Below are 71,410 nucleotides of genomic sequence, written 5' to 3'. Positions count from 1 at the left end.
AAAAGCCTAGTTAGATTTTGAGTTAGACTGCAAGAGCATGAGTATAAACACAAGCAGACTAAAGGCGCGGTCACACTAGACTTTGAGCGTGCGAAATTCCTTCGGATGCTGCTGCAACGGTCGTGATATGACGTCATGCTCGGCTGCGTCTTTTTAAAAGTTAAATTCAGCACATGACACTAATAATACATTTTAAATGTAAAAACACACAATCTACTAGACTTTACCGCAGTGTTGCAGTTTTAAATGTTTAAATTTAATGTTCTTTTCATTCAGCTAGAGGTCATGCTGTGACGTATCGATCTCCTGTTGGTCCCACAGAGTCATGTGATACGAATTCGTTGGTCAGAGTTCACCAAGTTTGAACTTTCAGACGCAGCGTATTTCGCATGGGCTTGCGTTTCCAGTCTAACGCATTCGCATGCGTATGAATGGAAGTCAATGGAACGAAAAGTGCAGTGTGACCGCACCTTAAGGCCGTGATCACCATAGATATATATACATAGATACCGCATTGGACCGCTCCAAGCACGTAGATGCGTCCGCCATATTGGAACGGTCCACTTGACGTCATTCACCATACTGTAGGTTCGCAGACCAACGGCTGTGCAGGACTATGGCTTTTCGAATTTTCAGTGATTACTATGAGATCTATGGGTGAATGACGTCAAGTAGACCGCAGTGAAATGGCGGATGGCTTACATATAACGGCCCATAGAAACAGTCGCTAATGAGGCATCTATGTATATATATCTATGGTGATCACACCGAACGCGTTTTTGCAGTGAGAGGCGCCTTTTTTGAATGGTTTTCTGTTGGCAGTGAGCGTTCTGCACGCTGCTTATGTGCCCCGGGCGCCTTGCGTTTTCGCCGCTTGCTGCGCCTCGCGTTTTTGCAGAAGCGCTCTGAGCACCTGAAGTTGAAAAAAGAGCAACTCTGAGCGGAAAAACGCCTGACGTCATTCGCGTTTTTTTCCATTGTCCAATTGAATGAATGGAGAGGTGGGCCTTCTGTTGTGGTGACAAAAGTTTACCGTTGCTTAAAAAGTCCGGAGACTGAAAGAAATGGAGGAGAAACCTTTGGTGTCTGTCGTGGGTAAACCGGAGCTGTATTTTTGGGGGGGTTTCTGCTAATATGACAGTTTAATTAACAGCAAAAACCAAACATTTTAGAGCGCTCGCGCTATAATCCTTTGATTTGACTGACAGGACAGCTGTTTTGGTCGTTGCCTAGCAACATAAAAAACCGCAGCACACTGCTCTTTTTTAAAAGTCACCAAAAAAAGGTAGTGCTGCGCGCTTGGCGTTTTTAGAACTAAAAGACGCGTTCGGTGTGATCGGGGCCTAAATGAGTTTTCCTGCTCAGCGTAATGAAGTTCAACACTGCCAACAGCCTCTGTAGCCCCATTTAGCAACTTATTAGCAAAAGCCTTTTTTAACAAACTTAAAAAAAAAATTGGTGAGTGTGGCGGGAGTCCCGAGGCACAATCAGCGTCGCCCTGGCAACTCACGCCAAACACCTGGACCTCATCACCACGGACCAATCGTTCACGGACGCCGCCCCTACAAAAGCCGGTTGCTCACCACAGATCACTGAGAAACTATCTCCGATGAGGTTGAAGCTTACCTGCTCTCTGCTCTCATTTCCCCCTACAGATTCGCCGTGAACGATTGGCCACCGTCACTTCTGGACACCGCCACCACCGCGAACTCACCTTCAAGCACCTACCCGTTTGCTTGCACCTTCCTGGGGAATTCTGCACGACAAGGACTTCACCTCTCACGGAGCACCGACGCACATTCACCTGCCACTTCACCGTTTCACTTAAGTCTGTTCAATAAACTCACCCTCCGGGGCTCAACTAAAAGTCTTGTCTTGTCGTGCTGTTCCCCGCCCGGCCACAAGGTGGTGGAGAATGCGGGCAAGTTTCCGGGCCTGAGAACACCGACGAGCAAGACTCACTGTTTGTTTACACCGCCATCTTGCCCCCATTCACTTCCGGTTCTGTTTTTTTCAGGGCGCGCCGCTCCCCGAGATCATGGAAGAACTGGTCAAACAACTCACCGAGGTTAGCGTCCGCCAGCAGCAATGCTTTGAACTGTTGACGGAGCAACATGGACAGATTCAAGGATATTTGGCAGAACTACGTGCCCCGGCTGCTCACACCGTCCCGCTGCCGGACCCCCGCGCCGCCGCCGCTCGACTACTACCTAAACTGACCGCAGATGATGATATTGAGGCTTACCTCAAAATGTTTGAGTCTGTCGCTCGCACAGAGGGTTGGGCGAGAGGAATTTGGGCGGAGATATTGGCACCGCTGCTTTCTGGTGAGGCCCAACGGGCGTATTTTTCATTGCCAGCAGCAGCACAAAATAACTATAGTGAATTAAAGAGAGAAATTTTAGGGCGTTTGGGGCTTTCAGCCGTTGCGGCTGCACAGCGTTTTCATGACTGGGAGTTTAAAGCACGGTTGCCAATTCGCGCTCAAATAGCCGATCTGATGCGGTTAGCAGAGCATTGGTTACTAGAGAACTCGCCATCTCCGGCCCAGGTAGTCGAGAAAGTAGTAGTCGACCGGGTGCTGAGAGCGCTACCGCGTTCAATGAAGCAGGCGGCCGGGATGAAGGGTCCAAGAACTCTAGCCGAGCTGGTTGACGCCGTGGAGCTGGCGGACGCAGCCTTCCACCGGGAGGCCGGGGAGCGAGCGCCGCCTTTCCCCCGGAGGGTGAACCAGGAGCGACGCACGCCAGAGGCGCACCCCCGCGCAGTATACAGACCGCCCAGTCCCCGCGACGAGCCAATGCCCACCGATCCACCATCACCGACCCCCAAAGCCTGGATGACCGGCTGCGTGGTGCACCGGGAAACGCCACCAGGAGCCCCCACGACCTTCGTCATGATTCGAGGACGACGGTATCGGGCCCTCCTCGACTCCGGAAGTTCAGTCTCCCTCGCCAGGCCCGGACCCCTAGAACCCCGGCCAGCCCCCAAGTCAACGATGCCTATCACGTGTGTCCACGGTGACACCCGTCAGGTACCTACAAGTCTACTTACCTTTCGTAGGGATGGAAAAGCCTGGACCCTGGAAGTCGGAGTCGTAAGCGACCTGCCGGTCCCATTGCTGTTGGGGCGCGACTGGCCGGGGTTGGAGGCTGCCCTCGCCGAAGCTGCCCGGTCCCCTCGTCCTCGGCACCACCAGCATCGGCCGCCGTCGCGGGGATCTCGAGGCCATACCAACCTGTTGACAACCGACAGTGGGAGAGATGGTGAGTCCCCCTCCCGTAATACTAACCTCTTCCATGATGTCTTCCGGCAGGTTACGGGCGGGGGAGACTTTGGCCGCGCCCAGAAGGAGGACGACCGGCTGAAGCACTGTTGGCGACAGGTCCGCATCCTGGAGGGAAAGGAAGTCCTCCCGGCACCTCACCCTCTCCCATATTTCGTCGTCCAGAACGGTCTGCTATACTGCGTCGCGGAGCGACGGGGGGAGGTCAAACACCTGCTGGTCGTCCCAAAGACCAAGACGGAGCTGGTCCTAGAGTTGGCACATTCGCACCCCATGGCTGGTCACCTGGGAGCCCAAAACACGACGCAACGGATTCGGGATCGATTCCACTGGCCCGGCCTGGAGGCCGAGGTCAGGAGGTTTTGCCAGGCCTGCCCTACGTGCCAGCGCACGTCACCCAGAAAACCTCCCCCCAGCCCGCTGATTCCATTACCCATCATCGGGGTGCCCTTTGAGCGAATCGGGATGGACATCGTGGGGCCGTTGCCGAGGTCTGGCCGGGGACACGAGCACATCCTCGTTATCGTGGACTACGCCACCCGGTACCCAGAAGCAGTCCCCCTCCGCCAAGCCACCGCCAAAGCCATCGCTCGCGAGCTGTTCCTGCTCTCCAGCCGGGTGGGTCTACCGTCGGAGATACTGACCGACCAGGGAACCCCCTTTATGTCCCGGCTAATGGCTGACCTCTGCCGGCTGCTGAAGGTAAAGCAAGTGAGGACCTCGGTCTACCACCCCCAGACCGACGGGCTCGTCGAGAGGTTCAACCAGACCTTAAAACAGATGTTGCGACGGGTGGCCGCCGAAGACAAAAAGGACTGGGATCTGCTCTTGCCTTATGTGCTGTTCGGCATCCGGGAGGTACCACAGGCCTCCACAGGGTTCACTCCCTTCGAACTCCTCTTCGGCCGGCAACCCCGTGGCCTCCTCGACGTAGCCCGAGAAGCCTGGGAGCAGCAGCCGGCAGTCTACCGGACCGTCGTCGAGCACGTCCGAGACATGCGGGAGAAGATCGACCGGGTCATGCCGTTAGTCCGGGAACACCTGGTGAAATCCCAACAGGCCCAGCAACGTCTCTACAACCGGGCGGCCCAACCGCGGGAGTTCCAACCTGGAGATAGGGTGATGGTCCTGGTCCCCAACGCAGCCTGCAAGTTCTTGGCCCAGTGGCAGGGGCCCTACACGGTTGAGGAGCGAGTGGGCCCAGTTAACTACCGGGTAAGACAACCCGGCCGAAGAAGAGTAAACCAATTATATCACGTTAACCTGTTGAAGAAGTGGATCGGGGACCGGGACCAGCTCGCCGCCCTCGCCTCCCAAGATCCCGCGGTTGTAGATGTCAATCCCAACCTGTCAGCCACACAGAAGACGGAGCTGCGGCACCTGGTCGGTCAGTTCCTGGACGTCTTCTCCGACAGCCCCGGCCAGACTAATGTCCTAAGCCACGACATCTGCACCCCTCCGGGCGTCCTCGTCCGGCAACGGCCCTACCGAGTCCCAGAGGCCCGCCGGCAGGCTATAGAGGCGGAAGTCCAAAAGATGCTCAAGCTGGGGGTAATAGAACCATCACGGAGCCCGTGGTCCAGCCCGATTGTCCTGGTCCCGAAGCCCGACGGCACCCTGAGGTTCTGTAATGACTACCGACGCCTAAACGACATCTCCGACTTTGACAGCTACCCCATGCCCCGAGTGGATGAGCTCCTGGAACGGTTGGGGAGGGCTCGGTACATCACAACACTCGACCTCACCAAAGGCTACTGGCAAGTCCCCCTCTCGGCCGACGCCAAGCCCAAAACGGCCTTCTCGACGCCCTCGGGGCACTGGCAGTACCGGGTTCTCCCCTTTGGCCTGCATGGGGCCCCCGCCACCTTTCAACGACTAATGGATGTAATCCTCCGTCCCCATCAGGCCTATGCCGCAGCGTACCTCGACGACGTGGTCATCCACTCGGAGGCGTGGGAAGACCACCTGGAGCGGCTGCGCAGGGTGCTGTTGGAGCTTCGCCGGGCTGGACTAACCGCCAACCCCCGCAAATGCCACCTAGCCATGAACGAAGGCAGGTACCTCGGCTTCAAAGTGGGAAGAGGACTCATCCGGCCTCAGGAGGACAAGGTCAAAGCCATTATGGATGCCCCTAAGCCATCCACCAAGTCGCAGGTACGTGCCTTCTTGGGGTTGGCGGGTTATTATCGGTGCTTTATCCCCGGCTTTTCCTCTATAGCCGCCCCTCTGACAGACCTGACCAGGAAGGGACAGCCAGAGCGGATCCGTTGGTCTGGGGAAACCGAGGAGGCCTTCCGGCGCATCAAGGAGGCCCTGACCACCGAGCCCGTCCTGCGTGCCCCAGACTTCAACTGTCCCTTCCTGCTCCAAACGGATGCCTCCGACACGGGATTGGGGGCCGTGCTCTCCCAGGTCCAGGAGGGAGAGGAGCATCCGATTGTGTACATCAGCCGGAAGCTGTCCAAGGCCGAGCGCAACTACGCCGCGGTAGAAAAAGAAGCTCTCGCCATCAAGTGGGCAGTCCTGGAGCTGAGGTACTATTTATTAGGTCGACATTTTACACTGTTTACAGATCATGCACCGCTACAGTGGATGGCCCGGGCCAAAGACACTAACGCCCGGGTCACGAGGTGGTTCCTCTCGCTCCAGGACTTCCACTTCGATGTGCGCCACCGGGCCGGATCCAGCAACTCCAACGCTGACGGACTCTCTCGGTCTTGGGCAGCGTATGCAGGTCTGTCAGGGGTCATTCCCCTCCCACCCCCTGTCTCCCCTTTTGTTTCTGCCACCAGGACCAGGACGTCGCTTGGGGGGGGGAGTGTGGCGGGAGTCCCGAGGCACAATCAGCGTCGCCCTGGCAACTCACGCCAAACACCTGGACCTCATCACCACGGACCAATCGTTCACGGACGCCGCCCCTACAAAAGCCGGTTGCTCACCACAGATCACTGAGAAACTATCTCCGATGAGGTTGAAGCTTACCTGCTCTCTGCTCTCATTTCCCCCTACAGATTCGCCGTGAACGATTGGCCACCGTCACTTCTGGACACCGCCACCACCGCGAACTCACCTTCAAGCACCTACCCGTTTGCTTGCACCTTCCTGGGGAATTCTGCACGACAAGGACTTCACCTCTCACGGAGCACCGACGCACATTCACCTGCCACTTCACCGTTTCACTTAAGTCTGTTCAATAAACTCACCCTCCGGGGCTCAACTAAAAGTCTTGTCTTGTCGTGCTGTTCCCCGCCCGGCCACATGGGGTATTACTGATTAATGTTATGCTGTAGAATAAAATATGAAAATGTCTTGGGCTTGTGTTAACCACAAACTTTATTTTAAGCCTTAAGTGAGTTTCCAGGTCTCAATTCTCATAGTTTTCTATAGTTAAATTAGTGGTCTTTAATATACATGTGATTTTAATATTTTAAATATAGTTTCCTGACTTAATTTAGAGCACAATTCAAGCTCTCCAGACTTGCTGCAACAACAAATCAATGTTAACGTAATGAAGTGACTTATCTGTCTAATACCAGACAACTGACCTACACTCTTAAAAATAAAGTTGCTTCAAAAGGTTCTTCAAGTAATGTCATTGAAGAACCATTTTTGGTTCCACAAAGAACAACTCAGTCAAAGGTTCTTTACAGAACCATCTCTTTCTAACCTTTTTATAATCTGAAGAACCTTCTTTCGCCACACAGAACCTTTTGTGAAACAGAAAGGTTCTTCAGATGTTAAAGGTTCTTAATGGAACCATTTAGACAAAAAAGGTTCTTCTATGGCATTGTGAAGCACCTTTATTTTTAAGTGTAGTTAGCAAAAGCCTAGTTAGACTGCAAAAGTGTAAACGCAGTGAGGCTGTGAAGCAGACTAGTGAGCAGATGAGTTTTCCTGCTCAGCCGCAGCCTGATTAAGTTTAACATTGCCAACAACCTCTGTAGTCCTGTTTAGCAACTTGTTAGAAAAAGCCTTTTTAAGACACTTTAAAAAAATAGGTGGGGTATAACTGATAAATTGTATGCTGTAGAATAAAATGTGACAATATATCAGGCTTGTGTTAACCACAGACTTAATATTAGGCCTTCAGTGAGTTTCCGGGTTTTAGGTCTTATTTCTGTGGCATTCTAGTGGTGTGTAAATTTTAATAAATTTTTAGTTTCTTGACTTAATTTAGAAAACAATTCCAGCTCTCCAAACTTGAAACAACAATTCTGAATGTAATCAAATGACTTTTCTATCTAGACAATAGACTTTGAGTTAGACTGCAAAAGGTGTGAGTATAAACACAACAAGGCCGTAAAGCAGACTAATCAGTAGATACAATTTCTTTCTCAGCATGATGAAGTTTAACATTGCCAACAGCCTCTGTAGTCCCATTTTGCTAGCACTTAAAAAATTAAGTGGGGTATTACTGATGAATTGTATGCTGTAGAATAAAATGTGTTAACCACAGACCTTATTTTAAGCCTTCAGCGAGTTTCCAAGCTTTAGGTCTCATTTCTGCTGCATTCTAGAGTTATATAGTTTCCTGACTTAATTCAGAGTACAATTCAAGCTCTCCAGACTTGCTGCAACAACAAATCAATGTGAATGTAATGAAGTGACTTATCTGTCTACTCAGGACAACTGACCTAGTCAGAACATCCCATATTGTTTAAGAAGTGTACTGGTAATTTTCCATCCAAAGCTCTTGGCAGTAAAACCACAACCTCCAAAAATATTCAGAACGGTGGTTGACTGATTATTTTCATCCTTCACTGACAGTACTTAATCTATAACTCAGCTCCTTGCATTAAACTCGTTCTCTTGTTTCTAAAAGCCACTTATTCCAAAAATGGTCTGAAGCTCATTTATTGGTCGTCGGACATGTAGACACGCTTTCTCTGTGCAAACTGTGGTTTTAACAGGTGACATCACTTCCTTTTGAGCCTGACTCATGGTTCTCTGTTGGCTCTCATTCTCATTGGCTGTCCTGACCTAAACACTTTTGCCGTTTACTAAAAATACACTGCTAGAATATTCCTGAACCACATTATTTCCAGATCCAGATTGAAAACCTGGATCACCCACTAGCCAACCATGACGTCAGGATGTATGACCACGCCCCCAAATTCCAGAGCAAATGATATCAGGCATTTATTTCATTGTGTATAAACACTTAATTATATAGTTTAGAAAGACAGATCTTCACCAACATTAGTGAAACTCGATTTATACACGTTTCCACTAAGACTAACTGTAACGGCGAGGTGAGCAAGTAACATTACCCTGTGCGTGCATTATGCAAAGCATAATCAAAGCAAGAAGATGATTTCATAACAAGCAGCATAGATTAACTGTAAGCATAGCGATGCAAAATTAATTTTAATATTCTATTTTGGTAGTAATGACTGGAGCTAGCAAGCTAAGATAACCGTGTTAGCTGCAGGACTTGCAGATCTTCGTTGTTTGATCATGCAGCTGACCCGTAAACTAAATGTTCATTTATGCCAGTGATTTTATATTATCATATAGCGATATATCAGCATAATGCATCCAAATCACACACCCACACATTTCGCAGGACTGAGCTGCTAGCGTCTAATGCAGTCTGTGGAATAAGTAAACGCTAGTTAAATAGCAGAAATCTTGAATATAAATCACTTTAGAGACGGATAACACAGAGCTCTCGGCAGAGACGAATATGAGGGCACAGTAAATGCAGCTGTCAGACATTCCTTCCAGCTGCGCTAAGCTTTCATGACTTCCTGTTAGGGAAGTAACTGTTACCTCATTGCACTTTACTCAAAAGCTAAACGAAACAAAACATAAATGGCAGGTGTTATAGTTGCGGACGTACCCCTGTTCCGTTATCACAAACCACCACTTTTCTTCCTTGGCTGTCCATCTTTCAAAGCCCCGGAGCCGTCAAAGGCAGCCCAACTTACTGAACAAAGTGCTACAGCAAGCACTCAGCAGTGGCAGGTTTCACTTCCTGTTCCAGACACTCGCGCGAGCGGATCAGCCTGTTTTTTTCACAAGCCCCGCCTTCTGCGTTCGGATTGGCTAGTAAAACTTCCAGGCGGTCTGTGATTGGACAGTTGAGGAGTCATTCAAAGAGACTTCACTGTAGTAAACAGAACTTCGTTTGTAATTAGTGCAATACTATAGGTAGAGAGCCTCAATTATCAGATATATGGGGAATGATTAAACGAATGAGTGGTATAAAAAGAAAATATGAATTACCATTGTTATGTCACAATGGGAAAATGGCAATTAGTAGTATTGAAAAGGCAGAGATGTTGGCGCAGGTGCTAGTGAAGATACAACGCTCTGAAAATTTATCAGACGCAGATAAACAAGAAAGGATTAATAGAATTGCGTTAAATCGTAATATAACTGATAAAAGAACTTCGATAGGAAATGATTAAGATTTACCTTTTAAATCTTTTAAAGCTATTTTAAGTTCAAGGAAAACGTCTCCGGGGAAAGATAATATCTGTTATACAAGGTTAGCTCATGTAGAAGATAATATGCTTAATGTAGTACTAAAGCTTTTTAATATAGTATGGGAAACAGGGAAAATTCCATCAGTATGGAAGCAGTCAGTTATTGTGCCAATTTTAAAGCCTGGAAAAGATGCATCTGATCTTTACTGAACTTCTCAGTTAGGGAAAACAATGGAAAGGATGGTTACGGATCGACTTACATTTATCTTAGAAAGTAAAAACTTGCTCTCACCATATCAAAGTGGTTTCCGTAAAGGTAGAAATACTATGGATGCTATATTATGCCTTGAATCAGAGATTAGGAAAGCTCAGACAAACAAAGAAAGTGTAGTAGCTGTTTTCTTTGATATTGAAAAAGCATACGATATGTTGTGGAAAGAAGGACTCCTTATGAAATTAAATAATTTAGGTGTAGGGGGTAGGATGTATAATTGGGTATTAGACTTTTTTTTTGGTAGAACTATCGAAATAAGAGTTGGTAAGGAATATTCAAGTATGCATTTTGTAGAAAATGGTACACCGCAAGGTAGTGTATGTAGTCCGTTGCTTTTTAATATAATGATTAATGACATTTTTAAATAAATTGATCATAGTATCGGGAAATCGTTATATGCGGATGATGGGGCTCTTTGGGTTAGAGGAAGAAATGTGGAATATATGCAAAAGAAAATGCAGAAAGCAATTTTGGTTGTGGAACAATGGTCACATAAATGGTGTTTTAAAATATCAAATACTAAATCTCAGGTAATTTGTTTTTCTAAGCAACATAAGAGAGTTTCACTAAACTTATACGGTCATGAGCTTGAACAACCGATTTCTTGGAGTACTATTTTGATGAAAAACTGACTTGGAGACAACAAATTGACAAAATAAGTTCAAAGTGTAAGAAAAAGTTTGTCAGGATTAGATTGGGGAGAACTAGGTCTTCCTTGAGGAATATATACTGGGCTCTTATGAGGTCAACGGTTCAATTGCTTACATGTCAGCAGCCGAAACTAACCTTAAGAAATTAGACATAGAATAAGCCCAAGCTCTTAGAATATTCAGTGGAGCTTTTAAAACATCTCCGGTTGCGGCAATGCAGGTAGAAACTGGAGAGATGCCACTGAGTATTAGAAGGCTAAAACTTACGCTTTCATACAGGGTTAACCTACAAGGACATAGTGAGTTACATCCTGCGAAGAACATAATAAAGGAGTGTTGGGAACATAACAAATCTAATTTCAGGAGCTTTGGATGGATAGGAAATATAAAAGCAAGGATAGCTTGTCTTCAGTATTGTCCTGCTGTCCCATACTCAGAAATATCCCCTTGGATGTTTGTAATGCCATTAGTTGACTTGCAGTTACAAAAAAGAAATCAAAAGGAAAATTAAGCTAATGCCTGTCTGGAATATAGCACAAAGCTATATAGAGATGCGTTTTGCAGAAAAATAATTATATACACAGATGGTTCAAAGAACCCTGAAAATGGACACACAGGTGCTGCAGTGCATCCCACAATGTGAGGAAATTGTTAAAAAGAGAACAACAGATCATCTCTCAGTTTATACAGTAGAACTTGTAGCCATAATGTTAGGCTTACAGTGGATAGAACAAAGGAATAAAAACAATGTAGTAATTGCATCTGATAGTCTCTCTGCTCTCAATAGTATACAATCTGGGAAATCATGCAGACTTGATATTTTTAATAAAATATATCAAGCTGTATATAGGTTACATAATAAAGGTTTTAATGTATCATTTGTCTGGGTCCCTGCACATGTTGCAATATTGAATGAATAAATAAATCAATAATTAAAACGTACATTCAATTAATAATGTAAACATAAATATTTCCTATAAATTAAGTTTAATTGTTCCAATTAAATGTAAATAAAAATAAAATACAAATAAATAAATATATAAATTGCATAACAAAAATAACAAATATTTCCTATAAATTAAATACCAATTGTTCCAATGAACATAAAATAAAATATAAATAAAATATTGAATGAATAAATAAATCAATAATTAAAACGTACATTCAATTAATAATGTAAACACATAACAAATATTTCCTATAAATTAAGTATAAATTGTTCCAATGAAAAGTAAATAAAATATAAATAAATAATCATAAATAAATAAATAATAGTTCTGTATTAAATTAGTAATGCAAATGCATAACAAATATTTCCTATAAATTAAGTATAAATTGTTCCAATGAAAAGTAAATAAAATATAAATAAATAATCATAAATAAATGAATGAATAATAGTTCTGTATTAAATTAGTAATGCAAATGCATAACAAATATTTCCTATAAATTAAGTATAAATTGTTTCAATTAAATGTAGATAAAATAAAATACAAATATATAAATATATTAATTGCATAACAAATATAACAAATATTTCTTATAAATTAAGTATAAATTGTTCCAATGAAAATAAAATAAAATATAAATAAAATATTGAATGAATAAATAAATCAATAATTAAAATGTACATTCAATTAATAATGTAAACACATAACAAATATTCCCTGTAAATTAAGTATAAATTATTCCAATGAAAAGTAAATGAAATATACATAAATAAACAAACAAACAAGAGTTATGTATATTCAGTTAATAATGCAAACTCATATCAAATATCTCCCATAAATTAAGTATAAATTGTTCCAATGAAAATTAAATAAAACATAAATAAAGAATGAATGACTAAAGAAATAAATAACAGTTACGTATATTCAATTAATAATGTAAACATAACAAATATTTCCAATAAATTAAGTATAAATCGTTCCAATGAAAAGTGAATAAATTGTAAATAAGAAGGTGATTTTAAAAAAAAAATTGTTTTTCATATGCTGGGCAATGATTAATATATCCAGAATAAATGTTTGTGTACATAATATATGTGTGTGTATTGTGTATATTTATTTCGTATACATAAATACACAAACATGCATGTATATATTTAAGAAAAGTTATGTTTATATATTAAATATATGTATATATTATATAAATTACATTAATATAAATATATACATGTAAATACATGTAAATATTTTCTAAATATATACAGTTTGTGTCTTTATACATATACATAAAAATATACACATGTATATTATGTACACAAAAACTTATTATTACTTATTTTGGATGCGATTAATCGCTGCACAACACTAAAAATGTTTAAATTCAAAAAAATATATAATTATATAATATTAATTTTATGTGTTGTGGACGGAACGCTTCCTCTTGCTCCTAGTTTCCAGTCGGATGTGACGCTCTTTCATTAGCAGGACATCAACATGGCAGCAGTTCTTTCACCGAGGCCGTGCGATAGCAGTCCTGCGACTCCTGGGACGCAGTCTGTGAAGGTTTGTGGATGTTTACGGCTCCATCTTGTTGAACAGACCACAATTATAACATTGTAGCATGTAAGGTATACATCTATGCAGTTACTGCGTCTGTAACAGCGCGAATGTGAGTAACACCCGCCTTTGTTTGTTTACTATTAGCCTGCTAGCCGATAAAGCTAAAGATACAGATGAACAGACGATGCTTAGAGAAAAAAAAACACATATGAACGGACCTCAGCTGTCATTAATAGTGTTTAAGGCCGCATAGTAATATCTTATGGGCTATATATCTAGGTAGCCTTCTAAACCAGATTGAAATATCCTTGACAGAATCATGATTCTGACTCTTCAAACAGGATGACATTGAGGAGAACTCCAGTGATGGTAGTCAAGCCCCCAAGAGACGCAGGATGGGCTCAGGGGACAGTTCCAGGAGCTGTGACACATCCAACCATGAGCTGGGGTGAGGGCATATTTCAGACACTTTCTATTGTATCATGCTGATCTGTAAATTATTTTAAGGCAAGACACCCCAGGTAAATAGGGTTACAAAAACAAATATATATCAACATACTACCCTGTTGATGGGTTATTATTCAAATGCAAATGAGGTATTATCCTTATAGTAATTTGAATAGATTTTTATAAAGTGGATTTTGTCTCTTTTTATCACTTTATAAATCTGAAAATAGAAAAACAAAACCAATTCTTTCTGCTAGTCTGAAACAACACCTTATAAAAACCTCAACATTTTTTGCCTGTAGTATTTTGCCTTAAGATGTAATTTATGTAATTTATTTCTGTAATCAAAGCTTAATTTTCAGCATCATTACTCCAGTCTTCAGTGTCACGTGATCCTTCAGAAATCATTTTAATATGCTGATTTGATGTTCAGGAAATATTTATTATTATTATCAATATTTAAAACAGTATTTTTTTTCAGGATTCTTTGAATAGAAAGATGCCAAAAAATCAGCATTTATCTAAAATAAAAAGCTTACCATTCAAAAGCTGAGAGTCTGTATAATTTTTTATTTATTTTTTTTAATTAATACTTTTATTTAGCAAGGATGCTTTAAATTGATCAAAAGTGATGATAAAGACATTTATAGTGTTATAGATTTCTATTTCTTATAAATGCTGTTCTTCTGAACTTTCTAGTCATCAAAGAAACCTGAAAAAATTCTACTCAGCTGTTTTCAACGTCATATTTATCAATACTTTTTGAGCAGCAAATCAGAATATTAGAATGATTTGTAAAGGGTCATGTGACTGGAGTAATGATGCTAAAAATTCAGCTTTAAAATCCCAGGAATAAATTACATTATAAAATCTATTAAAATAGAAAACAGTTATTTTAAATGGTAAAAAGTTTCAAAATTTTACTGTTTTTGCTGTACCTTGGATCAAATAAATGCAGGCTTGGTGAGCAGATTTAAAAAAAAAACGTTAAAAATATTTCCCATGAAGATGGAATTATTTAATTGTTTCTTTTAGTGTTTCTATAAATCCACACTTTATTGGCTGGCAAAAACCATTTTCTTACTCTTTACTCTGACCCATTGTTGCTTTTACTGTGCATTGAGCTGTTCTCTTTCATTACAGACCGACATACTTTCCTGCTGAAAATCTGACAGAATACAAATGGCCTCCGGATGACACAGGAGAGTACTATATGTTACAAGAACAAGTGAGCGAGTACTTAGGAGTCACGTCATTCAAACGGAAATATCCAGGTATGAACAAAAAGCCTGCAGGGAAATTTGAGTTGTTTTTATGTTAGATTTGGTTACTAATGACAAAGATTATTTTTTGCATTGTGTTTACTAAATGCCACTGTTTTTCTTTTCACCTTCATACCAGATTTAGAAAGAAGAGACCTGTCTCACAAAGAGAAACTGTATCTGAGAGAGCAAAATGTCATTACAGAAACGCAGTGTACATTGGGTAAGAATTCAGTCTTTCTCATTTCTGTTTGTTTTGTGTCTTTATTAAACAAAGAATAATTTTGTAAAATTGATAACATGTAGTTCTTTATTCTTATCTTAAAAATATACAATATAGTGCAGGGTTCGTACGGTCATGAAAAACCTGGAAAAGTCATGGAATTTTAAAATGGCAATTTCCAGGCCTGGAAAAGTTTTGGAAAATTTAATTAACCCACAAAGTTTTGGAAAAGTCATGGAAATTTGTTTCACCATCTCTGTATATTAGAATATTGCTGATAATCTTGTTTAAATTCCAGTTAAGGAGCGCACGATCGGTCACGTGATCGGTCGCGCGGGGTAACGGCGACTCGCAGTTTTGTATCAAATGTAAGGCCATAAAAAGTTATAAATATTTAAAATAGTAAAAGAAAAGTCTTGATTTATAATTTTAAGAGGTCTTACAGTTGGAGACGGAAAGACGATCGCGATAGGGTTGGATAAATCTTCAAAAAGGCAATGATGTCATTGAATAAATACGTGCACTGCATGTTTCAAAGTCAAAACGCTGCACAGATGTCTATATATGAATGTATCTGAAGGGAACAGAACAGACTGTCCTCAGAAACGTGTTGCATATTCATTTCTTGTCTGACAAAACAGCGTTAATGCTGATATACAGCCGTTACTAGGGAAACTAATAATACAGCGCTCCTAAAGCGCCCCCTAGTGACAAAGAATTAATTTTTATTTCCAATAATTTTTCCCCCAGCTTTTTATGGTCAATTTATTGCAATTATCAATCCATGTTTTTATGCAGCAGACACTTAGAGGTGTAAATGTGAAAAAAGTTAATGTGCCTTTTAAAAATCTAAACAATTAAGTAATATATATATATATATATATATATATATATATAAAATCTTACATATCTTTTTTCTATATAAACATTTTTGATTAAAATGTAAACTATCTGATTTTCTATATTTAAAAAAAAAAAAGGTATTTTTTAATTTGGGCTAGTTAAATTAATTTTCGGGCTCTCAAAATCTGATGAGTACCTGCCCAAAGGGCTACCAGAGATTTTAACATTTTGTGAGCCCTGAGCCGTCAATCACTCCCTGTCACTGACACTGCGCTCTGCTTAACTTGGAACTGGATGTTTTTTCTCTCTTTCTCTCAACCAAACCCTGTTCCGGCGTTGCACAAACTGCATGGCAATTAGGGGTGTGAAGTATGACGATTTTTTTTTTTATTGTGGACAATTAAAAGGTCTCCACAATCTGCTTTTGTAGAAATATAGTATATTTAGTGCTACAGCGCACATTCTGTCAGATACAATTCTGGTGCCCCCGTGTCAATATACTGTACAACGCACAAAGCACACGTACGTTTGCAAGATGTCTGTTAAAGATCTCTTGATCTGGAAAGCATCTGCTGTGTACAAACGTCTGGCAGACGTCTGTAAGATGTCAGTTTTACACACATTCTGAATCACAAACATCTAATAGAGGTCTATTTGACATCTGATAGGAAACGTCCAATAGACATATTGCAGATGAGCAAACTACGTCTAGCAGATGTCTTGCAGATGTAAATGCAGACGTCAAATAGACATCTCCAAGATGTACGTGTGCTAATCAGAATCCACCAAGAAGAATGGCGCATAACTAAAAAGAAATTGAGTGCTCCTAATTTTTTTTGGATGCTCCTAATTTTTTGAAGTTGGGAGCACCAGTGCTACCAAGTAAAAAAGTTAATTTAGAGCCCTGATACATATACATTCGATGAAACATTACGTCATGAATATTTACTCAAAGTCATGGAAAAGTCATGGAATTTTACTGGTAAAAATGTGTATGAACCCTGATAGTGTCAGTATACCATCTCAAATGGTTTACTTTTCCAACAGTGGTTTAATTCATAATTTGCTCCACTTGGCATTTTAGCCTTGACCTGTATTTTAATGTATTGTAGTAGCTGTAATAAGAAGTTGAGTGTGTCAGCATGGTTTAAGACTAAATGCAATAATCCTATATTGAAATTCCTGCCTTTTCTCCCAGGTCTCACTGCTCTGCGCAGTGATGAAGTGATTGATTTGATGATTAAGGAGTATCCAGCCAAACATGCAGAGTACTCCGTCATACTCCAGGAGCGAGAGCGACAGAGGATCACTAAAGAGTACTCTGTGAGCACTCTTAGTGCGGTGAGTAACACACTAAGAATTTAGGGAATGCACCGAATGTTCAGCAACCGAAATTATTCAGCCGAAAATAGCAAAAAGAGCTCTTTCGGTGTTCGAATAAGCGAAAAGGCCAAATAAATTATACCGAACAATGACATGATGTAAAGCAGCAAACATGTGGGCAGTGGGGAAGCATTTAAAACTGTCAGAGAAAGACGCAAAAATCATTGCAAGCACCGACAGCGAGAGACTGTTTAGTGTCTTTGTTGAGAAGAGAAAGGGGCGGTTGTTGCTGGTTACTGTATTAGGACTGAAATCGCAAAATGGCCTTAATCCATTAGTAAATAAACTACAGAACGTTATGTTGTCTAATACACGCACAAATTGTATTAGACAGGCTGCATTTAGTTGTACATTAAAAGCACATGCCTGATTCAAGAAGGGGGTCTTAAAAATGGAATATTAAGAATATTATTTTACAAATGTATTAATTTTAAGTTAATACGTGCTTTGTTGGTAAGCTATAATGTCAGCTAGAATGTTAAAAATGTTCAGTGTTAAGTAAATATTTTTCAATTGTTGTTTTGTAATTGATTTTTTTATTTGAAAAGCAAGACAAAACTGTAATAAAGCCAATATTGGCTATTTAATTTATGCAGTGGTATGAAAAATTGGCAAAATACATGGGAGGAACACGAAAAACCTTCAGCCCAGAATTTCCCTAATAGATTTGAGATATTACTCATATATATATATTTTTTCTTTTTACTATTAAGACAAAGTAAATTATCCAAAAGTGACAGTAAAGTTACTAAAAAATCTATTTCAAATAAATGCTTTTATTTCTCAAAGAATCATGAAAAAATTACAACAGTTAAAGTGCCCCTATTATGCCTTTTCAAATATGATATTTCATGTAGTGTGTCATGTAGCTGTATGTGAACATAAACTATCTGCAAAGTTGTGACGCCGACAGTGCACTATAAATAAAGTTTTTGTCTATCAAAAAAAAGAGTCGGCTCACATTCGCCTAAACGAGTCGTCAGCAATTCGAATCTTTTTTCTGTAACGGCCACACGTCACGAGCTACACATTTGCGTAATGTCCGCCCACATTCAATTTCGCGAACAACTTGCCCGCCCACAAACAGTAGGCCTACCATTTTCACGTGGATTACATCATGTCAAGAAGACGCCCTGCGCTGTGACAGCCTGTGAGAGTGAATTTGTTTTATATGCCCTTCCAAAAGATGAAACTATCAGTGGTTAACATTAATTTTTTCAACACCTCAGCAGTCCAATGCCAATCTTGTGTTGTGTTCGCATCATTTTACTGATGACTGCTTTTCTAATCTTGGGGAGTAACGTTACAACGCGAGATTCACCAAACGCTTGGTTTTAAAAAATGGATCAGTGCCCAGTTTATTTGGACCGGCTTGCTCCTCTGAACTTCTACCTGTAAGTATGATTAATAATTGTATTTTCTAGCGATCGTTCAAAATACGTCTTTGTGTACGTTGGTGTGTAACAACCCCGCACATGTCTTGGTAAGCGGCTAACTTGCGTTTCTGTAGTTCTGTTGTTCAGCTGTGAGTGCAATGTAGTCTAAAAAGTCTTGTGATTGATGCAGCTTGACTGTCTGTCTGCCTTATTAGTTTAAGTAATGATAATGATAAACGATGGCTTAACGCAGTGTTATGGATTGTACAGTGTTGAAGTTCACAACGTAGAGGTGTGCCCGGTTCGCTTACAAAAGCAAATTGCAAACACTGTCCACAGTTAACATATGACACCCACTGAGAAACGTCCTGCTCCGGTCGTGCTTGCAAAACAGTTTCTTGTCGATGTGACACTTCAACCGTTTCATCGTCAGACTCCGGCTCGAATTGATAGGGTAAAATCGAGGCTATCTTTTCTATGCATTAACAGGTCTCCGCAGCTGTCATTCAGTTATGCCAATGGGCGTTTCGTTTTGCGCTGTAGCGGTAGACCAATCCAAAAGGACTGCACCATCTGACCAATCACAGCAGTGAGGGCTCACGGAAAGGAGGGGTTTAGAGAGACTGATTCTTCGAACTGCTTCACACGAGTCGTTTACGAATCATTTAGAAACGGGGTAAAAATAAATCTAATTTTGGAGAAAACTAAAGTGTTTTTTGAACTTGCATACATGTAAACCTGTTTTAAGAGACTATTACAACAATATTAACTACCTTTAAAATGGCATAATAGGGGCACTTTAAAATATTAAGTAGCACAACTTTTTTTTTATTAATGATAATAAGAAATGTTTCTTGCAAATTCAGCTTACATTCACAAAAATCTATTAAAATGTAAAATATTAATATTTCAAAATATTATTGTACGAAATATTACATAATTTGTGTAGGTGATTTTGTTTTAAGCAAAGGCTGGTATACCCTTATATGTAGGAATAATGATTAATACTGTATATCTGTGAGTGCTAATGGTCTGCCTGTTTTCTTTTTAGCAAATGCAGCAACAGAATCCCCAGAAAGTTGAAGCCAGTAAAGTGCCAGAGTACATAAAGAAAGCAGCTAAAAAAGCAGCTGAATTCAACAGTAATTTCAACCGAGAGCGGATGGAGGAGAGGAGGGCTTATTTTGACCTTCAAACACATGTAAGATGTGCTCATATTATTTAATCTGATTTGATCAATCTAACTGTGTACTGTGGTGTGTGAAATGCATATAAAACACCAGAGGACATGACTAACAATAGCCTTGCAACACCCTACATTTTTTTTAAAATAAAGGTGCTTCAAAAGGTTCTTCAAGCGTAGAAGATCCATTTTTGGTTCCACAAAGAACCATTCAGTCAAAGAACCTTTTTATAATCTGAAGAACTTTCTTTGCCACAAAGAACCTTTTGTGAAACAGAAAGGTGTAACACTCGGCCTTTCAGATGTTAAAGGTTCTTTATGGAACCATTTAGACAAAAAGGTTCTTCTATGCCATCGTGAAGCGCCTTTATTTTTAAGAGTGATTTTGAACAACTGATTAACCATTTACAGACCATATTCAGGATAGTGCCATGTTTCATTTTTGACTTTTAGTAGGTTTTTAGTAGGGTTTTCTAGGTTTCATTGCTTGTTCGCTTTCTCTGTAATAATAATCTGTAGATTATTCAAGTACCTCAGGGAAGATACAAAGTCCTCCCTCCAGAAAAAACCACGACCGGTCCATACCCAGTTGCCCTCATTCCTGGGCAGTTCCAAGAGTACTACAAAAGGTGAACTTTGTAAAAAATCATTACTTCTTTATAGCAAAAACCTACTACACTTCTGATTTATCTGTTGATGATTTACTGTAGCCTCCACTGTAAGAACCTCTTAAATAAACCCAATCAGAACAATGAATATTTCTTGCCTCATTCATGTTTTAGGTACTCTCCAAATGAGCTCCGCTACTTGCCCTTGAACACAGCTCTATTCGAGCCTCCGCTGGACCCAGAGCTGCCTGCCCTGGACAGTGACGGCGACTCTGATGATGGAGAAGATGGAAAAGACGACAAAAAAAATAAAGGTTCCTCTGTAAGTGGTTTTCATTTCATGGTTGACATTTCATGTCAACTGGCTATTACTAATATAATTGCATGGTTTGCTTAGTTAAAATATGATTCTCAGTCCCTTACAGCTGCACAACTGTAAATCCAGGTGTTTGCTTTAAAGATATCGGTAACACTTTACAATAAGGTTTATTAGTTAATGTTAGTTAACTGCATTAGTTAACATGAACAATACTTCTACAGCATTTATTAATCTAAGTTAATTTCAGCATTTACTAATGCATTATTAAAATCACAAGTTGTGTTTGTTAACATTAGTTAATGCACTGTGAACTAACATGAACAATGAATAACTGTATTTTTATTAACTAAGATTGACAAAGATTAATCAGTAGTGTAATAAATGTATTGTTCATTGTTCCTTCATGTTCCTTCATGTAACTAATGACTACCAATATATCTTGTGCAGTTTAGTGCCTCAAACTTCAAAATCCTTTTTTTTTTTTTTCAAGTCAAACTCTATATATTTAGTTAGAAAACGCATAGGCAGTGCTTTTTATTCACCAGAAATCATTCCGATTGTGAGGAGTTAACATTACATACTGGAATGGAGGCAGGTGGTTAGAAGGATTGAAAAATAAAAGGGTTTAAAAAAATTAATTTGGAGGGAAAAAACTTCTAAATTGTGATGCTTATGAATACAGAGGGTTATTAAGAAAGTGAATTAAAAAACAATAGGACACAAAGTTAACCCGAAACAATGATCACAAGTTCACAACACATTTTACTTTTGCCATCTGACATTCTCAAAATCACATTTTTGATCATTGAAATAATGCTGAAATCTAAATATAAATTTATTAAAAACTTAATTTTATATAAAAAGTATTTTTTTTCAGTTAATTCTCCAACATAAATGGAAAATTATAAATGTTGCGTTGACCAACATTTCTAATTTTCCATTTATGTTGAACAACTAAAGTACTAAAACTACAAAAGCTGACATGTAAAAAAAAAGAAGATACATTTAAATATTAAAAAAATTATTAAAACTTACAAAAGCACATAACAAAAGTTGTACAACTTAAAATTAAACCTGAAAATATAAAATATAAATACTGTAATAGTATATGGGACAATGACGAAAAAGGGTTTAAGCATAAAAACAATAAGTGTAATACTGCTTTTAAATTGCTGTTTTTCCAAAAAAAATATATTATATACATTTTATTCTCCAAAAACTTATTTGAAACCTTAAAAGTAGACACTTTACTTACATGCAATGTGCTTTCTATGGACATAAAATCACTTTTGTAAAAAAAAAAAAATATATATATATATATATATATATATATATATATATATATATTAGTGGTGGGCCGTTATCGGCGTTAACGTGCTGCGTTAACGTGAAACTCTTATCGCGCGATAAAAAAAATATCGCCGTTAATCTATTCTCAAATTTGGGTTGGGAGCTGGGTCTAAACTACGCAAGCTATGATGACTTTCACCTTGATAGTTGAACGCGGATGTATACCGAAGACTATAGAATATGGTCGCGCGTTTAAGTCTCCTCCGCCAAAACACAGACGGGATCGCGTCGTCCTCCATTCATAAAAACCGAATCTACTATAGCGAAATGCCACGTAAATTCGTCGTTTTTTGGATTCATAAATCAAATGTTGGTCAGTCACTTAATTCAAATCGCGATATGGACTAGTGTATGTGAAAACTGAAATGCAAAAAGACCGTTTTAATATGAATCCGATATGTTCCGTTTGCCTAGCTGTATTTATGAATGGTGGAGACGCGCTTTTACTACACGCATACTGAAACACATGTGACGCTCCCGGTAATTTTTGGCATTTTCATCTCACATGAACAGATAAACTCAATCTCCCAAACTGCTGTGAGTGTCACTTTTACCGTTTCATTTGAGAAAACTCGCATCATATCATACTGTATGACACAGAAACTTCACGGCAACCTGTCAAAATAAAAGTACGGTGTAACCTATTTTATACAGTCTATGGGTGTAACATGTAATGGGCTGGGTAGGTGTTGACGTTAAAAAAAACACAATCTAATAGGGAGAAAAAATAATTTCATTGTTAGTTAGTTAGTAAACACAAGTACATCTAATTGAACATAATTTATTTTCATCAACAAATTATCATAGAACAGCTTTATGAGCTTTATGATCCATTCTCAAAGACTTTAAGTCATTATTTGGGTAGCACACATATTCTGAATGCCTTCAGCAGAATTCAAATTAGCCATTTTAATCTAGATTAATCTAGATTAATTCCAAGATTTAATCTAGATTAATCTAGATTAAAAAAATTAATCTATGCCCACCCCTAATATATATATATATATATATATATATATATATACACCTGATTTATGGTATTATGAGCACTTCCTATTATAATGACTCATGGATAATAGGAAGTGTATTAAATGAATTTTTATTTCATGTTCACTTACAGGACAGTTCATCAGGAAACACTTCAGATGGAGACAGCCAAGACAGCGGAATTCAATCCAAAGTCAAGAGCAAAGACGGCACTCCTCGCACCATCCAACACAAATCTGTCCCTGGGTACAAGGTAGAAGAAAAAAGCCCCTGATCTTTTTTTAAATAACCCAACATCTCTCTTCTCCCCTTTTCGCCACCCCTCTCTTCCAGCACTTTCAGCAGAGAAGTCCTCTTTCTTCTGACTTGATCATCAGTACATGATCCAAACACTCACACACACTCTCTCTCACTCAGACACACACACACACACACACAAACACACACAATCCCCCTGGTGGTCATAGATCGGGACTGCACATGTCAATGGAACTTTTCCGTTTGAAGAGGGGCACTCTTTGTTTTGTTTTTTCAGTGCCTGGAAACCCAGTGACAGTTCCTGTGCTCTGCACAGACCTTTGGAGCAATAACGTTTTTGTGTGGTACTGCCAATAGTTTAGTTTTTTTTTTTCTTGCTGTGATGCACTTGTGAAGGTAAATACCCTTATAAAATGAACAGTACTTCATATAGCTTAAAAATACCTCTATTTATCTTTCTACCTGCCTGCTTGCCTGTCGGTTAAACTGAAGGGCACATGAGCGGTTTTATTTGGCTGCTAAACACTAATAAAAGTGTTAATCCATAGATATGAAATATTAAGGGTGCACTCAGTAATGTTTTCCCTGGTTTGCAAATGTATAGTCATAAGACACAAAAACTGCATACGACTTTTGGAGAAATGTTAAAGACTGCAGTCATGTCAGTCAAGTTATTTTATACTACATTGAGCAAATCACATGACCAGCTGGGTTTTGCAACCCAACCAAGTTACTAGTAATAGCAATAATATCAGCACGTTTGTACACTGTAAAAAGTTTTCACCAGTTTCAACTTAAAAACTTAAGTTTAGCAGCTGCCTTAAAATATTAAGTTAAATCAACTTAAGTCCTTTCAACTCACAAGTTAAATCAACTAATTTTGATTGTAATACGTTAAAATGACTTGTAGTTTTAAGCTGATTTAACTTAAAAACTTAAGGCAGCTGCTGAACTTAGGTTTTTAAGTTGAATCTGGTGAAAACTTTTTACAGTGTAGTGCTAAAAGCATATTTTCAAAAGTTCTTTTCCGTTTAGCAGAAGTTCATAGTGACCTTGACTGTCAGCCAAGCTCAAAAAAGGATGAAAAAAAAAATAAGAAGGACTTAATTTCCATTACAAATAAATAGTCATATTTAAATATGTTTGATTTATTTATTTGTGAGTTGATTTTTTTTTTTTGAGACTTTTATCATATATCTGTGCATATAATTCTATGTACTTGTGCATTGGTTATTAATATTTATTTGTGAATTATCATCTATTTATTTGGAAACGCAAAACAATTCTGACCCCATAAAAGGACCATACAAAGTTCTATCATATGTCTTCATAAAACTTGTAATATAACAATTCCAGCTATTGTAAAATTTCATTAAAGGACTAGTTCAACCAAACTTGGACTTAAGATATTTTGAATAATGTTAGTAACTGCTATTGACATCCATTGTAAGGACAAAAAAATAATAATAATAATAAAGTCATACAGTAAATGAGAAAATTTTGGTTAACTATTCCTTTAATATCATTTAACTATGCCTTTAACACTTAAACCTAAACTTACTGAGTGCACTTTTAAAGTTAGCTTTATTTTTCCTTTATTCTTCATGCTAGTGATGCATTACTCTCTTTCAGGCATGAAATGGTTATCAAACTATTGTTTGGTATGACATTGTCGAACTGAATATCAGTGGTTTTCTACACTGACTCTATGGGCACCTTAAATATGCTTGATATCAGTGTTTCCTATTGGTTTACTCTGGTTAAATTGTGTAAGTTGCTTTTTTCTTGTCAAAATGCTTGCTGGATCAACAAAAGGTTTACCTTCACACATTACAAATTATATACAATACGAAACTAAATTTATGCAACGATTACAACAAATTTATTTGGCAGTGTTATGTTGCAAGAAATTATTTAATAACTTCCCCACATATGCTTAAATTATGCTTTGTGCAATAGGTGCATTTTTTTTCAATGTTTAAAATTTTCATGGTTTGTTCTTGTGAAAAATGTTTGCATATTTTATTGGACCTTTTAAAGCAATTTTAAAATACCGATAAAGGCTCGTTTTAGCCCTGTCTTAGTGATTATTAGTTTCCGCTGTAGTTCTGTTATCTCAGGAAGAGTGAGCAGCGTAAACTGTCCCAGGCTGTTCTCTAGGAGTATTCGTAGTATGTAGATTTTCAGTATTCAAATGACCTGCTACGTTGTCACAGAATTCTGCCAATACACTACACTGTATTTCACATTGCATTGCGATCTAACAGAATTTGTAAGTCTGATGAATTCCAGAAAACAATGAAACTTTAGTTTAGAGTTTTTAGAATGGCGTAATTATTTTTGGAAGATGAGAACTATACACTCATATGCAACGTTATAAGGTCATTTGACAACAATGTAGCATACTGGTCAAAATGATTTTTTTGTTGAATGTTGCATACTGTTCTACTGTTCTTTATTTAAGTGAAAGAATATGCAGTATAAAGTGTATAACTACATACTGTTGAATAAATAGCTAGTGTTCCATTCTGAACAGCCCTGTTTATTTCTTCCACCTAACAATTAGTTAGTCAGGGCTACAAATGTGTTCACACCAAGGACAATAACTAAAACTATAGCAAACTATATTAGCATTCACAAAGTTACGCAAACAAAAAAGTTCAGTTTATTATATTTGAGGCTTTAAATGATCGACCTCTTTGAAGTCAGATTGTATCATTCTGATTCTGAATGTGATTTAAAAAATATTGTTGAGTTATCGTCTTTGGGGTGAACAGTGTTTTGAGGTGCTTTAGGTGTTTCCTTTAGCAGTTCGTACTCTTTAAGTGTAGATATTTTTTTTTTTTTTTTTTTGTATGTGCCGATAATTTGTTTAACATGGCCATTATGTCAGTGAGGCTGCCATAAGTGTGTGTTCTGGACATTTGAAAACATTATTTACACTTGAAACAAAATGATAACATTAATCTAATTTGAATGCAGTGTTTTAGTCATAAATCACTGCAGTACAAAAGAAAGCCTTAAAGGAATAGTTCACCCAAAAATAGAAATTCTGTCATTAATTACTCACAAAACCAAAAAAAGCTTTCTGACCAGTGTTTGAAATTAACACCGGCCAAATGCAAGTAAAAATCAGCTGTGGCGGGTAAAGCTGTCAAATCACTAGCCAATTTTGCAGGTTACTTTTCGTGAGTTATGTTAATTAATTTCTTGGGGAAGTTCATGCAATCCAAATCTGCACAGGTCTAGCGCTAATACTGAACTCGTGAGACATTAGGACATCAGGACATTTTCAATATTGCAAAAACCAGTGCACGCATACACGACTATGTAATGAAGTGAATTAGACTAATTTAGTGCTCGTGCGCATTTAAAGTAAGTTGTTTTATTGCATGTTTCAGTCTATTAATAGCCTATGCATTGAGAATGATCACGTAATTCAAGATATGGGGGCAGAAAATTTATATCATTTCATATAGTTAATCAATATCACACGAAGAGTGCCTTTTTTTTTTTTTTTTTTTTTTTTTTTTAAATCAGCATGGTTACAAATGTAATATTAATTTTATACAACAGTTCAATAAACATGAAGTTAATATTACAGTTTAAACTTACGTTAGACACCATATTGCCTGTTTTTGCTCTATTTCACCAACAAAAATCATTCCGAACACATCCACAGCACTGTTTTGCGTATCCGAGCAACATGACGGTGTTTTGTCCCTGAATAAATCAACCGTTTAAATGATTTGGTTTAATCGCAATAACTCACTTATTAACAGTGACTTGATGCCACCTACTGGCGGTTTTAATCTCACATTTAAAGTATGTTTTCTTTTTTTTAAAGGGGTCATATGATGCGGTTTCTTGTTTTCCTTTGTCTTTGGAGTGTTACAAGCTGTTTGTGCATAGATAAGATTTGTAAAGTTGCAAAACTTAAAGGGATAGTTCACCCAAAAATGAAAATTTGATGTTTATCTGCTTACGCCCAGGGCATCCAAGATGTAGGTGACTTTGTTTCTTCAGCAGAACACAAACGAAGATTTTTAACGAAAACCGGTGCAGTCTGCCAGCCAAATAATGGCAGTGGATGGGCACCAGACCTTTAAAAGTAAAAAAAAAAACATGTACAGATAAATCCAAATTACACTCTGCGGCTCGTGACGATAAATTGATGTCCTAAGACACGAAACGATCGGTTTTTGCGAGAAAGTGAACAGTATTTATATCATTTTTTACCTTTGATACACAGCCACGTCCAGCTGTCATGAGCACGAGTTTGGCATCAGTCACGTCACATGTGCACGCGCTCTGGCGTAGTATACGCAAACGCCGTAAGGGGAAATCGGTGAAAAGTCCCGGATGAGTTTGCGCAAACAAACGTTATCTTTATCCTTAAATTGGTTTGAACAATCAGGATAAGCGCAAGTAATTACCATTTTGAATAGCCGCTATACTCACAATCTCTGTGCACTGTGTAAACAACGAGTGTTGTATACATGCGACAGATCGCTTCCAGTGTTTGCGTATACTACGCCAGAGCGCATCTAACGTGTAACGAGCCAGATGCTAAACTCGTGCTCATGACAGATGGACGTGGCTGTGTATCAAAGGTAAAAAATGATATAAATACTGTTCAGTTTCTCGCAAAAAACGATCGTTTCGTGTCTTAGGACATCAATGTATCGTCACGAGCCGCAGGGTGTAATTTGGATTTGTCTGTGCATCTTTTTTTTTTTACTTTTAAAGGTCTGGTGCCCATCCACTGTCATTATTTGGCTGACAGACTGGACCGGTTTTTGTTAAAAATCTTCATTTGTGTTCTGCTGAAGAAACAAAGTCACCTACATCTTGGATGCCCTGGGGGTAAGCAGATAAGCATCACATTTTCATTTTTGGGTAAACTATCCTTTTAAAGTCTCAAAACCAAAGAGATATTTATTATGAAAGTTAAGACTCAGCCACGTCATGGGGTGAGTAGATTAGCATAACACCGCCCATATGTATATGGAAAGAAAGATGGCGTAACTTTTACTGGCTCTAGTAGTGTTGCAGCCGCTGCCATGTTGTGGAGACGCAGTGTGTTTCATTGCAAAAGCGAAAAACAAAGTAGTTTGACTTCCAAATGAGGACATAGTAGAAATTAGTGGTTAAGTTATATTTACAACACTGTTCCAGAACAGTGCAACGCAAATATTCGAGTGGGTGATGCGCATTTCACAGAGGACTGTTTCCTGAACCTGGAACAGCAGCTCACAATGCCAGCTGTACACAAAGGGTTAAGGCTATAAAGTGGGGCAATTCCAATGTTGCAAGGACAGTCTGTGCTTCTGACTGATGGCCTGTAAGTACATTTTCATATTTAAAGAGTTCAGTACTGACTATACAAACACGAGTTTTGAGTGTAGAGTAGTGCTTGTTTTTCGTTCTGCAATTACAAATGCAGACATGGTGTTATGTTTACGCAACACAACACATAAAAAGACTGTATAATCGGTAGTAATGTCCCCACTGGATGCAATATGCCTCGTTTATAATCGTTTTTATTGTTTCTGTCTCATCACGCCAAGAAACGTCATGGTAAGGTGCGTAACATTTCCGTCACACGCTTGAGGTATTCGACCAATCACAACGCACCGGATAGCTGGCCAATCAGACAACACCTCGGTTTCACCAAGCGTTTCAGAAAGGCGGGGCAGAGAGGAGCAACAATAATGTACAGCATGTGGAAAATGTTTTTTGAACCTCAAACTGCATAAACACAGCCTGGAAAAATCCAGACCCTAATCTATTAAGATTGTCTGGCATCGAGCAATGAAAAGTGTCTAACTGGAGGGGAGGCACCAAGCATGCATTTGAAACTCTCACTGCACGCAATTGGATAACGCCACGACCAATCACTAAGTTTTCACTAAGCCCCATACGCTTAGCTACCAGCGGAGCTAACTGATGGATTAAACTCTTGCCGTATCCAGTCGGCAAAACAGCAAAAAAGTCCTTCTTATAAAGGAACGATTCGAGCACGGTTTTCTGTTCCTCTTTTATATGAAAAGCCAAGTCTAACTCGTTCATTGTAGCGGCCAAAGCCGTTTCAAACAACTGGTGTTCATCTGTTTACTAATGAGTCCGGACGTCGGAGCGCTGTCGTCATCAGCTTAGCTCATCTCTGGCCCGCCTACATCAGATACACCGATTTGATTGGTTCCCAGAACCGCTTACGTAATGCAGTAATGTGGATCATTGCTCAATGCCAGAGTGTCTTGCAGAGACGATTCAAATTGTGCTCTCGCGAGACCTCTGGATTTCCAGGGTAGCATAAACACATTGCATTACAACAAATACACAAAATAATGCTCTTTTTAGCAACATCATATGACCCCTTTAAATAATTTAAAATATTAGTATTCAACGTTTTATGTTTAAAAACAAAACAAAAATATTTATGCATTTGTAACTGCAGGTTAAAGCATTACATGTCCCTCTAAGCTGCATTAACGTGTAAATACGTTTTGTCACTATATGTAGTCTCAGCCTCAGACGTCACGCCCACGGAAACACTTCAGGAATGTCGAAGTCGTCTAATTAGTTGAATCTGACCGGATTTCTGGGAGACGTGAGTGTCGCGTTTATTTTCGGTCCGCCGGGAAACAAAGCGCAGACTGATTTACTCGCATTTTGCTAAAAGGTGCTTATGCAGATGCCATTGTTGTTACACACATTTGCGACGTTCGCGAACAAATTACTGACTTACTGCTTGTTCTCCCTCTTCTTCGATATCTTTCAATGCTGGTTATTTCAATGACTGACTTGTTGCACGCCAGTCTGTTGTTGTGGGGGCGTTTCCACGCACAGAAACATGACGCTGAACGAAACGAACGGTGATTGGCTGTTTGACATGTCGATCAAACGGTCTTAAGGGCGGGCCTTGGCCAATGAAAGCTGCCATGAATTCCAGACCTTCAGCCGTCAGTCTGAAGGTCTGGCTACACGAGACTACTTTATATGCAATGTCTGCAAAGATTTTGTTGATACTGATTTAATTTGTTTAGTAATATATTATTATTATAACTAACTGATTAAATGTAAGAATTCGACTCAAAAGATTATACTTTTTTATTTTGTTGCCTAGTAGAAGTTAACAATGGCCGGTAACTTAATGTAGTAGCCAAATTGGCTGGTGATTGAAAAAGTTAATTTCAATCCCTGTTTCTCACCCGTAAGAGACATCAACCGGTCCTACCAGTGGTTCAACCGTAATGTTATGAAGCTACGAGAATACTATTGTGCACAAAGAAAACAAAAATGACGACTTTATTTATCAATTCTCCATTATGAAGAGTACCTTGATGCATGGGTGATGTGGAGGAGAAGACTGTTGAATAAGGTTGTTATTTTTGTTTTCTTTGCACATTAAAAAGTATCTAGTAGCTTTGTAAAATTACTGTTGAAACACTGATGTCCCATGGACTATTTTCACTATGTCCTTACTTTTCTAGACTTAAACATGTCAGTTGCTTTGCGTTGCTGTCTACGCAGGGTCAGAAAGCTCTCGGATTTCATCAAAAATATTTTGATTTGCGTTCCAAAGATGAACGAAGCTCTTACAGGTTTGGAACGACATGAGATTGAGTAATTAATGACAGAATTGTCATTTTTGTCTGAATTAACTCTTTAATTTCTTAAAAGACGGTAGGTACAGCTTCTGTTGATCCTCTCACTGTACAGTATGTTGTTGGCTGATTTCCATCCCTCTTTTATGCAATCTCTCGAGTCTTGTTATGAGTGTTTATAGTTAAACAACATTAAATGTTCTTGTTCTGTGTGTTTTTTTTCTTTTTGTTTGTTTTTTGATGTAATACTCTTAGTTCAGCTGGTGTTTTTTTTCCTACTGTGACAGAATGAAGGATTTCATCCTTCCGTTAACATAACTGTGAGCTTCACTAACATCTAAACGTGTCTTTAACTTGTAGCCTGGCCTGCCTCTACATTTTTCGTTTGTTTTTTTTTTCCCACAATGTTGTCATTGCTCTTTTCAGTTGAATGGTTTTTATGGTAGGGCTTTTGACATGTCAGTATTTAGAGTAACCTTTTGAATAAAGAGGTTTTAAAGAAATTAGACTGTAGAGAGATTTCTTAATGGCTGTGAGCACTGAATGAAAGTGTTACGTTTGTACTGTTATAAGTAGCAGAAGAAAAAAAAATATTTTGTGTGCTTTTTGAGTATTAAACTTTAAAACTGGCTTTATTTGCCAATTAAACACATTTATTTGGATGAATTGTTTATGATGTAGGAAATATGTTTTGTGGTTTCCTTTATGCAAAGCACGTGAATTTTGAACATCGCAATATGTCCTGCATCGCTAAAAATGTTTTCTGTGTTGCGTGTTTTTGTTTTATAAAAATGGTTTTCAAGATTTTTAATTTAAAGGGTCACTTTGTATGTCAGTTTTGATATAAATACTGTAAATTATATACATTATTGGTCAAAAGTTTGGGGTCAGTAAGGTTTTTTTTTTTTTTTTTTTTAAGTCTTTTATGCTCACCAAGGTTGCATTTAATTAAATAAATAAAATAATACATTAAAAATACAGAAAACCGCAATATTTTTAAATATTATTACAATTTAAATTATTATTTTTTTATTTAATATTAATTAGCCATTACTCCAGTCTTTAGTGTTACATGATTATTCAGACATGTTTTGCTCAAGAAACATTTGTTATTATGATTAATACTGGAAAAAAAGTTGTGCTGCTTAATATTTTTGTGAAAAACTGTATTGATTCTGATGAGTAGAAAGTTAAAATGTTTGTTTTTCCATTTCTAAATGCCTTTTACTCTCATTTTTATTATTTTAATGTTTTTTCTGAATAATTTCTTTAAAAAAAATCTTGCTGACCCCAAACTTTTGAAAGGTAGTGTATTTCATCCTGATTCTTGTGAAACAGTATTATTTATTTGTTTGTTTGTTTTTGTCTTGGTTGCTTGTGTATTTAAGTATCTTATATGCTTTAACTATTCTTAAAATTTCAATTTTAGACTACCATTTAAGATCCTGCATCCAGTTTACTCTGGTGTTTTTACTCATTTAATTATAAAAAATGATAGTACTTTTGATTCAAGCATAATATCACATGGTGTGTATGACCTTGGTTGCCATGGCGTTTATAGCGTTACTCTGCCCTTGCAGCCTAAGGTCATTCCCAATGCTATGTGTGGCATATGTCAGAAGGGTAAGGAGGCCAACAGAAGAGGCAAACCAGAGGCTCTCATCCACTGCTCCCAATGCCAAAACAGCGGTAAGTCCAAACTCTTTCTTACTAATGTAGAGTTTACTATTTGTTTAGCTCCAAATCTGCAAAAAAATCTGCAAAAAAATATGCAAAAAAAAATCACAAAAATAAAATCAAGAAGTGTTTAACTTCTAGTGATATGTCCTGCAAGGTCACAGTGTGTATTGTCTTGATTAAAGATACTGTGTTATGATATTAATAACTCAAGTAGCATTTTCGAAGTGTATAGCGGAGATGATAAGAGGCCTGGCTTTGTGTTCAGGTCACCCGTCCTGCTTGGATATGAGTTCGGAGTTGGTGTCCCAGATCAAGATGTATCCCTGGCAGTGCATGGAGTGCAAGACATGCACCGTGTGCAAGGAGCCGCACCATGAGGAGGAGATGATGTTCTGTGACAAGTGTGATCGAGGTTTCCACACCTTCTGCGTGGGCATGGACTCTATTCCTCTGGGTGAGTCTCCAAGTTACATTCTTGCTCGTATGTGTGACCCTGGACCACAAAACCAGCCTTAAGTAGCACGGGTATATTTGTAGCAATAGCCAAAATACATTGCATGGGTCAAAATGATCCTTTTGTTTTTTAAAGGATAACTGTTGCCAAAATGCAACCTGGGCTGTTTTTTTTTTTTACTGTAAACGAGACAAACTTATATCTAAAAGCATAATTACGACAAACGAGCCGTTTTTGAGATTGACCGTGATTTAGTTTTGTGGTCAGTGGCCGGTGAATGGGAGAACTAGGGGCATACATTTGAGCGCATCAAAATCGATATTTTTTCAACACTAAGAAGGCTCGACACACCATGACACTTTGCTCGAAGTATCGCCTGGGTCTCTACATATGAACTCAAGCATTGAGAACATTGTGTACACAGAGTTTACTAAAAAGAAAGGTTTTGAACAACTCACTTTCACTGTTGGGGTTTCCGCTCGCAGCCGTCTTGCCAGTCAAGAAGTGTCGATCTCCGAATGCGAAGGAATGGACTCCACAGGACGAAATATTAGGCTTATATGAGGCTCTTTTTACAACTAGAAGTTTAATATTGTTTTTCACTTGCGACAAAACAACGAATTAGCCGTGCATTTATATGGAAATATGCTTTAGGAGCTATCCATCCTCGCATTTCCGAGATCGACACGTCTTGACTGGCACTTGAAAGTGAGTTGTTCAAAACCTTTCTTTTTAGTAAACTGTGTGTACATGAACAATGTTCTCAATGCTGGAGTTCATGTGTAGAGACCCAGGCGATACTTCCAGCAAAGTTTCATGGTGTGTCGAGCTTTCTTAGTGTTGAAAAAATATCAATTTTGATGCGCTCAAATTTATGCCCCTAGTTCTCCCATTCACCGGCCACTGACCACAAAACTAAATCACGGTCAATCTCAAAAACAGCTCGTTTGTCGTAATTATGCTTTTAGATATAAGTTTGTCTCGTTTGCAGATAAAAAAACAGCCCAGGTTGCATTTTGGCAATAGTTATCCTTTAAAGCCAAAAATTATTAGGATATTAAGTAAGATCATGTTCCATGAAGATATTTTGTAAATTTCCTACCTTGAATATATCAAAACGTATTGTTTGATTGGTAATATGCATTGCTAAGAACTTGCTAAGGTGGTTTTCTTAATATTTAGATTTTTTGCACCCTCAGATTCCAGATTTTCAAATAGTTGTATCTCAGCCAACTATTGTCTTATCCTAACAAACAATACACCAATAGAAAGCTTATTTATTGAGCTTTCATATGTTGTGTACATCTCAGTTTTGTAAAATTTAACCTTACGACTGGTTTTGTGGTCCAAGGTCACATATATATATATATATATATATATATATATATATATATATATGGCATAAATACTGGAATAGTAATATTATTTTTCGACACACGCATGCATTTTTAATATTTTTTTAAAGAAGTCTCTTCTGCTCACCAAGCCTGCGTTTATTTGATCCAAAGTACAGCAAAAACAGTAAAATTGTAAAATATTTTCACTATTTAAAATAACTGCTTTCTATTTGAATACATTTTAAAATGTAATTTATTCTTGTGATTTCAAAGCTAAGTTTTCAGCATCATTACTCCGCCTTCAGTGTCACATGATCTTTCAGAAATAATTCTAATATGCTGATTTGCTGTTCAAAAAAGTTTTTATTATTATTAATAATATTTAAAACAGTTGAGTAATTTTTTTCAGGATTCCTTTATGAATAGAGAGATCCAAAGATCAGCATTTGTCTTAAATAAAAAGCTTTTGTAACATTAATACACTATACTATTTTTGTATTTTGGGGAAAGAAATTCTAGAAATTAATACTTTCATTTAGCAGGGATGCTTTAAATTGATTCAAAGTGATGATAAAGACATTTATAATGTTACAAAGATTTCTATTTCAGATAAATGCTGTTCTTCTAAACTTTCTAATCATCAAAGAAACCTAAAAAAATGCTACTAAGCAGTTTTCAACATAATAATAATAATAATTGTTTTTTGAGCAGCAAATCAGCATATTAGAATGACTTCTGAAGGATCATGTGACTGGAGTAATGATGCTAAAAATTCAGCTTTGAAATCACAGAAATAAATTGCATTTAAAATATTTTCAAATAGAAAACAGTTATTTTAAATAGTAAAAATAATTCAAAATTTTACAGTTTTTGCTGTACTTTTGACTGGTACTTTTGCTGTTCAAAAACTTTTGACTGGTAGTGTATGCATGTTTTTAAAAGAAGTCTCTTTTGTTCACCAAGGCTAAAAATACAGTAAATACAGAACTATTGTGAAATACTATTAACATTTTATAACTAAAAATATATTTTAAATGCCATTTTTTCCCCAGTGATGGTAAAGCTGAATTTTAGCAGCTATTACTGATGCTTTTTTATTAGTATTCTTTGAATAGAGTTCAAAACGACAGATTTTATTTTTAATTTTTTTGTGACAATTTAAAAGTCTTATCAAAAACTGTCACTTTTGATTATTTTAATGCATCCTTCCTGAATAAAAAAAATAAAATAAAGCATTTCATCAGGTTAAGTTAATGAAGTAAAAGCTATAAAACGTTTAAAAAATTGCTTAATGTAGCAACTGTCAATATAAAACAAAAAATCTTGAAATAAAAAAATGGCTTTATTTACCTTTTTTATAATTATTTATTTATCATTAAGTACTTTTATTATAATATGAATTAGATATGGCATAAAATACTGCATACTTTGAATAGAGTTTTATTTATTTTTTTATTTTTGTGACAAGTCTTGTCAAACGCTGTCACTTTTGGTTATTTTAATGCAAACTTGTTGAATAAAAAAGAGATGTTATCATCTTTTAAAAAAATTGAATGTTAATAAAGTAAAAGAGTAAAATTTATAAAACCTCGTTTTTTAATGCCTAATGTAGCAACACAAAAAAAAAAGTTTAATTTTTTTTTATTTAGAATTTATTTATTTTGAGGTCATTAAGTACTTTTATTACAATATAAATTAGATATGGCATAAAATACTGTCTTGCATTTTTGCTAATAAATGTTTACTTATATTTTGTCTTTTTTTTTTCATCTCACTCACAGGTTGCTGGGTCTGCAATTTATGCAACAAAGAGCTATCTACACCCCAGAAGAAAGGAACAAAAACACCCAAAAAATCTAAATGAGATCCAAAAAGTCGACCAACTTTTTTTTTTTTTTAACACTTTGGTATTAATTTCTATTTTTCTATTATTTGAAGTCCATATGTGTTTTGTATGTTGCATTAATTTTTTTGTAATTTTCTACACAATTGTTGCCACTTTAGATGTTTTTTGTATTTGATTCATTGTTTCAAATAAATTTGAAAACAGATTTTGTGTGTTATTGCTTTTGTTTGGGTCATATTAGACATTGCGCACTCCAGTCTAATAATTCAGACCTGAAATATCCAGCTCCAGTAATTCTGCAGCGTCTCATGTTTTTTTTAACTAAGCAGCTGGAGGAGGCACACAGTGTTTTAACTACACCATAACAACACAAGTCAGCCGTCTCAACTTTCCCTATCTAGTGAATGGGACTGTATTTTTTTGTTGTATTGTGTTATGTAGCAGATGCCACGTGGAGGTCAATAGTGAAACAGGTAACAGGTGTGTGTCTGTGACGGCTGCTCTGCCACCTGATAGGTGTGTTTGAACCACAAAGGACACGCCAACCTGCTCCCTGGAAAAGAGACTCTTGTGAAAGCCCCATTACAAAGGATCCAGCTTTCCATTGAGCAGTCAGGGTCTGTTTTGACCGAGCCGCAGGTGATGTCTGGCTGTTTGGAGTTTGTGTTGTGTAACTAGATCTGGACAGCGTCAGGTAACGTTTCAAAAGCTCTCTTTTGGAAAGAAAACGATATGCCAACCTTAAGGAAAAGTAGAGTGTATGCTGTTTTCAGCTGTTCTAATCTATTACAATACATTTTCTCAATTATTATTATTATTATTTTTTGCACCCTCAGATTCTAGATTTCTAGAATTGTATCTGAATATTGCTCTATCCTAACAAACCATACATTAATTAAAAGCTTTTTCTTCAGCTTTTAGACGATGTATAAATCTAAAATGTTCTGAAAATTGACCCTTGTGACTGGTTTTGTTGTCCATGGTCACATACATTTTAAAGTAAGTGTTTTATGTTTTAGTATAGTTTAAGGGGAGACTCTGCAGGCAAAAACACCTGTCAAGTTTGAGATTTAGGGCTTTTTGGTTTTTCATAAAGTGTTTTTTCAGACTAGTGGAAAGAAAACAGCCAAAAGACACTGTTAAGTGTTTCTTTTATAGCCCTTTATATATTTGTCAATAGATTTCAATTACAATGCGTATTTTTAAAGGCCGTTTTTTTCTCCTACACTGAGCCATAAATCTCCACTTCAGTAGCACTTACACACACCAAACTTTACATTTTTATTCTTGTCTATATCCTGAAGGTTTTTAAAGAGGGATTTGTTCATATATAATTTGCTTGATTTTATACAACATTTTATTCCCCAAAAAACTGTAGAAATATATAGTTTTTTATATAGTATTTTCTGAATTATGAAGTGACGAAATTTGGTGACCCCGAATTCCTTCTGTAAAAACATTTGACTATAATATGTCAAAAAAAAACAAGAATTTTGAAACTGACTTCATCCAGTGTTTAGATTTTTGTACTAGAAATGTATGCAAATTAGCGCATATTTGATTAAATAATGCCTCATTTGCATATTAAAGCATTTTAGAAAGCTTGTAATACAAAAAATGTTTGCAATTATTAATCAATCAACTAAGGTCATAACTATAAGTTATTATTTTTTACCCTATTCACCTGCAGTCTCACCTTAAAATGTATTTTTTTTCAGACTTTTTTAGCATCATTACTGCAGTCTTCAATGTTACATGATCCTTCAAAAATCATTCTAATATTTGCTGCTCAAGAAACATTTTTAACGTTATTAACAGTTGCTTAATGTTTTTGTGAAAACCATCATTTTTCAGAAATCTTTGAACAATGAATTTTTAAATAAATGCGATTTTAAGGCGAGACACTGCAGTTGATTGATAATTGCAAACATTGAAAACAATACATTTTTCCCAGTTTTTGGGGGAATAAAATATATAAAATCAAGCAAATTATATGAACAAATCCCTCTGTAAAAACCTTCAGGATATAGACAGGAATAAAAATGCAAAGTTTGGTGTGTGTAAGTGTTACTGAAGTGGAGATTTATGGCTCAGTGTAGAAGAAAAAACTCATTTTGAGAAAACAGCATTTAAAAATATGTATAGTAATTGAAATCTATTGACACAAATAGGTAAAGTGCTATGAAAGAGGATGTTTTGGATGTTTTCTTTCCACTAGTCTGAAAAGCACTTTATGAAAAACCAAAAAGCCCAAAATCTCAAACTTGTTTTAAAACAGTGGTATAAAACAAAGTTTTTGCCCGCAGTGTCTTCCTTTTAAAAAATACAATAAAACAGCAATATTGTTAAATATGTGACCCTGGACCACAAAACCAGTCTTAAGTAGCACAGGAATATTTGTAGCAGCCAAAAGGTATAGATTTTTCTTTTATGCCACAATTCATTGGGATATTAAGTAAAGATCATGTTCCATTAATAATATTTTTTAGTTTTCCTACTATAAATAGGCCTATGTCAAAAACTTAATTTATGATTAGAATATTCTAAAATGTAATTTATTTCTGACTTTTCAGCATCATTACTGTCTTCAGTGTCACATCCTTTAGAAACCATTCTAATATGCTGATTTGCTGCTCAATAAACATTTTTAACATTATTAACGTTGAAAACAGTTGCTTAATGTTTTTGTGGAAACAATCATGCATGTTTTTCAGAAATCTTTAAACAACGAATTTTAACGTAAATGAAAAAATACATAAAATAAATAGTAATTTAACCCTAAATAAATTCACTAGCTGGTTTCTGTTGGTGTACAGAACATTTCATTAAAATAAGTAGGACTTTGATGGATATTTTATCAGATGTTTAAATGTTGTCTGAATTGTCGAATATTTTACAATTTTCACGTATTTTTTGACGAACCTGCGGTATGGTTTAAGGCATACACTCAAAGCAAATACGAAATACGAGCAAAATTGTATGAGGACTATGTTAATGTTTAGTATGCAAGATATTTGACGTGAAGGAAGTAACATTGAGGTAAAAGAGAAGCTGTATGGATGCCATCTTCATATCGCTTTGAGTTAAGAGACCTTTAATACATTGGAAGAGTCTTTTTCATTCAAATTTACTCTTGTTTGGTTATCGATCTTCAGATCTGCTAATGGTTGATCATGAATAAATGAGATGAGTTTCTGTGTGGGATCCATACGAGGGCGCAGTTACTCTGTTTAAATGTTTCCCTCAGTAATAGAGCCAAAGCTCTGGGTCGTTTGTAGCACATTACATATAATTTAACGCATTGGATTAAAATATCAAACCAAATATTTGTCCAAATATCACAACTAGGTCAAATGAGATATGAATTTTGAATCATTTTGCGGTTTTAGTTTGAGTAGATGTCGCCATGTTTGCCATTTGGCAGGCTTCTGTAAAAGCAATTAAGCTTATTACGAAATAATTTTGGTTGTTTCTCTTCCTCTTTCTGGAGAAGCTTCAAACTTATTTCTGTTGTTGCTTATTAATATATTTAGTCTATTTCCGTAGTCGTTTGTAAAATCTGTATGAAACATAATTGCTAAAGATAGCAACTGCACAAGCATTCATTAGCCTACGTAAGTTACGTAAGGTTGTGTGTCAGACAATCAAGGTATAATAATAAAGTTGAAGTGCCTTAGCAGAGCCTATTTCTGAAAATAAGTTACAGCCTTTTATAGAAATAGCCTAGCCTATCTGTTAAGATCGCAACACATTCATGTTAGAGAGTCACAGAGTTCAAATGTGCTGCATGAGAGGATCGACCCTCTCTTTAGGAGCTGGCAAACCTTTACATGATTCACAAATAGAGCTCCTTAACCCTCCACACAAATTCCCAGTGCAGTCGGTGGGTTTATAAGCAATTATGGCTTTAGGAATAGCCAAATTATGTCAAACCATCAGTCAAGCCATAATATCTTGTGGTCAAATATATTTTAAATGCTAAGACTCCAAACGCAGAACAAATACCAAAATGCATTCGTAATTTATTGTGATAGCTAAAGCTATAACTTATATTTTACATAGCTGCTAGTTATTATCTTACATAATAATTATTATTGGAAATGTTTGCTAAGGACCATGTCTTTTAGACAGAGTGGACCTGCTTATTACAAAAATACTGTACTTTAAAAGAATAGCAGTGAATGTAATGTTATCGGACACTACTTTAAAGTGTTTTTGACATAACGTAGGATATGAATATATCTTTATGTGTAAATTCATTATGATTACTATTGTCTTTGAATTGAGGTTAAAGTACTGCTGTATGTATAGAGAAATATTTATCATAAGCTTATATGTCATGTTTGCAAAAATGTTATTTAGTGCACTTAAAATATATTTACTTTGAACGAATAACACGCTACACTTAATCAAGTACTTTATATGTGCTTTAGTATGTCAACAAAGCATGACATGATTATTAAAACATGATTTAAAAGGTCCTTAAAAACTTTTCATTTTACAAAGTGCACTGAAGTGTGATAAGAAATGTGTCATAAAAGTGTACTCGTTTAGGTATTCTTAAAGGGACAGTTCACCCAAAAATGAAAATGACTCCATGATTCCTCATCCTCAAGCCATCCGAGATGTATATGACCTTCTTCTTTCTGACAAATACAATCTGTGTTATATTAAAAAATGCCCTGGCTCTTCCTAGCTTTATGATGGCAGTGAATGGGTGTTGAGATTTTGAAGTCCAATAAAGTGCATCCATCCATGATAGAAAGTACTCCACATGGCTCCGGGGGGTTAATAAAGGCTTTCTGAAGTGAGTTGATGGGTTTGTGTCAGAAAAATATCCAAATGTAAAACTTTATAAACCACAATCTCTAGAACCAAGTTTTTTTTTACAGCAATATGGCATATATCAAAATAGACAGTCAGCAGAAGCTAGAGATTACAGTTTAGAAAGTTTTAAATATAGATGTTTTTCTTACACAAACACATCAATTGACTTAAGAAGGCCTTTATTAAAGAGATATTTCACCCAAAAATGAAAATGAACCCATTATTTACTCACCCTCCAGGCATCATAGGTGTACATTGCCTTGCAAAAGTATTTTTTTTCACATTTTGTTTTGTTGCAGCATTATGTTAAACTGCTTTAAATTATTATTTTTTCAACATCAATCTACATCTCACACCATAAAGCACAAAACAGGTTTGTAAAAACTTTGCAAATTTATTAGAAATAAAAAACTGAAAAGATCCCGTTGCATAAGTATTCATTTCTGGGACACTCGAAATTTAGCTCAGGAGCATTCATATTGCTTCTAGATGTTACTAAACTTTGAGTGGAGTTAAACTGTGGCAAATTCTTTTGAATGAGTATGATTTAGAAAGGCACACACCTCTCAGAAAAGGTCTAACAGTTGAAAATGCATATCAGAGCAAAAACCAAGTCCTGAGGTCAAGATAACTGCCTGTAGAGCTCAGACTTGACAGACAGACTTGCGTTAAGGCAATGATCTAGGGAAGAGTTCAGAAAAAAATCTGCTGCATTGAAGGTTCACAGAAGCATTATCCATAATGGAAGACGATTGGAACAACTAGGACTCTAGAAAATGTCTGCCAGCCCCCATCCAAGGTGACAGAGCTTGAGAGGTGAAAAGGAAAAGGTGAGGCAAAGAATGGCAGATAATTGCCAAATGCAGATGTGCAAAGCTTATCACATCAGACCCAAAAAGACTTGAGGCTGTAAAGGTGCTTCAACTATGTACTGAGTTAAGGGTATGAATACTTATGCAATGTACTTATTTCAGTGTTTTATTTTTAATACATTTGTAAAATTTGCAAATCTGGTTCTTGCTTTGTCATTATTATGGTGTATGGAGTGTAAACTGATGTAGGAAAAAACTAATTTTAAGTTTAACATAATGCTGCAACAAAACAAAATGTGAAACAATTAAGGGGTATGAATACATTTGCAAAGCACTGTATATGACTTCCTTCTTTCATACGAATGCAATCGGAGTTATATAATCCCATCTCTATTAGAGAACTACAGACCCAGTTTCCCTTCTTCCTTTCATTGCAAAAACACTTGAACTAGCTGTGTTTAACCAAGTCTCAGTCTTTCTCACACAGAACAACCTCCTGGACAGCAACCAGTCTGGTTTCAGAAGTGGACATTCAGCTAAGACTGCCTTGCTCTCAGTTGTTGAAACCCTAAGACTGGCAAGAGCGGATTCCAAATCTTCAATACTTATCTTGCTGGATCTGTCCGCTGCTTTCGACACAGTTAACCACCAGATCCTCCTGTCAGCTCTGTTGGCAAAGGGCTTCTCAGGAACCGCACTCCAGTGGTTTGAGTCTTACTTCTCAGATAGGTCCTTCAAGGTTTCTTGGAGAGGTATGGTATCCAAGTCGCAACTTCTAGCTACTGGAGTACCTCAGGGCTCAGTTTTTGGACCACTTCTTTTCTCTGTCTACATGTCATCACTAGGTTCTGTCGTTCAGAAACATGGCTTTTCATATAAGTGCTATGCTGATGACACTCAACTCTACCTCCCATTCCATCCTGATGATCCGACGATAGCTGCTCGGATATCAGCTTGTCTAACAGACATTTCTTCCTGGACGAAGGACCATCATCTTCAACTCAACCTTACCAAGACAGAACTGCTTGTGGTTCCATCAAACCCATCGCTTCATCACAATTTCACCGTCCAGTTAGGCACATCAACCATAACTCCTTCAAAAACAGCCAGAAACCTTGGAGTTGTAATTAATGATCCGCTGACTTTCTCAGACCACATTTCTAAAACTGTCCGGTCCTGCAGATTTGCTTTATTCAACATCAGGAAGATCAGGCCCTATCTTTCAGAATATGCTTCACAACTCATTGTTCAAGCTCTAGTTCTGTCCAGGCTGGACTATTGCAATGCTCTTTTGGCAGGTCTCTCGTAAATGCGACAGTTAGCGGAAGCTAGAGATTATGGTTTATTAGATTTAAATATGAATATTTTTCTTACAAAAATGCATCGATTCACTTTAGAAGGCCTTTATTAATCGCCTGGAGCCATGTGGAGCACTTTTTTATGATGGATGGATGCACTTTATTAGACTTTCAACACCCATTCATTGCCAATATAAAGCTTGGAAGAGCCAGGACATTTTTTAATATAACTCCAATTATATTCATCTGAAAGAAAAAAACTCATATACACCTAGGATGGCTTGAGGGTGTGTAAATCATGCGGTAATATTCATTTTTGGGTGAACTATTTATCTCTTTAAGCATTTTATTTCATTATATTATCTGCAGTGCACATTCGATGCAATTAAGCACACTTTTTTTTCATAAGGGAAGGCAGATCTGAATGTGATGAGATGTGAGCTAGTAGTCAAATGTAAATGAAAAATACTGTTGAAGTCAATGGCTACCATGTGATCAGCAGAAGAAAGAACAACATGTGGGTGAGTAAATGATGATAAGATGTAAGCGATATTAGGGTTACTCACCATCTTGTACTGCTGTCTGACCTGTGTCTGAACAAATGCGTTGTGGTTGTATGACCATATCGAGAATCAATATTTAAACAGCTAACCACATGAAATACAAAACCCCATTACAAGGTTTAAATGAACGTTTTTTCTACCCCTTGCATACTGAGTGGACAGCTGGCTAACAAATAACAAATACCCATACTTTCCCCCGTTTTCTATTTCTTTGGCGCTAAAACTGCTCTAACCACAAGACAGCAGTTAAGCACCGGAGAAACTCATTCATATTTGAGCAGCGGGCTTGTCGCTTGGGCACCTGCCTCACACCTGTTGCCCCGTCACAATAGAAATGGCTCCGTCTCTTTGCTTTTGGGACGTTGCCGCTGAGGTCAGTTTGAGCTGTTAAAAGCTGACACCAAGATGAACAAGCTAGTTATGTCCAGTTGTTGATGGAATTATATAAAGGCTATTTATTACTTCCATCTACATTTGCACTCTAACAATAATGATGAGCGAACTCTCTAGGGAGCGATATTGGTCGGTGAGGAGTGATGTTGTTTATGGCTGCACGCCGGTCTTGCTGAAGTGGAACGCCGGCTGTTGCCGTGGGCCAAAACAAGGACTTGGAGATGTTAAACCTCAATTGGAAAAAGTTGGTGCAGATGCTTATTCAAACAGGATGGCCAGTGGCCACTGAATGGGCTCCATTCCAACAGAGCACAACAGTCGGTTTCTGGAAATAAAAACTCATTTTCTCTATATGGAATGTGATTTTGAATGATAACATATAAACTTAAAGACAAACCTACTGCGAGCTCCAAGGTTGTCAATGGTGAATGATTTTGTAAATGCATCTGTTTAGATTATTTTAACTAGTTTTTTTTTTTTTAAATAAGTGTGTGTGTGTGTGTGTGTGTGTGTGTGTGTGTGTGTGTGTGTGTGTGTGTGTGTGTGTGCGTGTGTGCGCGCGTATTACATAGGATTATATTGTAGTTATTTCCCTTATTAAAGTCATTAAAGTTGAAGCTTTTTGGCTTTTAGTATAAATATCTGCAGTATCTCACAAAAGTGAGTACACCCCTCACATTTCAGCAACAATTTTAGTATATCTTCTCAAGGGACAATACCATAGAAATGCAACTTGGATATATTTTAGAGTAGTCAATGTGCAGCTTGTATAGTAGTATAGATTTATTGAAAATTACTCAACATACAGCCATTATTGTCAAAACAGTTGGCAACAAAAGTGAGTACACCATAAGTGATAACAGCAGTATGTTGTTTAACCATGCAAAGACACATGTCCTATTCATCATGTTTATGTTTTTGTCTGCTTCACAGGACCATACAAAGTTGTGTATCTTGTATTAGAGCAGTTAAAATTTGGTGCTTTAAGTACAATTCTCTCATACTGACCACTAGATGTTCAATATGGCATCTCATGGCAAAGAACTCTCTGAGGATTGGAGAATTAGAATTGTTGCTCTCCACAAAGATGGCCAAAACTATTAGAGGTTCAGTAACACCCTGAAACTGAGTTACACTAAAGTGGTCAGGGGTCATACAGAGGATTTCCAAGATGGGTTCCATTCGGAACAGGCCTTGCAAGGGTCAATCAACAAAGTTGAGCACTCGTGTGTGTCAGGTGCAGAACCTGGCTTCAAAAAACAGATGCATGAGTGCTGCCAGCATTGCTTTAAAGGTTTCAGAAGTAGAAGGTCAGCTTGTCAGTGCTCAGACCATACATTGCACACTGTAACAAGTCGGTTTGCATGGGTGTCATCCCAGAAGAAAGCCTCATCTGAAGCTGGCTCACAAGAAAGTCCGCAAACAGTTTGCTGAAGACAACCAAGAGCATGAATTACTGGAACCATGTCCTGTGGTCTGGTGAGACTAAAATAAACTTGTTTGGCTCAGCATGGTGTCCAGCATGTGTGGCGATGGCAAGAAAATTGTGTCTTGCCTAGAGTCAAGCATGGTGGTGGTAGCATCATGGTCTGGGGCTGCATGAGTGCTGCTGGTACTGGGGAGCTGCAGTTCATTGAGAGAAACATGGATTCCATTATGTACTGTACATATTGAAGATGTACATGATGCCTTCCCTCCAGAAACTAGGCAGAATGGCAGTTTTTTCAACATGATAACAACCCCAAACACACCACCAAGATGACAACTGCCTTGCTGAGGAAGCTGAAGGTGAAGGTGATGGGGTGGCCAAGTATGTCTCCAGACCTGAACCCTATTAAGCACCTGTGGGGCATCCTCAAGCATAAGGTGGAGAAGCACCATGTGTCTAATGTCCAGCAGCTCTGTGAGGAGTGGAAGAGGATCCCAGCAACAACCTGTGCAGCTCTGGCCAATTCCATGCCCAGGATGATAGCACTTTTGTTGCCAGCTGTTTTGACAATAATGGCTGTATGTTGAGTAATTTTCAGGGGACAGTAAATCTATACTGCTATACAAGCTGCACAGTGACTACTCTGAAATATATCCAAGTTTCATTTCTATAGTATTGTCCCTTGAGAAGATATACTAAAATGGTTGCTGAAATGAGAGGGGTTTATTCACTTTTGTGAGGTACTGAATATCTCTAAAACAATGACAAAATTAGCATTTAGAAGATATAAGCATTTAAAATTCTAATGTGGATCAACAGTTTTGATGACATCACCCTGCACTTCAGCTTCCTAACTTTCTGTCCAATCAAAAGCTCTCTACAATCTGAAGCATCCCCCCTTTCTACACTATAAACAGATGCCCACTTGTTCACAGAATTAGTATTTTCTGTATGGCTAATGGCACATAATGCACTATATACGGGATAGGGATTTAAATTCACATCATATAGTGTAAATATGCTTTCCATTGGGGTGAAATAAGTGTGGTTTCATGCTGTTTTACATGAACCGCAGTATCCGCGTGAATCTACTCTGTTTTGTTTGAGATCGCATATCAGTCAAACTCTCGGCGAATAGTCAATTGCGAGTTATAAAGTAAAAAAAAAAACTTTTCTTACAATCGGGAGATTATATCTCACAATTCTGACTTTAGAATTTGCAATTACAAGTCCATACTGTATCTCGGAATTCTGACTTTATTTCTCAGAATTGTGAGATATAAACTTGAAATTCTGAGAAATAAAGTTAGAACTGCGAGTTTAACTGCTACTTTATATCATGCAATTCTGACTTTATAATTTGCGATTGCAAGTTTATATCATGTAATTCTGAGAAAAAAAAAGTCTAAATTGTGATATGTAAACTCGCAATTACTTTTTTGCTTTTTTTTAGTGGCAGAAACAGACTTCCAAAATGTTGTGATTCACCTTGTAGCTGGTTGGTTGGATTCATGGCTTAAAAATGCTTTAAAGGAGAACTTCCAGAACAAAAATTTACAGATAATTAACTCACCCCTTTGTCATCCAAGATGTTCATGTCTTTCTTTCTTCAGCCGTAAAGAAATAGTTTTTTGAGGAAAACATTTCAGGATTTCTCTCCATATAGAGGACTTCTATGGTGCCCGTGAGTTTGAACTTCCAAAATGCAGTTTAAATCACCTTCAAAGGGCTCTAAATGATCCCAGCCAAGGTAGAACTGTTTTATCTAGCGAAACGATAGGTTATTTTCTAAAAAAAAAAAAAAAACTTGACACTTTCTACACCTTTTAACCTTAAATGCTCATCTTGTCTAGCTCTGCGTGTACTCTTTGTATTCTGGTTCAAGACAGACTATTTCTGGAAGTGAACTTCTCCTTTAATAAAGACTTTTTTGTTATCCCTATGGGGAAAATTACTTTATTTCAACTTATATTTTAAACAATCCTGATTAACAGTGCAATGCCTGGTGAACAACTACATTACCCATGATTCAGCAAATAAATCTCCACCAATCAGAGAATCGTGATCAGAAGACCCACCCAATTTTATGAAGCATTTCAAATGATGTAACAGAGCCAGTCTCTTTATAAGATAAAGTATCTTTAAATCAATAGTTTTATAGTTATCTCATAATTTGATTTTCATTCCCAATGGTTCATGGGATTGTAGTTCTTTTCCTCATTAAAGCCATTAACATTAAATTAAATTTTTTTTTTTGCTTCAAATCAGTTTGTAATGTTGTGATTCTCCTCACAGCTGGTTGGTTTGATTAATAGCTTTGAACTCTTAACAAAGGCTTTCCCTATGGGGGAAAAAATACCTGATGTGGGTTATGTTTTAAATCACTTCTGAGCTATATGGACAGGATGTCTACGTAGGTAGTAGGCAAAAAGGCTGCTCGCTAGGTTTTGGAACAGAGCCAGGTTTTGATTTTAGGTGTTTAACCAGCATATGGATACTTACTTGAGCTCTTCTGCCAAGACTATCCTTTATGACACAAAGGTTGACATAATAATGTCATATCGCATTTCGACTTCCCTAAAAGGTATGGATTTAAACACCTCACGGTTCTTAACTGAACGTCACAGCCTAACAGGTCCGTGCCCTGTGAGTGAAGACAACATATGGACAATGCCCTCCCTTCCTGTTTCAAGGGAATGTTGTTCTGGCTGGGTGGACTCCTGGGAAGGGGAGCGCTACCTTTGACCTCTGGGAGAACTCATTTACTCTGACCCACAGTGAGAAGATGATGGGATCTGCAGAAAAGGATGCAGCTAACCAGCTGTCTCTGGCAACACACCGCAGTCCTATAGGAGCCCAATGATGGAACGTTGCCCCTTCTGAGAGGAGCACAAGAGCCACATCCATTATCACCCTTCCTACTTTTATCCCCTACCATTATACACTGCGGTTCTCCACAAAAGCCCCGTCATTGATAGGTTCGCCTCTAAAGGAAACATCTGAAGAGCTGCAGGCAACTTTAACATGAAAAATTGCACCTTTCTCTTATTAAACACACTCATCATGTTTGGGCCTGGAAGGGGTAGACATACTATATAACTAAAACATTCCCTACACTCTTAAAAATAAAGGTGCTTCATGATGCCATAGTAGATCCTTTTTGGCTAAATGGCCCCACAAAGAACCTTTAACATCTGAAGAACCTTTCTGTTTCACAAAAGGTTCTTTGTAGCGAAAGAAGGTTCTTCAGATTATAAAAAGGCAAGAAAAAGATGGTTCTTTAAATTCCTTTGACTAAATGGTTCTTCTATGGCATCTCTGTGAAGAACCTTTTAAAGCACCTTTATTTTTAAGGGTGTAAAGTTACTCATTTGGGGGTAACTAAATAAATGAGATAAGAACCTTATTTATTTCACTGGAATATACAAAAACAGATATTACTTCATTATATGTGACCCTCTTAAGTTGCATAGGTATATTTGTAGCAATAGCCAAAAATACTTTGAATGGTCACATTTTTCTTGTATGCCAAAATCATTAGGATATTAAGTAAAGATCATGTTCCATGTAGATATTAAGTAAATTTCCTACTGTAAATATATCAAAACGTATATTATCAAATCAAACTGATATTACCAAATCATATCAAATTTTTAATTAGTAATATGCATTGCTAAGAACTTCATTTGGACAACTTTAAAAGTGATTTTCTCAATATTTAGATTTTTATTTGCACCCTCGGGTTCCTGATTTTCAAATATTGTATTTCATATATTGTAGCTTATTTAGCTATTAGATAATGTATAAATCTAAATTTCAAACAATTTTAATTCATGACTGGTTTTGTGGTCCAGGGTCACATATTTTAATTACACAAACCTTTCTTTCATTTTCATTTAGTTTTCCAGTGAAAACAACTATATTTTGATATCTCCTTCTTTAGAAGAACTCTTCTAACTTTTCCAGAGTAATTCCTAATTAAATGAGATAAGAACCTTATTTATTTCACTGGAATATACAAAAACTGGTATTACTTCAACCACAAAACCAGTCTAAACCAAGTAGCATGGGTATATTTGTGGCAATAGCCAAAAATACATTGTATGAGTCACAATTATCACAATTATCCATGTAGATATTAAAGGAGTAGTTCACTTTCAGAACAAAATTTTACAGATAATGTACCCACCCCCTTGTCATCCAAGATGTTCATGTCTTTCTTTCTTCAGTTGTAAAGAAATGGTGTTTTTTGTGGAAAACATTTCAGGATTTCTCTCCATAATGGACTTCTATGGTGCCCCAGAGTTTAAACTAACAAAATGCAGTTTAAATGCGGCTTCAAAGAGCTCAAAATGATCCCAGCCCAGGAAAAAATGGTCTTATCTAGCGAAACGATTTTCTAAAAACATTTACAACTTATAAACTTTTTAATCTCAAACCCTTATCTTGCCAAGCTAGACAAGACGAGCATTTGAAGTTAAAAAGTATATAAATTGTAATTTTATTTTTAAAATAACCGATCGTTTTGCTAGATAAAACCCTTTTTTCCTCGGCTGTGATCGTTTAGAGCCATTTGAAGCTGCATTTTGGAAGTTGAATCTCAGGGGCACCATAGAAGTCAATTATATGGACAGAAATCCTGTAATGTTTTACTCAAAAAATAAAAAATTAAATATTTCCTTACGACTGAAGAAAGAAAGACATGAACATCTTGGATGACAAGGGGGTGAGTACATTATCTGTAAATTTTTGTTCTGAAAGTGAACTACTCCTTTAAGTAAATGTCCTACTGTAAATATATAAAAACTTATATTATCAAATCAAACTTTTATTATCAAATCATATAACATTTTTGATTAGTAATATGATTTTCTCAATATTTTGATCATTTGGCACCCTCAGAATCTTGATTTTCAAATAGTTGTCTTTCAACCAAATATTGCAAATGAAAAGCCTATTTAGCTTTCGGATTATGTATAAATCTCAATAAATAAATAAAAAAATAAAAATAAAAAAAAATTAAACTTATGACTGTTTTTGTGGTCCAGAGTCACATATTTTAATTACATAACTATATTTTGATATCTTCTTCTTTGGAAGAATTCTTCCATCATTGTGTGTTTCCATCTTTTCATGTATCAAACTGCTTTTAATGAGTTAACGTTTTGCCCATATGACTTTAGCCCTTGTTTTAATGCTCCCTTTTGCTCGGGCATGACAGCTGTGGGCCTGACATCACTTTCCAGCCTTTCATGTGCTGAAAATGTAATTCAAGTAGCCAGTATTTACAGACTCAGGCACATCTTGCTTGCCCATCACCCATCCTGAGAGATCTCACCCTGTCTGATGTGTCAATAGGAAAAGGTGTTTGTAGAAATTTGAACTGTTTATGTAGAGCTGTGCCAAAATGGTCTTCTTGTGTAAAGCATGCATGATATTGTTCATCACGATTTGTTAAAGTACGTCTTTTGCCAGACGTTGCAGGAATAATAAATATCCATTGCAAACTTTGCAAAGTAAATATTTAAAAGATAAAACATAACCTTTTAAGGCATCTCTGAAAACAGTTTTTTTAGGAAGCTGTATGGGAAGCAGTCTGAAATGTGATTAGAAATAAAGTGCATCAAATGCACATTTCAAAATATTTTGAATAGTAAAATAGTGAAATTAACATTGAACCTGAATCTGAATTTATTGTCATTTTTACATCTCTGGTTAAAGTCTTGTAGAATACAAAATGTATGAAACTGTATTTGGTATGTTTTGCTCAATTATAAGAAAGAAAGGATCATCTGGAAAACACCTCGGGTAATAACACAGTGGCACTTCAGTAACAGCAGGGACTTCAGTGGATTCAGTTTGCCCTTTATGAACATAAATGAGAGCAAATGTTTATTTGCTGTTGTACATTACATTTAAATACCGTATGTTATCACACAATTATCCATTTGTCTGCTGATTTACAAAAACAGTGACGCCATGTTCCTAAGTGTTCAGTCTATAGGAATGTGTGCTATGGAAGGCAGACAGGGCCAAAAGGTTTCAAACGAAACACATGAAATTTGATCAATTCAACACAAACTGTTTGTCTGCGTTAATGCAGCATTTTTGATGTGTACACACACACATTCTGACCATGTTAAGGCATGAGTTTTCACCATGTTTTTGGTTGTGGCTGTATTAAAACCCGTAATACTTTTTAAATACTTTTTATACCTCTAGATTTACCCACATATGAATATTTAAAGCCCAAGGTACCTAAATACTTCATTTTTGTATGTGTACGCTAGTGTATGTATACAGTCAAAACCTAATTTTTAAATTTGACATTGCATTACCATGGAAGTTATACTTTCTTTTAGCAGTCTCCTCCCCTTAGTGGGTGGAGTCAAGCGTCATATTACAAAACGCATTACGGTCTTTTAGAATCAAAATTTTGTATAATCTTGACAAAATACATATCGTCGGAAAGGTCTGAGTCTGAAGATTTCATATTTTTGTTGGTTATTTTTTAATGAGAGTAATAATGACAGAGAATTTTAGACATTTGTGTCAGAAAAATGCATTAAAATTTTTTGCCAGTGGCTGTTTGTCTCAAAGGAGCCTTACATTTTTTATAAATATATCAACTTCAAATTTGAAACATACCTTATTTAGACATTAGGCTTTAATTTTATAGCAGTTTTAGTTTCAAAAATATTTTGTGAAATATTTATTTTATATAAAATAAAAATGGCGCAATGCATTTCCTATAAGTAAATGTAAACTTTAATACTTTAATATTTCAAAATGATTCCATTTCTGCTGTAATCTGCATTAAGTCAAACCTTAGGTCTGTATTCCAAAGCGTTCATGAATTCTAACAATTTAAAGGGGTCATATGATGTTGCCATAAAGAGCATTATTTTGTGTATTTTGTTGTAATGCAATGCTTTCACTTTCGCAATGAAACACACTGCGTCTCCACAACATTGCAGCTGCAACGCTACTACAGCCGGTAAAAGTTACGCCTTCTTTCTTTGCATATACAGTCGTGGCCAAAAGTTTTGAGAACTACATAAATATTGGAAATTGGAAAAGTTGCTGCTTAAGTTTTTATAATAGCAATTTGCATATACTCCAGAATGTTATGAAGAGTGATCAGATGAATTGCATAGTCCTTCTTTGCCATGAAAATTAACTTAATCCTGAAAAAAAACTTTCCACTGCATTTCATTGCTTTCATTAAAGGACCTGCTGAGATCATTTCAGTAATCGTCTTGTTAACTCAGGTGAGAATGTTGACCAGCACAAGGCTGGAGATCATTATGTCAGGCTGATTGGGTTAGAATGGCAGACTTGACATGTTAAAAGGAGGGTGATGCTTGAAATCATTGTTCTTCCATTGTTAACCATGGTGACCTGCAAAGAAACGCGTGCAGCCATCATTGCATTGCATAAAAATGGCTTCACAGGCAAGGATATTGTGGCTACTAAGATTGCATCTAAATCAACAATTTATAGGATCATCAAGAACTTCAAGGAAAGAGGTTCAATTCTTGTTAAGAAGGTTTCAAGGCGTCCAAGAAAGTCCAGCAAGCACCAGGATCGTCTCCTAAAGAGGATTCAGCTGCGGGATCGGAGTGCCACCAGTGCAGAGCTTGCTCAGGAATGGCAGCAGGCAGGTGTGAGCGCATCTGCACGCACAGTGAGGCCAAGACTTTTGGAAGATGGCCTGGTGTCAAGAAGGGCAGCAAAGAAGCCACTTCTCTCCAAAAAAAAAACATCAGGGACAGATTGATCTTCTGCAAAAAGTATGGCGAATGGACTGCTGAGGACTGGGGCAAAGTCATATTCTCCGATGAAGCCTCTTTCCGATTGTTTGGGGCATCTGGAAAAAGGCTTGTCCGGAGAAGAAAAGGTGAGCGCTACCATCAGTCCTGTGTCATGCCAACAGTAAAGCATCCTGAGACCATTCATGTGTGGGGTTGCTTCTCATCCAAGGGAGTGGGCTCACTCACAATTTTGCCCAAAAACACAGCCATGAATAAAGAATGGTACCAAAACACCCTCCAACAGCAACTTCTTCCAACAATCCAACAACAGTTTGGTGAAGAACAATGCATTTTCCAGCACGATGGAGCACCGTGCCATAAGGCAAAAGTGATAACTAAGTGGCTCAGGGACCAAAACATTGAAATTTTGGGTCCATGGCCTGGAAACTCCCCAGATCTTAATCCCATTGAGAACTTGTGGTCAATCCTCAAGAGGCGGGTGGACAAACAAAAACCCACTAATTCTGACAAAAAAGTGATTATGAAAGAATGGGTTGCTATCAGTCAGGATTTGGCCCAGAAGTTGATTGAGAGCATGCCCAGTCGAATTGCAGAGGTCCTGAAAAAGAAGGGCCAACACTGCAAATACTGACTCTTTGCATAAATGTCATGTAATTGTCGATAAAAGCCTTTGAAACGTATGAAGTGCTTGTAATTATATTTCAGTACATCACAGAAACAACTGAAACAAAGATCTAAAAGCAGTTTAGCAGCAAACTTTGTGAAAACTAATATTTGTGTCATTCTCAAAACTTTTGGCCACGACTGAAGATATGGGCGGTGTTATGCTAATCTACTCACCCTGTGATGTGGACCAGTGAGGGAGTGTTTGAACGAGCCATTTTAGGAAGGTGAGTATTAACTTTTATAGTAAATATCTCTTTGCATTTGAGACTTTAAGCTTTGCAACTTTACAGATCGTATCTATGCACAAACAGCTTGTAACACTCCAAAGACAAAGGAAAACAAGAAACTCATATGATCCCTTTAAGTTTAAGTGTACCTTTACAACATCCTTCATGAATAAACATGACATCTTATGTGTTTTATATGTATATACAGTATTTTCACCAGTTAAAAATGGTTTCAAGTCAGTTATTTCTATCTTTTGCAGTAGTGTGTCAGTAGAAAATATTAGTTTACATTTCCAAACATTAATTTTGCCATTAATTGGAATAAGAGATCTTATCTCATCATCCAGTCTGTCTGGAATGACATGAACTGAAACTAAATCTAGAAGAACTGACAACGTCTCCAAGATGCTTCAAGAAACCTACAAGCCACAGTACCATTAAAAGTTTTAGGTACTTGTGTAAAATGCTGTAAAATGAGGATGCTGAGGATGTCATAAATAGATTTCCTTTATCAATTAACTTCTATTAACTAAATTAAATGGCCATTATTGGCATTTAAATCAGCTTTTGCCCTAGGTGCACTTGTGCATAGTTTTCAGGAACTGGGGTGCAGTGTGGAGCATTGTTGTTGAGAGGAAAAAAACTTGTTTGTTAATTCTGTATCTTTCAGATATTTTAACAGTATGTTGAACACTCTTGCATGAGTTTAACAGATTCTTCAATGAAAGCTGAACTGCTATCTAAGAGTGTCTATACGTTTTAGTCTTTCATTATCATTATCCTCTACACTTTATTAGAACATGCTTGTCTGTTTCAGGCTGATCACATCTGACACAAAATACGGATTCATGTTTTCCAGTAATATGCCCTGCTGAAAAAAAAGCATATGCTGGTTAGGTATGTTTTGGTGCTAGGATGCTGGTCCTTTGCTGGTTTATGCTGGTCCTTTTCTGGTTTATACTGGTCCTTTGCTGGTTTATGCTGGTCCTTTTCTGGTTTATACTGGTCCTTTGCTGGTTTATGCTGGACCTTTGCTGGTTTATACTGGTCCTTTGCTGGTTTATGCTGGTCCTTTGCTGGTTTATGCTGGTCCTTTGCTGGTTTATGCTGGACCTTTGCTGGTTTATACTGGTCCTTTGCTGGTTTATGCTGGTCCTTTTCTGGTTTATACTGGTCCTTTGCTGGTTTATGCTGGACCTTTGCTGGTTTATACTGGTCCTTTGCTGGTTTATGCTGGTCCTTTTCTGGTTTATACTGGTCCTTTGCTGGTTTATGCTGGTCCTTTTCTGGTTTATACTGGTCCTTTGCTGGTTTATGCTGGACCTTTGCTGGTTTATACTGGTCCTTTGCTGGTTTATGCTGGTCCTTTTCTGGTTTATACTGGTCCTTTGCTGGTTTATGCTGGTCCTTTTCTGGTTTATACTGGTCCTTTGCTGGTTTATGCTGGACCTTTGCTGGTTTATACTGGTCCTTTGCTGGTTTATGCTGGTCCTTTTCTGGTTTATACTGGTCCTTTGCTGGTTTATGCTGGACCTTTGCTGGTTTATACTGGTCCTTTGCTGGTTTATGCTGGTCCTTTTCTGGTTTATACTGGTCCTTTGCTGGTTTATGCTGGTCCTTTTCTGGTTTATACTGGTCCTTTGCTGGTTTATGCTGGACCTTTGCTGGTTTATACTGGTCCTTTGCTGGTTTATGCTGGTCCTTTTCTGGTTTATACTGGTCCTTTGCTGGTTTATGCTGGACCTTTGCTGGTTTATGCTGGTCCTTTGCTGGTTTATGCTGGTCCTTTGCTGGTTTATGCTGGTCCTTTGCTGGTTTATACTGGTCCTTTGCTGGTTTATGCTGGTCCTTTGCTGGTTTATGCTGGTCCTTAGCTGGTTTATGCTGGTCCTTTGCTGGTTTATGCTGGTCCTTTGCTGGTTTATACTGGTCCTTTGCTGGTTTATGCTGGTCCTTTGCTGGTTTATGCTGGTCCTTTGCTGGTTTATGCTGGTCCTTTGCTGGTTTATGCTGGTCCTTTGCTGGTTTATACTGGTCCTTTGCTGGTTTATACTGGTCCTTTGCTGGTTTATACTGGTCCTTTGCTGGTTTATACTGGTCCTTTGCTGGTTTATGCTGGTCCTTTGCTGGTTTATGCTGGTCCTTTGCTGGTTTATACTGGTCCATTGCTGGTTTATGCTGGTCCTTTGCTGGTTTATGCTGGTCCTTTGCTATTATATGCTGGTCCTTTGCTGTTATATGCTGGTCATTTGCTGTTATATGCTGGTCCTTTGCTGGTTTATGCTGGTCCTTTGCTATTATATGCTGGTCCTTTGCTATTATATGCTGGTCCTTTGCTGCAGCTCATGACGATACATTGAGGTCTTAAGACACAGAACGATCGGTCTGTTCAAGAAACTGAACAGTTTTGTATCATTAATTACCTCTGATCCACCACAACGTTCAGCTGTCCTGAGCATGTTTACAACAGCCGGCACGTGATGTCACTCATTGTTTACACAGTGCATAGCGGCTACTCAAAATGGTAATTACTTGTGCTTATCCTAATTCTGGCAACTGATTAAAAACTAAAACCTTACGTTTCCTTGTGCGAACTCATCTGGGAGTGTTAACTTTTCACCAATTACTTTGCAAGAGCATGTTGACGTGTCACACGCCAGCTGATGTGAACGCGCTCAATACAGTTGAACGTTGGATCAGAGGTAAATAGTGATATAAATACTGTTCAATTTGGTTTTGTCAAGACAAGATTACCCTTCTATTCCCAAAACTTCCCCTCTCTCTCCAACTAATATTTAAATGTCATCTCACCATCCCATTTTCTTTGCCACATGTCATTTACAGCACCCTTAGCTGCATTTCCATTACCCTTTAAATTGCACAAATTTAAATTGCGAATTGAAAATACACCTAATGAAGCATGTCAATTGCGCAAAAACTCCTATAAATATCGCAAAAAATGTTTTTGCACACACATGAGGTGGTTTTTCAGGCAATTCGAAAAAGGAATATTTTGCAAAACAGCAGTGTAAATGGCTTTTTCGCATTTAGCCAAAATCCCACAAAAATCTGTTGCCATGACTTATTGCGAGAGGAAAAAATTACGCTTAAGTCGCACAACATTGGTTAACGGAAACGCTGTCATTTCGCAATACTTTTTAATCGACATTTATAAACATAAGTTTTGCTCAAATCTGTAATGGAAACACAGCTTTTGATTAGCCAGTTTACTTCCAATTTACTCAACTTCCAATTAAACTCATATTTCTGAGTGTTTGATTTTGCTTGTTTAGCTATTTTTTTTGGTGATCCACCAAAACCACAAAGGGAAAACTTTCATGAAAGATCATGTGACACTGATGACTAGAGTATTGATGCTGTGAATTTAGCTTTGCATCACAGGAATAAATTACATCTTAAAATACATTCAAATAGAAAACTGTTATTTTAAATTGTAATAATATTTCACAATATCACTGTTAATTTGTGCTCAAATAAATGCAGTGTTGGTGAGCATTAAAAAGTACTTGAACCTTACTTTGTCTACTTTAACCACATTTGCCTTTTCTTTTTGTAACTTTTACACTCATATTATTTGAGATCCTCTCTTCAAAATGATCCCATTCACTCTGCAAACCTCAGCAAATATCTAAAAACAAGCAGCAAACACTTTTTCAATTACTACCATTTAGCGCAATTACCCAATTTACCTCGCAAACAGCAATCCATCTTTCTCAATCACAGGTGTCAGACAGACTGAAACATACTCATTCACATTGTGTTCTCTCAAGTGCTTCATCCATTTGAATTCAAAATACACACTAGCAAAACTCTGCAAAGCAAATATGTGAAGTCAACCTAAGTACAACAAAAGATTATTGAAACATAATAACTTAAAATGTACTTTAAAGTAAAACTTGTAATTTTAACTTTTAACGAAGTGCACTTTTTAAAAGTGTGTTAAAACGTAGATAGTGTACACTCATTTGAGGTACACATTCAATACAATTAAGAGTGAAGTTTTTCACAGAGGTCAGCACAGCTGGAGCACTGCATTGACCAATCAGTACCCAGGATCTGTTTTATAACATCTAAAAATACCTTTCGTTGCAGTGTACTGATAACAGTATCGATATTACTCATATCATGAGAACTGATTCATCAAGTTCATAATGAACTCTAAAACACGGGCCATCTAATCCCCAGCACATTTACAAAGGGCTGCCAAAACAGGCAGGCTCCCAGGCCGCTGCATGGATTGTGAGGAGCCATAGACAAGAGCTGGAGACCCACTGGGAGGAGAGAAAACATTGGCTGGCCCTGTCTGACACCAGGGGTTAGGGGGTCAACCTCAGCCACTGTAGGCAGCTTAGAAGAGAGGCTGTCCCCTCTCCCCCCAGCACCATCATTTTGAAGAGCAGGCAGCTGGCAGGTGTCAGGAGTTACAAAGGGCCATCTGTGCACGGAGAACTGTCCCCACCATTCCCTCGCCTGCTACTTCATTAAACTTTCCACTTTATAAAGCCAGTGAGCTGGCTCCTCAAACTGACCAGAGAGTGGGACATGTTCCAAAAGATGTTTTCTCCCAGCATGCCCCACTTTTTTGTACTTTATGTCGCCAACCTAGTTAAAAAGGAGTTTATACGATATATTATGATATTATGTATATATTTAGGCTGCTAATAACATGTTAATTATTTATATAAATTATTTAAATAAAAAATGGTGAAAAAATGTATTCACTTATTTTATTATTTTAATTATTTTTAATACTATGGGTTGGTAAGGACAGGTCTCTCTTTAAACAATAGATCTGCTTACTTTTTCTGTAATCATATGTTTATGTATTAAATTGTATGAATTCATACAAAATAAGAACTGAATCTGAAATCAGATTGGATTTATTTGGACTGATGAAAATTTGTGCATGTAAACATAACTAATCAGATCGAAGAGTAATCTTGATTGAGCTTAGCTGGACTGATTGGTGTTTACATTGATTTTTTTTTCAGTCTGATTGAGCCATCTGTCTGATAATATATTGTTTGGTTGCATGTAAATGTAGCCTTACAAGTTTTTGTTTAATACTAGGCTGCTTTTTGTAATTAGTTGGTATTTATCAGCCAATCAATTCATGAACCGCATGAAAATGAAAAATACTTTTTAAGAACCACTGATGTACAATATGAAAAATGAACAATGGTTTTGTTAAAGATTCAGTTAATCAGTGTTATTAAATTATGTAATCAAATACATTTTAGTGGTAGATAATGGCAGTAATAAATAAAAGTAAATAAAATAAAAAGATAATAAAAGTAAAATAATAATTGAATATGAGTATGCATAATCGGTGGCCGAGAGAGCTCAACTCAATGCAAATAATAAAAAAAACACCTGCAAATTAAGAAAACATCATCAGTTTGACAAAATACATGCTGCAAATACTCAAAATGTGACAAAATACAGAAACCTAATGCAAATTCTCACAACACAAGCAAATACAGTAATGTGCTGCAAATTATCACAGCCAAACCAAACACAGAAACAATATACTCACAGAAAATACTCTCACAACTAAATACAGAAACGAGCTGCAAATACTCACAACACATACAAATACAGAAATGTGCTGCAAATAATCACAACACAAATAAATACAGAAATGCGCTGCAAGTACTCACAAACTAACCAAAAAACAGAAACGCACTGAAAATACTCACAACGCAAGCAAACACTGAAATGCACTGCAAATACTCACAACACAAGCAAATACTGAAACACGCTGTCAATACTCACAACACAACCAAAAACCGAAACGTGCTGCAAATACTCATAACGCAGCCAAATTCTAAAACACACTGAAAATACTCACAACACAACCAGAATCAAAAACGCATTGCAAATACTCACAAACAAAAACAGAAACCAGCTGCAAATATTCACAACACAAGTACATGCTGAAACACACTGCAAATACTCACAACACAAGCAAATACTGAAACATGGTGAAAATACTCACAACACAACTAAAAACAGAAACCCACTGCAAATATTTACAACACAACCAAAACCAGAAATGCAGTGCAAATACTCACAACACAAGTACATGCTGAAAAACACTGCAAATACTCACAACACAACTAAAAACAGAATCGCGCTGCAAATACTCTCAATACAACCAGAAACAAAAATGCGTTGCAAATACTCACATGATGCAAATACTCACAACACAAGCAAATACAGTAGCACACTGCAAATACTCACAACACAAGCAAATACAGTAGCACACTGCAAATACTCAAAACACAAGCAAATACAGTAGCACACTGCAAATACTCAGAACACATGCAAATATTAAAACGCACTGCAAATACTCAGAACACAAGCAAATACTGAAACACACTGCAGATACTCACATGATGAAAATACTCACAACGCAAGCAAACACTGAAATGCACTGCAAATACTCACAACACAAGCAAATACTGAAACACGCTGTCAATACTCACAACACAACCAAAAACCGAAACGTGCTGCAAATACTCATAACGCAGCCAAATTCTAAAACACACTGAAAATACTCACAACACAACCAGAATCAAAAACGCATTGCAAATACTCACAAACAAAAACAGAAACCAGCTGCAAATATTCACAACACAAGTACATGCTGAAACACACTGCAAATACTCACAACACAAGCAAATACTGAAACATGGTGAAAATACTCACAACACAACTAAAAACAGAAACCCACTGCAAATATTTACAACACAACCAAAACCAGAAATGCAGTGCAAATACTCACAACACAAGTACATGCTGAAAAACACTGCAAATACTCACAACACAACTAAAAACAGAATCGCGCTGCAAATACTCTCAATACAACCAGAAACAAAAATGCGTTGCAAATACTCACATGATGCAAATACTCACAACACAAGCAAATACAGTAGCACACTGCAAATACTCACAACACAAGCAAATACAGTAGCACACTGCAAATACTCAAAACACAAGCAAATACAGTAGCACACTGCAAATACTCAGAACACATGCAAATATTAAAACGCACTGCAAATACTCAGAACACAAGCAAATACTGAAACACACTGCAGATACTCACATGATGCCAATACTCACAACACAAGCAAATACTGAAATGCACTGCAAATACTCACAACATAAGCAAATACTGAAACACACTGCAGATACTCACATGATGCAAATACAACACAAGCAAATACTGAAATGCACTGCAAATACTCACAACACAAGCAAATACTGAAACCCTCTGCAAATACTCACAACATAAGCAAATACTGAAAAGCACTGCAAATACTCACAACACAAGCAAATACAGTAGCACACTGCAAATACTCACAACACAAGCAAATACAGTAGCACACTGCAAATACTCAGAACACATGCAAATATTAAAACGCACTGCAAATACTCAGAACACAAGCAAATACTGAAACACACTGCAAATACTCACAACATAAGCAAATACTGAAACACACTGCAGATACTCACATGATGCAAATACAACACAAGCAAATACTGAAATGCACTGCAAATACTCACAACACAAGCAAATACTGAAACCCTCTGCAAATACTCACAACATAAGCAAATACTGAAAAGCACTGCAAATACTCACAACATAAGCAAATACTGAAAAGCACTGCAAATACTCACAACACATGCAAATACTAAAACGCACTGCAAATACTCAGAACACAAGCAAATACTGAAACACACTGCAGATACTCACATGATGCAAATACTCACAACACAAGCAAATACTGAAATGCACTGCAAATACTGAAACCCACTGCAAATACTCACAACATAAGCAAATACTGAAATGCACTGCAAATACTCACAACATAAGCAAATACAGAAATGCACTGCAAATACTGAAACCCACTGCAAATACTCACAACACATGCAAATACTAAAACGCACTGCAAATACTCACAACACAAGCAAATACTGAAACACACTGCAGATACTCACATGATGCAAATACTCACAACACAAGCAAATACTGAAATGCACTGCAAATACTCACAACATAAGCAAATACTGAAACATGCTGCAAATACTCACAACACAAGCAAATACTGAAACACGCTGCAAATACTCACAACATAAGCAAATACTGAAAAGCACTGCAAATACTCACAACACAAGCAAACACTGAAATGCACTGCAAATACTCACAACACAAGCAAATACTGAAACACGCTGTCAATACTCACAACACAACCAAAAACCGAAACGTGCTGCAAATACTCATAACACAGCCAAATTCTAAAACACACTGAAAATACTCACAACACAACCAGAATCAAAAACGCGTTGCAAATACTCACAAAAACAGAAACCAGCTGCAAATATTCACAACACAAGTACATGCTGAAACACACTGCAAATACTCACAACACAAGCAAATACTGAAACATGGTGAAAATACTCACAACACAACCAAAAACAGAAACCCACTGCAAATATTTACAACACAACCAAAACCAGAAATGCAGTGCAAATACTCACAACACAAGTACATGCTGAAAAACACTGCAAATACTCACAACACAACTAAAAACAGAATCGCGCTGCAAATACTCTCAATACAACCAGAAACAAAAATGCGTTGCAAATACTCACATGATGCAAATACTCACAACACAAGCAAATACAGTAGCACACTGCAAATACTCACAACACAAGCAAATACAGTAGCACACTGCAAATACTCACAACACATGCAAATATTAAAACGCACTGCAAATACTCAGAACACAAGCAAATACTGAAACACACTGCAGATACTCACATGATGCCAATACTCACAACACAAGCAAATACTGAAATGCACTGCAAATACTCACAACATAAGCAAATACTGAAACACACTGCAGATACTCACATGATGCAAATACAACACAAGCAAATACTGAAATGCACTGCAAATACTCACAACACAAGCAAATACTGAAACCCTCTGCAAATACTCACAACATAAGCAAATACTGAAAAGCACTGCAAATACTCACAACATAAGCAAATACTGAAAAGCACTGCAAATACTCACAACACATGCAAATACTAAAACGCACTGCAAATACTCAGAACACAAGCAAATACTGAAACACACTGCAGATACTCACATGATGCAAATACTCACAACACAAGCAAATACTGAAATGCACTGCAAATACTGAAACCCACTGCAAATACTCACAACATAAGCAAATACTGAAATGCACTGCAAATACTCACAACATAAGCAAATACTGAAATGCACTGCAAATACTGAAACCCACTGCAAATACTCACAACATAAGCAAATACTGAAATGCACTGCAAATACTCACAACACATGCAAATACTAAAACGCACTGCAAATACTCACAACACAAGCAAATACTGAAACACACTGCAGATACTCACATGATGCAAATACTCACAACACAAGCAAATACTGAAATGCACTGCAAATACTCACAACATAAGCAAATACTGAAACATGCTGCAAATACTCACAACACAAGCAAATACTGAAACACGCTGCAAATACTCACAACATAAGCAAATACTGAAAAGCACTGCAAATACTCACAACACAAGCAAATACTGAAACACGCTGAAAATACTCACAACACAGGCAAATACTAAAATGCACTGCAAATACTCACAACATAAGCAAATACTGAAACACGCTGCAAATACTCACAACACAAGCAAATACAGTAACACACTGCAAATACTCACAACACATGCAAATATTAAAACGCACTGCAAATACTCAGAACACAAGCAAATACTGAAACACACTGCAGATACTCACATGATGCAAATACTCACAACACAAGCAAATACTGAAATGCACTGCAAATACTCACAACATAAGCAAATACTGAAACACACTGCAGATACTCACATGATGCAAATACAACACAAGCAAATACTGAAATGCACTGCAAATACTCACAACACAAGCAAATACTGAAACCCTCTGCAAATACTCACAACATAAGCAAATACTGAAAAGCACTGCAAATACTCACAACATAAGCAAATACTGAAAAGCACTGCAAATACTCACAACACATGCAAATACTAAAACGCACTGCAAATACTCAGAACACAAGCAAATACTGAAACACACTGCAGATACTCACATGATGCAAATACTCACAACACAAGCAAATACTGAAATGCACTGCAAATACTGAAACCCACTGCAAATACTCACAACATAAGCAAATACTGAAATGCACTGCAAATACTCACAACATAAGCAAATACTGAAATGCACTGCAAATACTGAAACCCACTGCAAATACTCACAACATAAGCAAATACTGAAATGCACTGCAAATACTCACAACATAAGCAAATACTGAAATGCACTGCAAATACTGAAACCCACTGCAAATACTCACAACATAAGCAAATACTGAAATGCACTGCAAATACTCACAACATAAGCAAATACTGAAATGCACTGCAAATACTGAAACCCACTGCAAATACTCACAACACATGCAAATACTAAAACACACTGCAAATACTCACAACACAAGCAAATACTGAAACACACTGCAGATACTCACATGATGCAAATACTCACAACACAAGCAAATACTGAAATGCACTGCAAATACTCACAACATAAGCAAATACTGAAACATGCTGCAAATACTCACAACACAAGCAAATACTGAAACACGCTGCAAATACTCACAACATAAGCAAATACTGAAAAGCACTGCAAATACTCACAACACAAGCAAATACTGAAACACGCTGAAAATACTCACAACACAGGCAAATACTAAAATGCACTGCAAATACTCACAACATAAGCAAATACTGAAACACGCTGCAAATACTCACAACACAAGCTAATACAGTAACACACTGCAAAAACTCACAACACCACAAATAATGAAAAACTCTGCAAATACTCACAAAACAAGCAAATACTGAAATGCACTGCAAATACTCACAAGCAAATACTGAAAAGCACGGCAAATACAGTAACACTGCAAAAACTCACAACACAAGCAAATACTGAAAAACTCTGCAAATACTCACAACCAAATAGAGTATTATTTTAACATCCTGATCATATGATTCCTTAGTTTTTTTTTTTTTTTTTGAAATTATTAGCCTAAAGAAGCAGACGAAATACACAATTATTGTAACTGTGAAATGTATGTAAGCTAGCTTGTAGTAAAACCATGGTTATTTTTCATAATGGTTCCCTTGTGGTCTGTTCTCCTTGCAGCACGTTTCTGTATTTGGTTGTGTTGTGAGTATTTACAGTGCGCTTCTGTTTTTGCAGCGTTTCTGTATTTGGCTGTGTTTCAAGTATTTGCAGCATGTTGTGAGTATTTGCAACACATGTGCTTTCAAACTGATTTGATAGTGCTTTTTCTATTTGCATGTGTTTTCTTAAGTTCTTAAGGCCACCGTAGATATCATCTGATATATATCTAATATATTGACAGCACTAGTATTGTTATTGAATAAATGGACTATTCCATTACAGTCTTTTTTGAGCCGCCTTTTTCCGGGTGTTGAAACAGTTAAGTCTGTAACAAGCCTGGATGGAAAGGGTGGTCTCAGGATATGAGAGGGAAATGGCCACAGTAAGGAAAGGCTCATTCTTTGCATTGTCAAATAGGAAATGGGCACAGATTCCAAGGAAACTGTCTTGTTCCTGACTCATAATTTGGACAGACACTCCTGTGATGGTGAAAATCCTTTGGAACAGCCTGCTGTCTGCATACATAACCATACATCCATGCTCATTATTGAGGAGTGACTGCTGCTGGTGTGTTTAATGTGCATCTGTTTATGAAAATGATCCTGAAGAGCTTGAACAGCTTTCTAGGAATCCGCCTCAGCGTCATGCTGTTAGATTAACCTGGGTTTGTTACAATTTAAAGCAGATATTTTAACAATTTGACCTACTTTTTATCATTTTATCGTGTACATTCATACAGTCTTTAGTATTGTTTTTTTTTTTTTTTTTTTAAGCAATTAACCGAGGTTTAGAGCTGACCCTGTAACTGAGATCGTAAACTCATTCATAGTGTGCTTCCTCTCGGTCTCAGTCAGGATCTTTGATCAGTCTTGTTTGTCTCAGAGGTCAGTGATAGCAGGAGTTTTCCTGTAGACCTCCTTGTTATAAAAGTGACTGTAACATACCTCATTGCCAAAGCTCAAATTCAGGGTTGTGACTTTACTAAGCCAATAGTAACTGAGCGCTAAAGTGTAACATGGAAAATAGTTTGCGGCCTACTGAGAAGAGTGCAGTCTGTCCACTTACTGTGCACTTAAATAGCCAGACTATCAGCATTAAATCTGCTCCACTTTGTAGTTTGTTCTGCTAAATTTTGTTTTTACATACAAAAAATGGTAACCTGTAATTGGTAACTTAAAGAGCTGTTTCTATACCCATACACTCATACAATCTCATACATTTAGATACAGTTTTTAGGTTTCTTTCAGTGCACATTTAGATGTTTAAACTCATATGGGACTCATATGCAACTATTAAAGAAGGTTCAAACACTCACTGATGCTTCAGAAGGAAAACGATGCATTAAGAGTCGGGGGTGAAAACTTTTGAACAGAATAGAGATGTGTACATTTCTCTTATTGTGCATAAACATCTTTTTTTTTCATTTAGTACTGCCCTTCAGAAGCTACAAAAGATACTTACATGTTTCACAGAAAACAAAATAAGTTAAATTTACCCTGATCTTCAAATTCAAAAAGTTTTCACCCCTGCTCTTAATGCATTGTGTTTCCTTTTTTTCCTTTTTCCATCAGTGAGTGTTAACCTTCTGTAATAGTTGCATATAAGTCACCTTTTTTGTCCTCATTGTGAAAAGATGTATCTCAAAATTATATAGAGTCATTGTTGAAAAATACACAAACATGCTGAAAAACCAAAGAATTTGTGGGACCTGAAGGATTTTTCTGAAGAACAGCAGGCAGTTTAACTGTTTAAAACAAACAAGGGACTCATGAACAACTATCACTAAACAAAAACACAGCTGTTGATCATTCAGATCATTCACAGTATTAAGAATCAAGTGTATGTAAACTTTTGAACAGGTTTTTTTTTTTTTTTTTTTTTTTTTTTATAAATTCCGCGTTTATTTTCTCTTGTGGACTATATGTAAACGTCTTCTATGTGAAATATCTTATTCAGGTCAGTACTAAATAAAAAATAACGTGCATTTTGTAATATCCCTCTTATTTTTGCTAAAATAATTAACATTTTGCAGGTATATGGTAAACTTTTGACTTTAACTGTATTTGTACGTATAGATTTGTAATATTGAAGCTGCAGTTTAGTACACATTTAACTTTTAAAAACAGCTCAAATTATAATTATGTACTTAAGTCTGTTAGTCAACACATCATGATGTGTATCTCATTAAAACATAATGAATAAAGAAAACACTTTGTACAATACACTAAAACAGAAATGGCTTTTTTTTTTACAATACACTAAAATAGAAATGGCTTTGAAGCACTTTTCTCTCTGAAATTGCTCTTAAATTTCACAGATACTTAAAAAAATTGCACTTAACTCAATGCCTTACTTACTGTTTTTGTAAGTAAGACTGAAATGGTACTTTCTTGTATAAAACATAATCCAATAATGTTTGTTTTACTTACATCTTTGATTTTTGATTTTTTTTTTTTGTATACGTTTAACATGGGTTTATTCTTGCTTTTGTTATATATGAAAAAGAAGTAGTTTCCTTCACAGCGCAAGTTCCGTGATAATATAACTAATCCTGAGCAAGCGTAAATCTATTCTGACAAATCACACATTTTTGCTCATTGTTTAAAGGACTTTTCTGCTTCTAAGCTCTTAGCCAGTCATTTCGGATAATACTTTTCTCTTTTTTCCGCCTGTTTCTTTCTCTTTTTGACATTGCTGACAATGCTGGCACACACTGCTGGCACGGTGAAGTCCACCCTGCTGTGAAGTGAAGCCTGCTGAACACTACCAGCAGCGAGACCTCTAAAAGCCCTGATAGCATTTCTCAGCTCCTCTTTCATTGTTTTCGGGTTTGAAGTCACAGTTTGGCTCATTGAAATGACTTTCTGATTCGAAAACATTCGTTTCAGACCATGAGGGCAACAACAGGACAAAAATAATGATGTCATTAAAGCAAATAAAAATCAATCAACATACAAGAGTGAAAGGTAAACACTCTCTACATTGTGTCAGGTTCAATCAGACAGTTTATGGCTGTGGTTGTGTTTACATTAGCGTTTCTTTTTCCCCTTCCCTGTGCAGTAGATAGAGGGCGGATACTGGCAAGGGCTTCCTCTAGGTCCTGATGCACTTCCTCAGTAAAACTTTTAGCCAGACCTCATCAGCCTGAACAATATCAGAGGCATTCCACTGGAACAAATGCACACACACACACATAGGATTTGAGAAGTTTTAGACTGAGAAGTTTTAGACTGTGATTATGTACAGCAGGGATTCCCAAACTTAAAACCCCCTTGACATTTTAAGTAAATATTTCAATAATTTAACTACACATTTTGTTCTCTGTCAGTTTGTCACATGACATGCAGGTGAACAAATAAAATATGTGACCCTGGACCATAAAATCAGTCTTAAGTCGCACGGGTATATTTTTAGCAATAACCAAAAATACATTGTATTGGTCAAAATGATTGATTTTTCTTTTATGCCAAAGATTGATGGAAACTTATTTATTGAAAAAAATGGTTTTGTGTAGTATTTTAAAAAGTATGTTATTTAGATTGTTGCAGGAAATGTTACAGTTAACTGAAACAAAAATTATTTTAAAGAAGGCTTCATTTGAAATAAAATAAATATTACCTGTGAAATATGAAAAAATACTTCAACATACTTTATTTCAGCTAATTGCGAAGGCAGCACTTCTCATTTTCATTTGCTTAAATTTGATGTACTAAAACATTACTAAAAAGAACTAAATCTGAAATAAATTATTTTAAAAACTATATAGAAATTTCTAGAAATTACAAAAAGTTACAAAACCACATCACAATTACTAAAACTTTCAAAAAACTATAATAGTAATTATATTAAAATAACACTATATTGTGATTTAAAATTTTCTAGTATATTACATTTTCATGATTTAATTTATTAATATTGATTCTTTAACTCACAATAGTTAAAAATGAAGCCTGAAATTTAGCATAATTTCCATAATTTGTCTTTTTAGTTTACTTTTTTAATCCATAATTCGTTATTCTCATTTTAGATTTCCATTACTGTAATACATTTCTTATTATATTACAATTCATGCAAGTACATTGCATTTTAAAGCAATTTTTTTATCAGTTATTCTCATTAGATTTCTATTACTGTAGTACATTTTTACTATATGTGACCCTGGAGCACAAAACCAGTCAAAAGGTTAAATTTCTTGAAATTTTAATTGTCATCTGAAAGCTGAATAAATAAGCTTTAATTAAGCTTAAGACAATATTTGGCTGAGATACAGCAATTTGAAAATCGGGAATCTGATCTATAAAAAAATCTAAATATTGAGAAAATCGCCTTTAAAGTTGTCCAAATGAAGTTAGCAATGCATATTACTAATTAAAAATTATGTTTATGGTAGGAAATTTACAAAATATTTTCATGGAACATGATCTTTGCTTAATATTTACTTAAGATTTTTGACATAAAAGAAAAATCGATAATTTTGACCCATACAATGTAATTTTGACTATTGCTACAGATATACCCGTGCTACTTAAAGGAACACTCCACTTTTTTTGGAAATAGGCTCATTCTCCAACTCCCCCCGAGTTAATAAGTTGATTTTTACCGTTTTGAAATCCATTCAGCCGTTCTCCTGTTCTGGCGATATCACTTTTAGCAGAGCTTAGCATAGATCATTGAATCCTATTAGACCAATAGCATCACGTTCAAAAATGACCAACGAGTTTCGATATTTGTCCTATTTAAAACTTGACTCTTCTGTAGTTATACCGTGTACTAAGACCGGTGGAAAATGCAAAGCTGTGATTTTCTAGGCTGATAAGATTAGGAACTACACTCCCATTCCGGCGTAATAGTCAAGGAAGTTTGCTGCTGTAATATGGCCGAAGCAGGCGGAGTATTATCAGAAATGAGTTCCCAGCTAGTTTAGCATTTGCACATGTGCTGCGTGGTATTACTGCTCCTGCTTCGGCCATATTACAGCAGCAAACTTCCTTGACTATTACGCCGGAATGGGAGTGTAGTTCCTAGGGTTACCACTTTTAATACCCAAAAATAAGGGACGCATTAGATTTTCATCTAAAAAATGCTGCAGTAATATGGGACGTCCTGAATAAGAACTGATCATTGTTTTTTTTTTCTACCTTTTAGAAATGGGGTCTATATATCCCGTTAAAATGTAATAATGTCCCATATCTCAAAAAATGCTGCATTAAAAAAGGTTTCATATGAGTTTTGCATATAATATGGGCCTTCCTGAATAAGAACTGATCATTGTTTTTTTTCTACTTATTAGACTCTAAAGTCTAATAATGTCCCATTTCTCAGAAAAGAAAATTACACCAATAAATAAAACGGATATTAAAGCTGAAATGCAAATAAATAAGTAAGTAAAAATTCACGAGCACTTTGTAGTATTATCTCTCAGTCCTGGGCGTCTAAATGAAAAGCGCTCTGCAAGCGCGTTCTCTCTGTGTTGTTTCTGAAACTACCGTAATCACTGTAATATGCGCGCACACTTAAAATCAATCGCGGCTGGCTTGACCGTGTTTTTCTGGACCGCGGCTGGCTTTACCGCATTGATTAACTGCATGAGACGCTGCTTTAGAAAAAATTATAAAAAATACGGGACAAAACCCGTCCAGTATTGATTCAAAACGGGACGCGCAATTTCATTCTCAAATACGGGACGATTCCGTATTTTAAGGGACGGGTGGCAACCCTAGTAGTTCCTAATCTTATCAGCCTAGAAAATTGAAGCTTTGCATTTCCACCGGTCTTAGTACACGATATAACTACAGAAGAGTCAAGTTTTAAATAGGACA

At 37.1% G+C, this 71,410-nt stretch overlaps 1 protein-coding gene across 1 annotated transcript; it reads left to right on the top strand.

The window, feature by feature from the left end:
* The first annotated feature begins 13,079 nt into the window (after positions 1-13,079).
* On the top strand, positions 13,080-36,458 carry phf10 (PHD finger protein 10). The gene is made up of 12 exons (XM_073834254.1): positions 13,080-13,148; positions 13,487-13,593; positions 14,736-14,866; positions 14,994-15,077; positions 17,119-17,261; positions 19,731-19,880; positions 20,382-20,491; positions 20,645-20,792; positions 23,260-23,379; positions 32,575-32,683; positions 32,940-33,128; positions 36,247-36,458. The coding sequence occupies exons 1-12, from the start codon at positions 13,080-13,082 to the stop codon at positions 36,327-36,329; spliced, it is 1,443 nt and encodes a 480-aa protein (XP_073690355.1). The 3' UTR covers positions 36,330-36,458.
* Positions 36,459-71,410: the final 34,952 nt, after the last annotated feature.

Source organism: Garra rufa, chromosome 2 (genome assembly GCF_049309525.1).
Source record: "Garra rufa chromosome 2, GarRuf1.0, whole genome shotgun sequence".
Classification (NCBI taxonomy): Eukaryota; Metazoa; Chordata; class Actinopteri; order Cypriniformes; family Cyprinidae; genus Garra; species Garra rufa.
This window is presented reverse-complemented; position numbering and strand designations above follow the sequence as displayed.

Excerpts from the sequence above, each read along its gene's own strand:
- phf10 (XM_073834254.1), top strand. The coding sequence starts at position 13,080 with ATGGCAGCAGTTCTTTCACCGAGGCCGTGCGATAGCAGTCCTGCGACT. Across the intron at positions 13,594-14,735 it reads ACATCCAACCATGAGCTGGG|ACCGACATACTTTCCTGCTG; the intron begins GTGAGGGCATAT and ends CTTTCATTACAG. Across the intron at positions 23,380-32,574 it reads AATCTGTCCCTGGGTACAAG|CCTAAGGTCATTCCCAATGC; the intron begins GTAGAAGAAAAA and ends CTGCCCTTGCAG.